The sequence below is a fragment of the Lathyrus oleraceus genome, chromosome 7, assembly GCF_024323335.1.
Source record: "Lathyrus oleraceus cultivar Zhongwan6 chromosome 7, CAAS_Psat_ZW6_1.0, whole genome shotgun sequence".
Lineage (NCBI taxonomy): Eukaryota > Viridiplantae > Streptophyta > Magnoliopsida > Fabales > Fabaceae > Lathyrus > Lathyrus oleraceus.
The window spans coordinates 507,268,116-507,340,204 of NC_066585.1; the positions used below are offsets into that span (position 1 = coordinate 507,268,116).

General features: G+C 35.3%; 2 protein-coding genes across 2 annotated transcripts; both read right to left on the reverse strand.

Moving 5' to 3' along the window:
- Positions 1-34,946: 34,946 nt before the first annotated feature.
- Positions 34,947-49,724, reverse strand: LOC127107388 (dynamin-2B). Its single transcript, XM_051044666.1, has 22 exons — positions 49,297-49,724; positions 49,168-49,218; positions 48,959-49,079; positions 48,747-48,839; positions 48,243-48,304; positions 48,016-48,133; positions 47,525-47,867; positions 46,856-47,003; positions 45,295-45,396; positions 45,081-45,200; positions 43,749-43,832; positions 43,453-43,580; positions 41,766-41,850; positions 41,464-41,608; positions 40,815-40,891; positions 40,374-40,430; positions 38,491-38,635; positions 38,256-38,410; positions 37,208-37,321; positions 37,056-37,123; positions 36,199-36,368; positions 34,947-35,631 (listed from the first exon to the last, which is right to left on the reverse strand). The coding sequence occupies exons 1-22, from the start codon at positions 49,435-49,437 to the stop codon at positions 35,396-35,398; spliced, it is 2,763 nt and encodes a 920-aa protein (XP_050900623.1). The 5' UTR covers positions 49,438-49,724; the 3' UTR covers positions 34,947-35,395.
- Positions 49,725-60,797: 11,073 nt separating this feature from the next.
- Positions 60,798-61,148, reverse strand: LOC127104637 (uncharacterized). Its single transcript, XM_051041814.1, has one exon. The coding sequence runs from the start codon at positions 61,146-61,148 to the stop codon at positions 60,798-60,800; it is 351 nt and encodes a 116-aa protein (XP_050897771.1).
- Positions 61,149-72,089: the final 10,941 nt, after the last annotated feature.

A 72,089-nucleotide genomic window follows, 5' to 3' on the forward strand; every position in this document is an offset into this window, starting at 1 on the left:
CGGAGCGCAAATTGTTCGTTTGTTCTTGGTATTCAATTACTCTTCACCCTGATCATCTGAAAGCCGAGGCTGTTCATATCGACAGGTTCACAGTGGATTGAACAGGGGCAGCTGTAACACCTCAAAATTTACCCTCCTCTCTTGGGACTTGTTTAGCATATTGCATTTCATGTATTAGGGCATTAGGAATTTTCATATTGCATATCATGTGAACATAATGAGGTCTTCCTCCAAAGTCTTTCTCAGAAGATAGAGAGGTTAAGAGATTCAAGCTTGAGGGTCTCCATAAATTGATCACCAACCATCTGAGGGTTTGTGCTTCAATTAGGGTTTTCCTGATCCTTCAAAGAGCTTGAGCATTATCTTGGTTGCAAGGATATGTTACCCTCATCCTGGTTCTATCATCATCTAGGGCTTCATTGTTCATGCTCAGTTCCTTTGGATTAGGGTTTTGACCTCTAGTCAACCCTAATCAATGTTATTCTTTCAACCAGGGTTTATCCAAGAGGTGAGGCATTCTATTGAGATAGAGGTCACATGATCATTTTATTGAGCTTATTTGGGCTAGGGTTCCATTCCTGAGCCATTTCCCCAAGTGGTTGAGGCTCAAGTTGATCAGAGCATGTCTGGGTCATCTGAGGACCTATACAATCAACTATGCAAGAGCTGAGGGCTTTGAGGTGGGGAGATGAGTTTCAACACCTCGTTAATATTCAAAAGAGGTTCATTCATCATTTCAAACATCAATATTGAAGAATTTGGAGCCAGATCAAAAGTTTCCAAAAATGGAAAGTGGCCTGTAATTTCAAGTTTCCAAAAATGGCAAGTTTTTGGACCACATTCAACTTGACTTTCCAACATAAAAGAAGCTTCAAATGAAATTTTGGTCAACATGAAAGTTGAAGATCTTTCTCTCCCATTTCCAAAAAGTCCAGGATCATGAGCATCTAATGAATGGTTGAGAAGTTATGCCCAAAGGATGACAAAGTGTACATGAAACTTCAAAATGCCATAACTTTTGATTCAAAACTCCAATTTGAACCACTCTTTTTGCATATTGATTCTCATGACCTATATTTTCCAAATCCATCATTGCATTGCATGAAATTTAATCACATGATCATGTGTTCATTCATATGCATTTCGGAGGGAAATTGGGGAATTTAAATTTGGTGCAAGCTACAAGCCTAATTCCAATCCCATTGTGTTCATTAGGTGATTTTGAGTGAATGTGAAGCATTGCATGCTACTGTTCACGTGTGAACTAAGCCATGCACTTTCATTTTTTATTTTTTGCAAAACACTCCAAATGTCCTTAATTATAATTAGCCAAGCTTAATGTGGATTAGCAAAGTCATTAGCACATGATATAAAACCTAAATCATAACAGAATTTGGCATAATCACATTTCTAGATCTAGAATTTGCTTTTCCCTCCAAATTTTTCTCTCATTGGAATTCAAATTTTCTCCACACAAACACACATTTTCTTCATAGATCCTTCATCATCATGGAGTTTTGAGCAAGATCCATACATTTTTCGTGGCAATTGAGCAAGGTTTGGAGCTGTACAAGTGCATGAACACTTCAATGGAAGGTTGAAATTAAGCAAGATCCAAGTGCTTTCATCCCTCAATTTTCGCACAAAGCTTGTTTAGAAGGATATTGGAGCAGATCTGGAGGCTTAGGAAGCTTGAATACATTGTTTTTCATCACTGCCATTCCAGGTTGGTGAAAATTCGAAGCTCTTAATTTGCCAATTCATGTACATGAACTTATAGATCTTTGAATGCTGATGATTCTGATCTAAATATTATTGAATTTGGATGAAAATTAAGAGAGTTATGTTAAATTGAAGTTTGAGTGGTGAAACTTATTTCCTTCGATCTGCTTGATACATGATAATTTAAGCTTAGCTAATGTGATATTTGCATTCTACATGATGAGATCTTTCCATTGATGTATGCTATGTGTAATTCTGCAAAAAAATATATGATGTTCACTGTAGCGCCGCCGGTTCATTGAGGAAGACGGTGGAAACCACCGTCAACCACCGGCCATGAACAGTGCTGAAAAGCCTCTGGTTCGTGCGCTAGGGCTCACTGTTTGAGCGCCTCTCACCAACACGTTACCAGTTCGATCCCTTTGCGTGAACACTTCCAAAATCCATTTAATTTTGCTTTGGCCTTAAACGCATCGTTTTGTACAAAACGCGCTTGTGAACATGGTTCGATTCCAGGCCAAGGCAATTGTGAATTTATTTTTCAGAGCGCCTCTATTTTCATGTGTACCTGGTTCGATCCTTGCTGATGTACTTTCTGAATTCTTTCCACATGTTTTTTCCATATTATTTCAATATTTTCCACCAAATTCTAAAATTTATAACAAATAGCATGATTATCCAAATTGAATGAAATTTTTTTTCACTTGTTCATCTTGATGTCTATTATTTTGTGGCATTTATCTCATAATTTTTGCATTGCTGGAATTTGAAATGTGATTGATTATTTGAACATGTATGCAAATGTGACATGTTGTACCAATTCTTTTGTGAAATGCTCATACATTGTCCAATTGATTTGAAATTTGGTATGCTAATTCCCAACATGTTGCTTGATTTTTGAGGCTTGGTTGTGCATTTTTAGCATTTTTCTTTTCTGTTTGGGACACATGGATGTAGGGTGTGACAATGTGTGTCACACATTTTGATGTTGATCTTATTCATTTTCTTATACATATCAATTGAGCTTTTTTTATTCCAATTTTTTGCATGATGCTTATGTTTGACATGTTATGTGTACATAAAAAATTTCATGATTGTTTGATTCATTTCTGTTTTAATATGGAATTTTGATTCTTGTTGTCCAATTGTGTGCTTTGTAATTGCCTTTGCCATATCTTGCTCATGAGATGACCTTGCTTAATGCTTTAGACTTGGTCCTTTTTAGGACATGTTCTTTCTTGAATAAAGATGCTTCTTGTTGAATATCAACTTCTGTTTTGACTTTTTGCTTTGCCTTTGACCCTAGTCTTGGACTAGTGGTTTGTACTCACCTTTTGAGCTTTGTATTTCAGGTTCAAGCAATTAACTCTAATGGTTGATGTGATCTCAATTCATGAGATGCAAATTACTTTGTACACTAACCTTGGTTGTGTTGTAGGGTCATTGGTGATGAACTCACTTGAGTTGTTGACTTGTATTGTGTACATATTGAGGAACCACTGTTGTGTCTGTTTGATTTGTCTGAATGTGAATATTGACTTGTTTGACTTTCTTACAGGTACTTTAGTCGCTTTAGCTCATTGCTTGAGCTTTGCTTTGCTTGTGGTTGGCATACCACCTAGGTAATCATCCTCTAACTCCATGTAGTCTGGAAGCCCTGTCGTTTCTTTTGGCAGGCATTTGGCTGAAGTCCTCCTTAAGAGGCAATGACTGTGTTTGTTTACTTTTGTCTTGTTACTTGTTAAAGTCCTCCTAAGTGAAGAGGAAATTGACAGATAGAAGGGACTAGTAGCCAGTCCCCTGTAAATCGTTGAGTCGTCCATTAAGCTCGCACTACGTGCTGATGCTCTTGGACATGTCCCCCACATCTTGTATAGAGTCAGTCAAGTGGAATAGGGTCCCTCATTCTGGACCCCCACGTTTTCATTGATTCAAGCTCACCCAGGCCAGGGTTAAGAGCTATGAGGTCCAACCCTCATTACCTTTCATCTGCTCACCCTGACGGTCAATGACAGTGGTTAAGAGCCTCAGACACCCCTTCCAGTGTTGGCTTGTTTGTCGAGGTTGATATGACCCCTTGACTAAAGCCCAGCCTTGTATGAGCCGCTTGTTTGCATATAGAGTGTGATGATTGTTTTTGATGTTTATCTGCTTTTGCTTCTCATCTCCTTTCTGTAGGAGTCGTATGATCAACTTTCGAGGAAGTTGAACGTACGTAGAGATAGACTTGAGTTGACTCACTGCCTGTGTGAGTCAAACTCTTGTTAGAGACCTCAACCTAGGGTTATAATTTGCATGATGACTATTAGGCTCGAGTTAGTCTCCCTTTTAGTCTGTTATTCCTCGGTCTCTGGTTAGGAGAAAGTTTCTCCCCTGTTAAGGGGAACTACGTCGCTCTGATCCTCATACCAGATGAGGTACGTAGGCAGGAGATCGTGCGAGATCTCTCCGGGCACCCTTTTCTTTTTTGCGTGTGTTGTGTTTGACAGCTATTAGGTCCGAGTTCCCGACTTCCTTTTAGTCTGTGTGTTCAACCTCTTTGTTTCTTTTGACGTCTCAGCGTCTTCTTGGTGTTTGCTTGACAGCTTTTAGGTCCGAGTACCAGACTCCCTGTTAGCTTGTCAATTTGATAACCTTTTGGTGTGTGTTTGGAGTCGGATGTAAGACCAGTTATTGGCAGTTTGTTTCCTGTTTGATTGTTGTTTGTTTGGAGTCGGATATAAGCCCAGCCATTGGCAGTCTGTTTCCATTTGTGAGTTTTTTTGACGTCTCAGCGTCTTTGCGTGTGTTTTGTTTCGGCGTGCGTTAGCCGAACTACGGCAGCTCTGATTCTCATTCCAGATGAGATACGTAGGCATAGGATGCGATATCCTAGCGAACCCGTTCCCCATTTCCCCGAACTACGTCGACTCTGATGTTTGTTTCTGACAAACTACGTAGGCCCAGGATGCGACATCCTACCGAGTCCCCTTCCTCCGTCTTCTTTCACCTGTTTTATTCCAGTGTGTGTGCATTCTTTTTGAGCAGTTATTTAGCAACCTTTTCCTATTCTTTTGAGCGTGAATCCCGTCGAGTACGACGGACGTGAGGGGTGCTAATACCTTCCCCTTGCGTAACCGACTCCCGTACCTCGCAATCTCTGGTCGTAAGACCATTCCTTTCCCTTTTTCAGGTTTACTTCGAGCGTTTCCTTTCCCTCCTTTGGGATAAATAACACACGGTGGCGGCTTTGTGTCTTTTCCCGCCGGTTGTTTTTCGCGTTGCGATAATAGGGGGACATACCTATAGGAGTTTTGAATGTTATTAAGTATGCCCGCAGTGCATCTTCCAGCTTCAATGCCCAATCTTTTCGAGATGCGCAGACAGTCTTTTCAAGGATTTGCTTTATCTACCTATTTGACATTTCAACCTGGCCACTCGTTTGAGGATGATACGGAGTGGCAATATTGTGCTTAACATTGTATTTCTTTAGCAGATTTTCCATCAGTTTGCTTAAGAAATAGGTACCTTCGTCACTGATAAGTGCTCTCGGCACTCTAAATCTTGAGAAAATATTGTTCTTCAGGAAATTCACTACAACTTTAGAATCATTAGTGGGCAACGCCACTGCTTACACCCGGTCGCATGAAGTCTATTCCCCACACATCAAACAATTCCACCTCCAACATGGCGTTTTGCGGCATCTTATTCCTCTTAGAAATATTTCATGTTCTTTGACATCTGTCGCACTCCTTGACTATGTCTTGGGCATCTTTGAACAATGTAGGCCAGTATAAACCCGACTGGAGGACTTTAGTTGTTGTTCTGTCACCATTAAAGTGTCCTCCATAGTCTGAGTCATAACATGCTCTAAGAACATCCCTTTGTTCCTCCTCTGGGACACATCTTCTGACTAATCCATCTACTCCTCTCTTGTACAGGAATGGGTCATCCCACAAGTAGAACCTGCAATCATATAAAAACTTTTTCTTCTTGTTAGAATCAGAATCATTAGGGATTACACCACCTACCAGATAATTCGTGTAGTATGCGAACCAAGGGATACCAATGACGGTGAGGATGTGTTCATCAGCAAACTCATCCTTTATTGGTCTCTTGTCTTCCGTTTCTTCAATTGGCGACATTCGAGACAGATGATCGGCAATGGTGTTTTCACATCCCTTTTTGTCCCTGATTTCCACATTAAACTCTTGGAGGAGAAAGATCCATCTCAAAAGCCTCGATTTAGAATCTTATTTAGCAAATAAATATTTCAAAGCAGTGTGGTCAGTATAAACAACCACCTTAGATCCTAACAAGTATTGCCGAAATTTATCAAATGGATAAACCACTGCTTACAACTCCTTCTCAGTAATTGCATAGTTCATCCGAGCATGGTTTAGTACATGACTAGCATAGTAAATAACACGTAACAACTTCTCTTTCCGCTGTCCTAAAACTGCCCCCACAGCAATATCACTAGCATCGCACATGATCTCAAATGGGAGAGACCAATTTGGGGAAATTACAATTGGTGCCGACACTAATTTGTTTTTCAATGTCTCAAAAGTTGCGGCACACTCTTCATCAAACACAAAATCCTTATCCTTAACCAATAGAGTGGTTAGAGGTTTGGCTATCTTAGAGAAATCTCTTATGAACCTGTGGTAAAAACCCGCATGTCCTAAGAAACTCCTGATACCTTTTTCGTTTACCGGAGGTGGATGTTTTGATATCACCTCAACTTTTGCTTGGTCAACTTCAATTCCCTTGTAGGAAATTTTGTGACCCAAAACTATACCTTCTCGCACCATGAAATGGAACTTCTCCCAATTCAGGACCAAATTCGTTTGTTGGCACCTGTCTAAAACAAGAGAGAGGTTAGTCAAACAATTATCAAACGAAGAACCAAAGACAAAAAAATCATCCATAAACACTTCCCTATGATTTTCAAGCATGTCAGCAAAAATGGAAGTCATGCATCATTGGAAGGTGGTTGGTGCATTACACAGCCCGAATGGCATTCTTCTATAAGAAAACACGCCATAGGGGCATGTGAATGTCGTCTTCTCTTGATCTTCTGGAGCAACCACAATCTGATTATACCCGGAGTATCCATCTAGAAAATAATAGTAATCATGACCAGCTAGCCTTTCCAACATTTGATCAATGAATGGCAAAGGGAAGTGGTATTTCCTAGTCGCAGTGTTTAACCTCATGTAGTCAATACATACTCGCCAACCGGTAGCTGTCCTCATAGGGATTAGCTCATTCTTCTCGTTTATGATGACGGTGGTTCCCCCCTTTTGGGGCACCACATGCACCAGACTCACCCATGAGTTGTCAAATATAGGGTAGATAAGACCAGCATCTAACAACTTCACCACTTCTTTTCGAACCACTTCTTTCATTGATGGGTTAAGTCTCCTTTGGGGCTGGACCACTGGTTTGTGATCGTCTTCCATGAGAATTTTATGCATGCTCACCGTATGGCTAATACCTTTCAAATACTCAATTGCCCATCCGATAGCATTCTTGTATATTTTTCAGGACTTAGATGAGTTTCTCTCCTTGGATACTCTTGAGGCTCGAATTTATTATAGATGGGCATTTGCCTTCGGTATCGAGGAAGACATATTTGAGATTCTTGGGAAGTTGTTTCAACTCCGTCCCTTTTTTGGACTCTTTATTCTCCTCCGATGATTGAGGTTGTCTTAGATCGTCCCATCAGTGTGGTCGAGATCCTTTTCAAGGGGGTTGTGCCTCCATCATGGCTAGCACTTCTGATTCTTTGTTGTCAACTTCTTTATCACTGTCAAAAATGGACAAGCTCAACACTCTTTCCAAAGGTAATTGTGGTGCATTCAAAGGACTATCATATTCAATTACTTGATCTATAACCTCTATTGTATGACTAGTGCCAATATCATCTTTGTATTTCATGATGTTTCTAACATCAATTTTAATTCCTCATCATAGACCTTCAAAGTCATAGTACCTTCCTCTATGTCGATCAAACATCTCCTGGTCTCTAAAAAGGGTCTCCCAAGAATGAGAGAAATCTTTTCATCTTCGGGAATTTCTAGAATCACAAAATCCACCGGGAATACAAACTTGTCAATCTTCACTAGAACATCGTCAACTATCCCATAAGGTTTCTTGACCGAATGGTCGGAAAATTGAAGTGTCATCCTGGTGTTTTGCACATCCCCTATACCTAATTTCTTGTAAATGGATAAAGGCATGAGACTCACACTAGCTCCTAAATCAATAAGAGATTTTTTAATGACCTATCTCTAATGGTACATAGGATGGTGACAACACCTTGATCTTTCTTCTTCATTGGAATTTTCATACCCTGCAAAATAGCACTACAAGTTTCGGTTAGAATAATCGGGTTTGTGTCAATGGTTCGCTCCTTAGAAATGATGTCCTTCATGAACTTGGCATAGGCAGGCATTTGGTCAAGTGCTTCCAAAAGTGGAATGTTAATTTCTAACTTCTTGAACAACTCTAAGAATTTCTCAAAGTTTTTCTCATGTTGCCCCTTTTTCTTGTTTCTTGTGGGAAAGGGAAGCTTAATGACCGGTTTTGGTTCAATGACTTTTTCTTTCACCACTTGTTTAGGCACAACCAATTCTTCCCTTACAACTTCATTTTCTTTGATCTCAAGATCTACTTCAAGCAGTTGATCTTCATCTTCAGCTTTCTCCTCAAGGACTTCATGAGATTTACCATTTCTCGTTGTCACAACACTAACATTATTATGCTCTCTTGGATTTGTTACAGTTGCACCTAGTAGAGCACCTTGTGCTTGAGAAATTGAGGCTAATTGTTGTGCTATCTGACCCATCTGAACTATAAGATTTTTTATGGAAGCAGTAGTGTTCTTCTTATTGTTTCTAGTTTCTTCTTGGAATTAAACATTGTGATTTGCCATTCTTTCGATGGCAATCTCCCAATCTGCTTTCTTTGGGGCTTGTTGTTGCTGTTGTTGTTGATATTGAGTTTGATATTGACCTTGACCTTGTTGTGGAACATTCCCTTTATGATATTTCCATAAGCAGTTAGGATGATTCTTCCAATAAGTGTTAGAATAGGGATTATTCTGCTTCAAAAATTTTATTTCTTCAACTTGTTGAGGGGTTGCAAAGCAATACACTGTTTGGTACGGTCCATTACAAATCTCACAACTAACAATAGGAGCAGGTTGGACTTGAGCTACCTGTTGAGTATCTATATTCATAGCCTTCAGCTTTTTTTCGACTTCGATAGCGATTGTATCTTCTATACGGATTCTATTAGTTTCTAGCTTCAGATTAATAACTCCTTCAGGTTTACTTGTACATTTGTCATACAACTCCAAGTGCTCATTAGTAGCAATTGCTTCAATGATCTTTTTGATACTGGTGGTTGTTGAGAAATTAGTTGAGCCACCGACTGCGGTATCAATCAAATGTTTGGTCTTTATTTTGAGACCATTTACAAACAACTGCATCTGTTCCGTTGGATCCATATTATGAGTTGGACAAGCCACTAGGACCCTTTTGAATCTTTTGTAGGCATCTCCCAAAGATTCACCCTCTTTCTGCTTAAAGTTCAGGATTTCATACCTTTTTCTCAGAAATACCGATGCTGGAAAATACTCATTCAAGAAAGCCTTTTTCATCTCTTCCCATGATGTAATATTGTCGGTTGGGAGAGAATAGGACCATTCTTCAGCCTCTTTGGCTAAAGTGAACGGAAACATTCTTAACTTCTTTGCTTCCTCCATATGACCATCAATTTTTAGAGTGTTGCTCATGGTCTGAAATATCTGCAAATGTTTGTCTACCTCTTCGTTTACCTTTCCAGTGAAATGCTTTCTTTCAAGTTGATATATTGTGCTTGGTTGTAGCTGAAAATTAGACACATTCACCGGTTGGTTGACAATTGTTAATCTACCAGTTGGTGCGTTTGTGCCTCCGTAGTGACCCAACAGTCTTTCTGGTGGCGGTGGGTTCTCCCCCATTATTTCGATCTCTCTCTCTGACTCTGAATCTGAACCTGAATGAATGAAAGGTTGTTCTTCTTTTGATTCCAGTCTTGCTAATCTAGCTTGTCTGAGTCTTGCACGCAAAGTTCTTTCGATTTCTGCGTCAAAAGGAAAATCAACTGAGGCCTTACCTCGCATAAAAATATCAGACACAAATTAGTTGATAATGATCGAAATAAATAACTAAAAGAACAGAAATTAAATTTTAGTTGTAGAGCAACAAAATTTTAATTGAACTAAATTTAAACTTTATATTTGGCAGTCCCCGGCAACGGCGCCAAAAACTTGATCGGGAAAATAGCAAGTGTACTATTTTGCCGGTGTAGTAATAATAGGGAAATTTCCCAAATAACGATCTCGAGGACTGCGTAGTAATATCTAGTTTAAATCGTGATTCAATTAAACAAAAACAGAAGTTTTTGTTTGGAATAAATTCGCACAATAATAAAAATAAGCAAAATATAAAATACTGATTTTACACAAATATGAAAATTATGCCAGGGTACGGTGTGTGATTTTTCCCTGCAATAACCTTGAATTTATATCTCCTCAACAAGTTCATATATTCAATTACCAGATATTAGTGTTGTTTCCTCCTAAAACCTTAGAGGGAAACCTTTGGTCATTCATCCTAATATCTAAGTCCTTAAAGAATTATGATGAAACCAAGCTTTTATTTTAACAAGATATATCCGGTAACTATAGGGTATCCCTAGCCCTAGGTGATATCTACTAAAGTTTAATCGTGCAAAAACCTTAACAATTGTGATCCAGCAAATTGTTAACTGTAGAGCAACCCTTATTTGTCAGATAACAAAAGCATTAGAAACATTGCACAGTTAAATTGAATACATAAAATTGAAGGAATTAGGAATTCAAAGTCATTACACGATCAAATCAGGAACACCCCCCTAGCATTGGGGGGTTTTAGCCGCTCATAATATTCAAATAAAATACAATATTCAAATTATACATTACAAGATAAGTGGATTTCGTTGATCTTCAATCGCGATCGCTCTTGAAGAATCTTCGTTCTCCGAAACCCTTGATCGTACCAATCTTAATCGTCAAATTCTTTTGTCGTACAAAAGTCCCCTCTCTTTTCCCCCCAAAAGTCCTCTAAATAGTCACTGATCGATTAACTGATGTAACAAATACCCAAAACGCCCTTCGGAGACATAAACTATTAAAATCAAAGAAAATTAGAAGATGAGGCATCCAAGCCAACACGGGTCGTGTCAGGCAACACAACTGACCGTGTTGGCTCACTATGTCTCTACTCAAACCATACCAGTGTCAGGCTTGCTGACACGGGCATCCGTGTCAACCCACTGTTTTTCTTCCCAACTTTTGATTATATTCCTCTCCTGACACGGGTCCTGTCAGGTGACACGGGTGGCCGTGTCAGGGTCACTGTATCTTCCAAAAATACTTCTCAGCGGGTCCGGAATGCCCGATTTCCTTGACGAGTCTATTGGTATTTTTGCTTGAATCTGAAAATCAATAGAACTACCAAGAGAAAGCATAAAACGTAATAAACGGTCATAAACTAATAATAATAACAAAACGAGAATGGAAATGCGAACATTAAACTTACTTGACAAAATAATAAAAAAGATAAAACAAAGTGTTACCGATTTTGCGGATTCATGCCGAATAAGTGTCAGAAAACTAGTAGAGTTGGTGATCGATCAATCATCTATTGGTCGAAGCATTATTGTGTTAGAACATCGATTCAAAGACAAAATCGTTAATTCATAGTTGGTTGACAACATATCTCGTGCGACATTGAATTTTATTTTTCACGAAGCCAAACGAGAAGATAAAACAGGTTCAGATGGCTCAACGTGGGGTTGTACACTTAGGAAGATGTATAATCTTCCATGTGCTTGTTTAATTTAAAAGAATATAAAGCTTGATAAATCGATACGTATAAATGAAGTTTACACTCACTAGAAAAGGCTTCGGTTTGATGTTGATGGTGTGATGAAGGATGATAAGTTAAGTATAACTATTATGATCGAATGGGAAGTAATCTAAGAGATATTTTCTAAAGCTGATGATATCATCAATTTGCACATCAAAGAGTATCTAAGGAAGATTGCCTACCCATAAACAACGAATTTGAGCCCACCGTCAGAACCAGTTAAAAGAAAGGGTGCCCCTAAAAAGGTCAAATTGACACATAGTGACAACTTTACGAGACGGTATCCTTCATACTTTGAACATGTTGACGCACATTTACCGGATTCTCCAACTCCAAAATATCAAAAGTGTTTTCAAGGATGCTCGCATTAGAAAACCATCTCCTCCACCATTGTAACCAAAAATCATCCATATTGAAGAGATGTCGCTTTTTATGCATAAATACATTTAGCAGATTGTAGATGTTAAAGGTGACGACAAATGTGGTTTTCGAGTTATTTCAAAATTGCTTGGTAAAGGAGATGAGGATCGCCAATTTGTCTGCCATCAGCTTATACAAGAGTTGACTATGCATAGGGAATCATACACATCACTATACGGGGAAAAATAAAACTACGATGCAATTCTCAATGCTCTTATTCCTTGTGTTAGTGATCCGGTATCATTTGAAAAATAGATACGCTTCCCGGAAATGGGACATCTTATATCAAGTTCTTATGATGATATGTGCATTGATCTGACAAGATACAGTTTCTCATAAACATTTTTGTGCACTTCAGAGCAAGCCACCACCAAATACATCTTAACGCATCATGTGTATTTGGTGGCTTTCAAAAACATAAAATTTGTTCAAGTTTATTTGAAACTGGAATGTCCTATATAAAATACATCATCGGAGTAGACAACACATTTCACACAATATGCTGAAACTTGGCCATATCACTTTCTAGAAATGATGGAATAGTTCACCAAGTTACACTTCATTGAAAAAGAATCAAATAAGGAAAGGTAAAAGAAGGAACCACCAATAGATTTAGATAGTGACACGTGTTTTGGTACATTTTAATTTTTACCTAACAATGCAACTCATTTTTTGTATGTAAGATTTTCAATGTAATCTCGATACAATTTGCGACATATGTAATTTCTAATCTACTTGAATGTTATAGAATTTTGGGGTAACTTATGGAGAAAAAATTGGACAATTTTTCTGTTTCTAAGTTTTACACTGCATATTATACAGATTCTGTATGAACAATGTTTTGGATAAGTCCGGATATGCATCTCTGAAAACACCCCATTTTTTTAAAACAGGGAATTTTACGGATGTGTATCTCTGTAAACACCCTTATTTTCTAAAAAATAGAATGTGTCCGGATATGCATATCTGAAATATATTTTGATGAAAGGATATGATTTTTAAAGTCCAAATTGATCTAAAACTTGTATAAATAGGGTTTCTCATTTCATGTTCTTTACAAAAACCATAATAAATACATATCCTCATCTTGCATTTGTGTATATCAATGATGCAAATCTTCCACTTCAATTTAGGATCTACGAGGACATACTTCTTGTCGATCTAAAATCCAAATTGAATACTCTCTTGCAATGTTCAAAAAATCAAAGAGTTTTCAAGCTTGAGCATCGTTCATCCTTGAATTACGAGTATATTTTACCGTTACTCAATAAATGGTCTTATTGAAGTTGATGTGACGATTGCAAGATCGACCAAAGATATTTTAAGGATGTAGCAACGTCCTGAATCACTCGTTTGTAATGAAATATAATGTTAAATTTATGTTAACATTAACGATTATCTATGTAATATTTATTTTGATGTTAATTTATATTATTTTTCCAACATTCTCTAATTGTTTCTGGTTGTTTTTTATTTGACCTAACATGGGATTTTCCAGAGATACATCTCCGGAAAACTCTTTGAATAAGGGTGTATTAGAGAAGTGTATCTCCGGAATCAATCTAATGTTAATACGGAGATATATCTCTAAACTAAATTTTATTAAAATAAGGGTGTCTCAACAATTTGACATGACGTGTTTGTGAAAAAGATGCATCTGAAAATTCATCTCCGAATTTTATTAACAGTTGTGACTTTTCACCTAGATGTAGAAGCATCCTATGAAGTAGAATGAATACTCCCCAAAGTTAAACCTCTTGTAAATTTTCTTCTTCTCTATTTGCTAACTTGGACCCAATTAACACAAAACACATGCTCATTTGTTTTATTTTACTCATTATTAATTAATACATTATTTTTTAAGACATTCATTAAAGTACTGTCATATTAGATCATAATTAATATAATAAAATGAACTAATAAAATATGAATATCTTTAATTAAACATTAAATTGTAATTAACATGCATAAAACAAGAACATCATAACAAATACACATATAACATAATTTATTCACAGGATAAATATACATAAAATAAATAATTAAAATAGTAATTATAATAACCGAGCATACTTATTATTAGTTAAATGCAAACGAAAATATCGCAATAAATAATAATGCGCGCGTGCATACTAAATCATCTAAAAATAATAATTATTAACTTTTATGATGGATTTACATATAAATATATAAAAACTGGAGTGTTATAAATCTTGTGAGTCTAGCTGATCATCACATATTTCCAAAGATCTTACAGAAAGTAATCCAACGAGGCGAGATGGGTAACTGGCTTAATGGTCATTCTATGATTAGAAGATAGAGAGAAAAGAAAGGAGAAAATCATTCTTAGTGAAAAAATAAATTAGAAATTTAATCTCATTTTTGTCAAATAAGTTTTAGAAAAATAGAAATTTCATAATTGTTAACGGTTTGATCAAACTAATTTTAAGGTTGGTGAGACATTATGCTACATTTTTACCATTGAGATCATTTAAACATGGTTTGAGCAGAAACATGTTGTGTTTTCACTGCATCAATGTTTCTTCTCATTCTCATTATGTAAGCATTTGTACTTTGTTATTTTGGGGGTAGTTGGCATTATATGGGCATTATTTTGATACTCGTTTGTAACCTTGTTTGATTGTATTGAAGTTATTTATTTGGTTCGTACGACCCATGATTTTTATTCTTGATTTGAGAGGGTTTTCACGTTAAAAAATTTATGTTCTTTATTCACTTTCAATTCTTATAATTGTTGCCATATATTTATTTTTTCTCCTCAAATATCCGTGCAAGTTGAGAATTTTATATATGCGACATGTTGTTTGTTATTGTGTTTTGTGTTAATTCTCATCATAGCGTCATCAGAGTTTTTGGTTATTGCCTTGCTTGAATGATTGAGTGATATATGAATATAAAGAGAACGAGCTTGAAGGGTACTAATTATCATTTGTGAATAAATTAAAATCCATCTTCTTATTTTTTGTTCTAAAAATCTGGATTCTAATTTTAACGAAGAATGGGAATTTGAACGGGGTGTGGTTTCAATAGGCAATATATGGATGATAAATTTTATAATAATATTGTTAATGATACAAATGTAAAAATATTATGGGAGAAGATATAGTCCAACTTCATAAGTATGAAATATAAGGATGAGACTAATATTTCATACACTTAAGTGATTTTCAAGATCTCCTTAATCAAATGTGAGGAATGGGTATTATGTTTGATGAAGAGCTATTAGAACTATTTCTATTATTCTTTATCAGAGTCGTAGGAGACATTTAACATTTATGTAACAAGTTCAGCTCTTAAAGGTGTTTTTTTTATTTGAAAATGTCTAAGGGTGGTCACATGGTTCTTCATCTCAAATTAAAATACTTGGCACTAAAAATAAGAGAGAATTTAGAAAAATGAGCATAGGGTGGTCAAGATAATAGGAGGAGGAAGTCCAAGGATCGATACAAGAATGCAGAGTATATTTATTGTCATAAACCAAGACACATTCAGAAGAAAAAAATTCTTTAGTATATGGAGAATAAAGGCAAAAAAGTAAGTAGAAAAAAAGAGGTCGCGATGATGATAGTGATGATGATCATGTTACTATTGCTACCAGTGATAATCTTGTTATTTTTCGTGATCTTGATTTAGTTAATCTTGGATCCAATGAGAGCATATGGATGATTGATACTTACACTACATGTTACATCGAGGAATGAGTTATTCACCCATTATATTTTAGGTGACTTTTGAGTACTAACGATGGGTAATGAGGGTGTATCTAAGGTAATCGGTGTTGGTGATGTTTGTTTACAAACCAACATGAGTATGTAGTTGTTACTTAAAGGATTTAAGCATGCTCCAGATGTTCACTTTAATTTGATATCAGTGCATCTGTTTGATGATCGTAGTTTTGACAATCACTTTGTTTCTAGAAAGTGGAAACTCGGTAAAGGTAACTTGGTTGTGGCTAGAGAGGAGAAAATTTATAAATTGTATTGGACAAAAAAATTGGTTGCGAAAGACAATGTGAATGTTAGCCATATCAGTGATAGAGGTTTCAACTATTTAGCTCGAAAGGATATGCTTCCAAGATTGAACCATGAAAAATTGGATAAATGTTCTCGTTGCATGGTTGGTAAATAGACTAGAGTACCCTTCAAAATAAATCATCCCTCAAGGACATAAGAGTTGCTTCAGTTGGTGCATTATGATGTTTGTGGCCCTTTAAAGATAAAATTACTTAGTGGTGCACAATATTTTTCTATTTTATTGTTGACTGTTCCAGAAAAATGTGTGTTTATACTTTGAAGAGAAAAGACCTAGAGTTGGAAAGTTTTAAAGAATTTCATGCTTTTGTTGATAATTAGACATGTAGGAAGTTGAAACGTGTTTGTACTGACAACAATGGTGAGTATTATGGACCCTTTGATGTCTATTGCAATCATCATGTTATTTCACAGGAAACTCCTCCTCCTTAAACTCCTCAATTGAATGGTTTAACATATAAGTTGAATCGAATACTAGTTAATAGTGATGTGTATGCTCTATGAATCCAAGTTGCCTAAATAATACTAGGGTGAGGCATTGTACAACGTGATGCATGTTCTTAATCTTAATTCTACTATGGCTTTGAATAGTGAGATTCCAAACAAGATTTGGTTTAAAAAGAACGCTATTTATGATCATTTCAGAGTATTTGGTTTTAAGGAATTTGTGAATGTTACAAAGGATGAAAGATCCAAGTTGGATACAAAGTCAAAGCAGTGTATCTTCATCAGTTATAGCCAAGATGAATTCAGTTACATGTTGTAAGTCCTATAAGTAAAAATATTATTAGGAGTTGTGATGCAGTGGTCATGGAAGATCAAAACTATTGAAGACATTAATAAGATGGAGAAAAGTACTATGACTGAGAAAGATAACATCATGTCTGATGTCGATCCAGTGTGGCTACCTGGTCCTAATACGAATATTATTTATGACAATGTTCAGAATGATGAGCCACATGATTATGTTGGTGATCAACAATTTAGATATGAATCAAATATTCCACTAGGTGGTGATAACAGTCTAGAAAATGAGATGTCAGAGGATGAAAATCCTAGTGATGCTTATGAATCATCCCAATCCAAACTTAGAAAGTCCAATATGTCGAGAAAATCTTCTACAAGGTGTGATTCTAATGATTATATGATTTTGACTAATGAAGGTGAACATCGTTGTTTTCAAGAGACCATGGAAAGTGAATAAAATCAAATGTGGTTAGTTGCAATGTATGATAACATGAAAGTTATGCATGATAGTCACAGTTACAATATGGTAAAGTTGACAAAAGGAAAAAAAGGCTTTGGGAAACATGTGGGTCTATAAAGTGAAACATGAAAGTAACTCTAAATCTTTGAGGTATAAATCTAGATTAGTGGTGAAAGGATATCGTCAGAGAAAGGTATCATACTCCAGTTTTTCCCCTCGAGCAATAAACCAATGCATTCATCAAGGCATCCATATCATCTGCATATCATAGCATGCATTTCTTTCAGCATAGTGCTTAAAAAGTCACTCAAAATAAAGTTTCGATTTTGTAGATAGACCGGTTGAATCAATTTATAAATGTGTGTAAACTTAGCGGGTGAAATATTTCAAGATCGAGCTTGCAGATGTCAGGTTTACTGATCTACAGTTCGCGTAGTTGAATCTGGCGTGCTCGTTTTATTGTTTTGGTTTCGTTTACGTTCGCATTTCGATCAGTCTGAGCCTTTTCAACCGAACACTTTTTACTACAAAATTTGATCTTTATCTGTCTGTTTTCCGGAGCTTTATTTCGTGTGCATCATTTTATTACATTCATTTTATTTTTTCGTGCATTTTCATGCCCGGTTTTGTTCATTTTATTTTATTTTATTTTTGTTTCTCTATCAAAATGACAAGCAAAAACAAATAGGATCGATGAAACGTTCGATTTTACTTTATTTGGCTTTGTTAAAAATTTGTGTTTCTTTAATACACTTATTTTATTAAGTTCTTTTTAATCACTCAAACATCTAGAGGGATATTTTTGAAATAAAAAATTATAAACCCTAATAGCATCATATATATATATATATATATATATATATATATATATATATATATATATATATATATATATATATATATATATATATATATATATATATATATATATTAATTGTGTTAGAAAGAAGGAGTCAGACCAATTCACACAAAAAAACCTTACACACGACACATTGCTTTTTGAAAAACACAAATACATTTTTTTTAAATTAAAAAGAGAAATCTAAAATAAAGGTGGCGACTTTCTCAATAAAAAAAAAACTCAGAAGAACGCTTTTGACTATTCTTCCTCAACCGCCCGCCTCGCCATTTTTCTCTTCTTCTTCCTTCAACCTAACAACTTTATCCACCTCTCTTACATCGGCTCTCACTGCTTCCTATATTCCCCGCTCATCCTTCCAACACCTCCATACCACATCACCACCATAAAACCCAACCACCCACACCTGTCACCTTTCCACTTCCTTCCTCCGCCTCTACCACCTCTCAACAAACATCAATAAACGTCCAACCTCCATCTTAAACCAAACTGCCACCTCTCAACACAGTAACCATTCCACAGCCGAACAACTTCTCCTCCGACCACCCATCAACCCTTAACACTAAACCACCACCTTCAACATGAAGGATAATTGCGGTCCAAAACGCAGCGGAAATTAAAATTTTCTCCTTTAGAGATCCTTACGAATGGTCATGATCAGTGATAGAATATTTACCTCTTGTGACGATTGAAACCTTTGGTGCAAATCTCTTGCGACAATCAAAACCTTTGATGTAGATCCACGGGGCGATCACGAACGTTGAACGATGACAACGTCTCTACTCAGTCCACACGAACGGTTTCCTTCAATCTCAGTGCTAGCTGGTACGAATGAAGGCTTTGAGAGAGAGAGAGAGAGAGAGAGAGAGAGAGAGAACGAAAATAATGCAACCGCAATCAATGCTTCTGCACAAGGGTTCTATTTATAGAACCACTTGTGTGGGCTTCAAGCTAAAAGGCCCACTTAAGTGTATTTTGGCCCATATCTTATAATATGCCCAAAATCACTTAAGCCCATGGTACCTTACCATATTTCGTATTCTACTCAAGTACATCGTACCTTACGATGTTCTATAATTCACTTAAGGGCACCGTACCTTACGGTATTCCTTAGATACTCTATCTCTCATCAATCCGTCCTTTGTGTGTGACCCTGTAGGTTTTCGTGACGTTGGCAATTATATTAAATCACGTATTTAACATAATAAACAGTGAGCGGTATCTAGCAACACATCACTGCTACCCAAGACACGAAAATGTCATGTGATCTGACAAAACCTTCTGTGATAATACTTATGTGTATAATTACCCTTTTGCCCTTATGTCTATATTGAACACAAGGCATAGACCGTGTCATCCTTGTCCAGTTCAATATTGGGCCCATAGACATTTATCCTGTTATGCAGGATGGGCAAATTCCATCTAGGTCACTCATGTCCCTCAGCATGCTTCGTGGGGTACCCATCAACTGTCTTTATGGTTATCCAGTTACGGACAACATTTGATCAGCAATAAAGCACCTGACTCTACATCTAGGGTCCATAGTGGTTTCAGGTCGAAGAGTGGCATACACCATTATCACCATGAGAATAACTTATGACACTTTTCATAACTTTCTATATAGTATTCTCATAGCGGGTCAATCCGGTATAAATATTACTCTTAATATTCATACTTATGTTTAAGACTTGATAACTCCTTATCCATGATCCATGAGATGTGTTCATCAGTCTATATACATAATAGTCTTAATGCTTTAATATCATCCCACTTCACAATAAAGCTCGACTACGGATACTTTAAGAATAGTGTCCTTGTGTTTAATGTGATCTCATGATTAAGTCATACTTGATACATTTAAACAGACTAACTATTCTAGGGACTTTATTAAACAAACGTAATAAAGAAAAAGCCTTTTATTATTAATAAATAATTCGATACAAGTACCAAAAGTATTGGCCTCTAGGGCTTACACCCACACAACAAGCTTCATTGTGCCACTTCGACCTCCCTTCACAAGCAATCGTGCAACCACCATTTATGATCTGCATCATTTTCAACAACACATCTTCGAACTCAATCGTTGCAACAACTCAGCAACAACATGTTCCAAGAAACATTATTCAACAAACACGTTCCAGGTGACACGCTCCAAGAAACACAATTCACCACAACAACAAACAGTTACACAACGATTTCGGTTGGTTTTTTCCTTTCTCTCTTAATCGGATTTGTTTTCCTATTTTATGTTGTTGTATTGTGTTTCGAGGTCATTGTGTTTGTGTTGTGTTGGCTTGTTTGTTTGATTTACATTGATCATTTATTGTATTAATTTTGTAACATTATTGTAATTGAATAATATGTGTGGGATAGGTTGTTTAAGTTTCTATTTTTTATTATGTTGAAAACGGATCGAATTCATGTGTGTGTGTGTGTGTGTGCATGCGACATTTTCAATTTGGTTGTCGTTGCATTTAAATTCAAATTGTCTATGCGCTTCTGATGGTTTAGCATAGCGACAATCCTCATTTTTTATTTTCGCCACTTTGCGCTTCGACATGCAATTTTTTATTTCACGATGTTATATTTTGTTGCGTTCGATTTATTTGCAATGAGCGTATTGTGCATTATCAATTTGAAATTTGATTTGTATTAAGATACAATGATCCAATATCATTACATTTAAATCGAATTTAAATTCTACTTTGGTAGTTTTGCGTTGTACGTCTTTGCGTTACGCGACATCTATTCGCGTCCTCTCGTTATGATTTTTGATTCGTGCATGCTTCGGTTTTCTTTTCTCTTTCGATTAAATTATGTTAATGTGTGTTGTGATTATTTTGTATGCGCTTCTATTCGTTTATTTGGTTGTGGGCTTTGTACATATTGTGATTCAATTTTTTTGTGGCGTTAAGTTACGCCTCGTGTTAAAGTTCGTATCACCATGCTAGAATTCACACCCTTCGCGATGCAATTCACGATCTAGCATTATGTTTCTAACCTTCCATTCACTCTTCAACCATTTTCACAATCCATTTCACCATTAACCATTTTCAAACCATTTCATTCTGCAACGCAAACAAAAATGCTTGATCCAACGTTAAGCTCTTTTCTTAAATAAAAATTCAAAAATGACTAATAAACAACTTTGACCATTTTCAAATAATGGAAGAAAAATACTACGTTGGTGTAAGATCTAGTCATAGTCTCGAGGGTTATATCCGAGTTGTAAGAGCTTGCAAGTCGTCTTCCATCCAAAAATTCAAATGCATTTTCCTTTCGCAATAAATTGGATGAAAAAGACTACCTGGGTGTAAGGTCGAGTCATAGTCTTGAATGTTAGGCCCAAGTTGTAAGTGCTTGAATTCCCAAGTGTTTGTCTTCCACTCAAAACACTTGTAAATATTCCAAACTCTTTTCATAACAAAAGTGGAAGAAAAAGACTACATGGGTGTAAGGTTCAGTCATAGTCTCGAGTATTAAACCCAAGTTGTAAGAGCTTGCAAGTTATAAATTCTTGTCTTCCAACCCAAAAAGACATCCAACACATCCAAACCATTTTTCCTCTTGGCATAACCTTCAAAATCCTTTTAAAATGAAAGATACTTCATCTCGAGACGATGCAAAATAACACCTCATCCACATATGTGTGAGTAAGATAAGTGACATTTTCCCGTGAATGTTGATATGTAGAAATTCATTCAATGTGATGCAAATTTCCACTCCTCTAACTATTTTGGGTAAGCAATATTTTCCGTTCGATTGCGACAATGAAAACTTTTGCTAAAATTGACCCACAAACAAATATTTTCTATCCAGAACTACGTAGTCTTGAGTTCTCCATCGCACCCGAGGATACATAGGAGCAAGACCCGCAATCTTGTCAGGCACATCAATCAAAAACTTTGTTGTGACCCTTTCTTTTTCTCTTTAAACCTTTTAATAACTCGAGAAAACCAAATATTTCAAAAGCTAACACTTATACACAGACTAACTAAATGGTTCCCGTTGAATACAACGGACGTGAGTGGTGTTAATACCTTCCCCTTGCATAATCGACTCCCGAATCCGATTTGGTTGTAACAACCATATGATTGTCGTTCTTTTAGAGAGTTTATCGATATTTTTCATTTCTATTTTTGGGGAATAAATAAAGTTTGGTGGCGAATCTGCTAGTCATTCTCCAAGCGTGTGACGCGCCCACGAGATCGTATTTTTTGAGATGCGACCAAAAGGGTGTTCATTTTAAGGAGATTTTATCACCTATGTCAAAAATGTCATCGATTAGAATTATGTTGAGTTGGGAAACTAACTTTAACTTAGAGGTAGAGGATAGGAATGTGAAAATAACTTTACTTCATGGTAATTTGGAGGAAGAATTTTATATGAAACACCATGATGGTTTCCTTGTTAAAGGCAAGGAAGACTATGTGTGTGGACTTATAAAAATTTATTTGGTTTGAAGTAAGCTCCAAGACAGTGGTACAAGAAGTTTGAGTTTGTTATGTCTTACCAAGGATACATGAAAACCACTTTTAAGCATTGTCTTTGATAGAAAATTTTGTAATGATGATTTCATTATCATGCTACTATATGTTAATGACATGTTTATTGTTGACAAATATATTTCATAGATTGACAAGTTACAAAAGCAGTTGGTGAGTCTTTTTCCATGAAAGACACGGGGAGCAACTAAACATATTCTTCGTATAAGAACCATGCGTGAAACAAAGGAGAAGAATATTATATTTAAAGAGTGTTGCAGATATATCAGATGGAAGCTCAGGCGATAAACATTTCTCTTGTACTCATATTAAATTGAGTTCTAAACAAAGTCCTTCTAGAGAAAATGAAAAATAGATACGTGACGGATTCCTTATGTGTCTATTGTGGGTAGTTTGATATATGCAATGATGTGTACCAGGCTAGATATTACACATGTTGTTGGTACGGTTAGTTGATTTTTGTCAAATCAAGGTAAAGAACATTGGAATGATGTGAAATGTACTTTGAGTTATCGTTGTGGTACTATTTGTACGAGACTTTGTTTTGGAGGTGGCAAACCTACTTTGGTTGGATACTTCGATTATGATATGGCTGGAGATGTTGATTCCAAAAAGTTTACTCCATGCTACATGATTAAATTTGTAGTGGAAGTTGTGGCTTAGCAATATAGATTGCAAAAGTGTGTTGCATTGTCTACTATATAGACAGAGTTCATTGTCATATTGAAGCATACAAAAATTTATTATGATTGAAGAAAATCTTGCACGAGTTTTGATTTTATTTAAGAAAAATATGTATTATTTGTTTATAGTCAAAGTGCTAATCATCGTGGTAAGAATCACATTTTTCATAATAGATCCAAACACATTGATGTGAGGTATCATTGGATACATGATGTTTAAAATACTAAGTTATTTGAATTAATTAAAGTTCATACTATACTCTTTGTTATTTTAGCTAGTTGTTTATCCTATTTGTACATTAATACAATACTCTTTTGTAATCTCATTTAATTATAATAGAGTTATTTTTTTGGACAGAATGATTTGTGGTATTTATTGTTGTATTGAGGAGTTTTTCATATTAAAGATTTAATGTTTTTATTCACTTTCAATTTCTATATTTGCAGTCATATGTTTATTGTTGTTTCTAAAAAAAATCTTGTAAATTGGGAGTTTTATGGTTTGTTTTTGTGTTTTGTATTAATTCCTATTAGGGAGATCAATATATATATCCTCCGGTAAGCATGTTTCACATCGTAAGCATAAAAACAATAATCATTCAGTTCTTACCTATACAGAGATAGATCTTGCCTAAATTATTAGGGGATACGGTGAATCCCAACTAAAATATATAATACAAATTTATTAAAACCATTTTTATATTTTTTAATCATTACATCACTCCTAAAAAGTGCACAAATAAATTACTAATAGTATTAAAAATCAAAAACATAATTTTTAAGCAGCATTAGTCAATAATGTACAAACTATTGTCATCAAACCAAATCTCATTATTAGTTCATTCAATAACTCAATAATTAATTGTGTAATATATATATATATATATATATATATATATATATATATATATATATATATATATATATATATATATATATATATATATATATATATATATATATATATATATATATATATATATATATTATATATATATATATATATATATATATATATATATATATATATATATATATATATATATATATATATATATATATAACATTTTTTAGAAGAAGACATAAAAAACGAAAAAGAGTCCAACAAAATTCATCTAAAACTAGATTTTAAAAAAATACAATAATAATAATAATATAGACAAAGACTTCACAGTTATTTATTTACAAGAGAAGAAAAATAAGACTTTTTTTTATGGATAAAAAAATTTAATATCTTATGTCCTACAATATTAACCTATTAAAGTTGTTGGGTAAAAAATCAAAGCTCATTAATATAAACTAACCCTAGCTGTCAAATAAATTGCATCTCTTCTAATACAGGGGCAATGACAATAATGTTCTCAAAAAACCTCTGAAATTTAATCTTAAGAGAAGTACTCTCTAATCAAAGATTTTTTAAAATGATATTTGAAGACATCTCTCCAGCATTTCAATTCTCGACAATAACATTTATTTATATTTATGTATTAATATAAATAAGATATTGATATTTATCAATAAATAATTTTTGAAGTAAAAATACCAAAATAATCTATTTCAATAAATCTAAAATATCAGAAATAAACCAACATCAACTAGAAGTGAAAAAAAATCAAACTCATACAAAATATATAAAACAAATCAAAACTTCTCTTAAATAGGACGAATAAACACTCAAAATCTAATATTTTGAAACGCATAATGATGAAAATTTTAATATTTAAGGAGAACTGTGAGAAATTTTGGAATTTTTAATATTTTAAAATATGTAAAATTTGAGTTAAAGAAAACAAAAAATAAGAGATTATAATTATTATCAACATATACATTAGATCTGTCAGCCAAAAAATATCATTAAAAGAACCATTTCAAATCATAAAGAAATTTATCTGACACTTGTACAATTTTTAAAGAAAAAACTCAATTTTAACCTTTTTTTTGTTTAACTTTTTAAATTTTGACATTTTACTAAAAAGATGTTACTCTTCAAACGTTTGTAAATGTGAAAAACTCGGTAACTATAAAAGTTTCACATTTATGTACAGCGGATTATGCACATTTTCTAGAAACTTCAGGTGATTTGAAAAAATTAGGTAAGTGTTTTTATCAATTTATTAAGGGGAAATGCTAACGAGTGTCTCAGGGGCAGTGGTAAAGACATTAACATGGTAAGTTGAACATTATTTAAGAAATTAAAAGGACATGTTTTTTTCTAAATATATGTATATTCAATGCATTGAAAATAAAAATAATTAACTCTTTTAAAGAATATTGTATGTATTTAATAACATATTTTTTTTATTTGAAATTCTTAACCAGTGCTTTGGGGCACTGGTTAGCATGACCTTTTATTAAAATGTCATGTATACATTGTATTTATGCCAAATTTATAAATAATCTACCTGATTTTTACCCAAAACTGCTTAAATTTGTAAATGTAACATTCTTGTTTTGTAATCGTCTTTAATGGATGAAGCTCCTAAAAAATTACATAGTTCATCACAACTACTGAGGTATGTTTATTAAAAAAACTCACTTTGATAATTTAAATTTTATAAACTTGTCTAAACCTATCATAAATTGAGTTTATGTTATATTAAGTAGATATTTCGAACCTGGACATAGACACAAAGTATTGATCAACATCAGAGTAATATTGTAATTATTATTCATTCTGATATAGCCAATGAGATAAAAGATGGGTGTGACAGATTAGTGGTTGGTTGTGAAAGAGGAAAAAATTACAAGAATAACGAAAATTTATCTGTCTTTTGTAGAAAAATGATCGAGTGCCTTTTTCGATTGAGTTCAGTTCCAAATGGTGAGGGTTGGATCATCAAAGTTAGATGTGAAATTTACATACATGATCTTGAAAAGACGTTAGACAGTTATGATATACTCGACTATTTAAAACCAGATAAAAGACAGGTTATAAATGATACAATGAAGTATCAAATGGCGACGAGATTCATAATGGGTGTGTAAAAAGATCAGAATCTAAAAAATATTACAAATGCACGAAAGTGTATAAATCATGGGATACATATTATTCTATTATGAGAAGACCATACACATAAATACAACTCTTGATAAGTTTAACTCATGATGAGAAATATTTGTGTTAGACAAGAAACAATGAGAAATCAGATGTTGTGGTTGATATATTATGGACACATCCTGATTCAGCAAGCTTCTTAATATATTTTGTTTGGTTCTGGTCTGACTCCACGTACAAAACAAATAGGTATCAACTCTCATTACGTCAACATACATTCTCTATTTGGTTTTCTTATTTGAAACATGAATGGGAAGACAATTTCACATGGACAATGGAGAAGCTAAAGCAATAGTTCTCACCCGAGAAGTTATTTTCCAAGGTTATGGTGAATAATTGAGAATTTTCTTTTATGAATGTCAACAAAGTTGTTTTTTAGTATCAGTCCACCTATTATGTATTTTTCATATTATGAAAAAATATTGAGGCAAAATGCAAGTTGCTTATTGAGGAGAATAAACAAAATTTGGTGAAAATATTTGGTAAGATCATGTATTTTAAATGGGTGGTTGAGTATAAGCGGGATTCGCAACATTTTAAGTTAGTATGTGTTGACATTCATACCTTAGTTGATTATGTTAACCAAATATGGTTGACTCCCTAAAAAACCATTGTTGAGCTTAAGATCGGGAAAGATGTAAAAACAATGAGGATAACATTTCACTGTTAGGAAACTAAGGGTCAAATCGTGTTGGAGGGAATATTAACAAGACCAAAAGACAATACTATGAAGAAAAAAATAATAAAATGTCCCAACAGTTGGTGATATTGATCAAGATGATGACATTATGTTATGTTAAAAATATGTTATGTTATACTAGGTTTATGTTAATGTCATGTTATGATTATGTCATGTTAAATTTATGTTTGCACTGATGCAACCGACAAGAAGTCGTGATACAACAAGTAATAATACAAAAAATAATAAAGTCCATGTGTCGGCCTACCACGTGCAATGTGCAAATTTTTCACTTCTATAACAAAAGTGTTTCCATCTATTTTATTAAACCCATAATCGTATCCATAAGAGGACCCATCATTTGCAAATCATCTATTGATCCGTTAAACCAGATGATGAAGGCGGTTGTGGGATGTCATCTGAAGGTACAATATGATCTGATGGTGGGGAATTTCATCTAAAGGTATAACATATGAAGGGACAGCTACACCAAAAAGGATGTTGGGAGGATGTAATATCTTATAGTACGATTCTAAGTACTCATTCAGACATTGTCTAGGAAACGTCATAACCCCTGCTTTTTTTTAATTGCAATGAAATAAATCATCATGTTACTCTTAAACCACATTCAATTCTAGATGGTACACTATACACAAGTCGAAGAATGGCCTACACATGACAAAACGGCGTAGACACTGCTCAGGAATGTGTGTTATCACAAAAATATACCAGAGTAGATAACCTAGAAAAAATAGTACAACATCGTCCAACTCTCGGTGCACCTGATAGCTTGAGTATCGTGTCTAAATGACATCCTCGATGGTGAATGTATATATAATTCAAAATACTTTCTGGGTGAGCATGATTGTCAACTCGCCTAGTCGTTCATGGGAAGTCATTTATGATAGGTTTCATATACTTCTTATCACAAATTATGGAAAAGTGCTCGTAGATCCAACAATATATTAGTAGTAAGATATACAATTTAATATAACATAATGTTGCATAAATACAAAGAGGCCCATATAACCTCCAAGTTGTCTTGTATTAAATGTAGTAGCCTTTTCCATAGTGATAGAGAATCGTCAGCGCAACACATATGCATGTTTGTCTATGAAAACCAAGGTTGGTGAACAAGGAGAAATATCTCACATCAATGTACATATATGACTTGTTTGGAAAAAGAATGCATCAAATAATGTAGCACGTACACTCTGACAACCACTTTGTACCTAACATACTCCATGAATGTCATATATCTCTCTTTGAACCAAGACAGACAAAAATGAACATTCATGTTAACCCTAAACTCCTCAAATGTGTCTCGTGAACACTGGAATATTTATGCATTCATGACATCTAGGTCATAGCATTATTAAGGACTAAACAAGGTGTCCCTGTGAAACCCTGAGATGTTTATGCATTCATGACAACTACATCATAACATTATTAAGGACTAAACAAGTTACCCGCAAAGGAGACATGGAAAAAGCTAGACACATTGTGGTCATATCCCTTATCAAAATATATAATGAAGAGGTCTCCTTATATCATCACTCCACAAAAACATAGGGAAATGTCGTTTCCATCCTTGGGTGTACCTCTCATGCCCTTCAAAACCCAAAAATACCCTTATGCTTCCGAAAATGCATCTCTGAACACACCCAAAACCATACAAATCTTTGCTTTTCTGAGATTCACCCCAGTTTTTTTTTTAAAAATGCTACGAAGATGCATCTCCATATACTATTTGGGTGTATCCGGAGATGTATCTCCGAAACACCCCATGCACTCATTTATGGGACTTTTTTATTCATGTAATTGATTAAAATAACAAGTCAGTGATTTTTCCAGAGATGCATCTCTAGAAACTCTCAACCTGAAATTTAATAAAATACCACCTTACATGATCTTCTTCTTCATACTAAAAACATACTCCATTGCAAAACCCTTAAAAAAATTCTCATTCCCAATCAACTTTTCAACACAAAAACATCATTCTTGTGTTTCATCACGTCAAAGGGAGTAAAACAAGATGGAATTGCATGTAAAGATCATTTAATCCATCATTACTTGCATTAATCTTGTTTATAGCTGAAAAATGAATGTTGGAATTCGGATACACATCTCCGGACAAAATTAGGTGTGGTTCGGATGTGCATCTTCAGATTTTCCTGTTAGTTTGATCTTTAACATTGTTTTTATGTTATTGGTGGTAATAGATATGGTGCACCCGGATATGTTTACCAAAGCTATTGTGAGTGTGGATGACAAACCAACCAAAGTGAATCATGACATTAAACTGGATGAAAAGAATGATGATGTTAAACCGGATGAAGTGAATGTTAATGTTAAACCAGGTACTCTATAGTTGCATGTCCTTAATAAATTTATGGATAGTACCCAAATACGGTCATTTTGTTGTTTGTCTTATCGCTTTCATTTTGATTTACTTTTGATTATTGAGTTGCATTCATGATTGCGCCTTTTTGGATCATGTTTTGAAATGATTTGTTTTTAGCATGCATAAACCATTTGTTAGGTTTGAACTTGATCATAATTATTTTAATCAATTGCATGAGTCGGTGGAACAAGAGTCATATATGTTATTGATTCAAGTTAGGTGAAAAGAAAAATCTCAAAGTTTTTTCAAAATTATAAAAAAAATTGGGATTTTGGGTGTTTGATTATAATCAAGCAAAGATCCTAATTCGAATCATTTTGGACAGAAGCAAACCAGAAATTTCAAAAAAATTGATTCGAATCAAATTTGACACATGATTCGAATCAGCCAACTCTAAGCCACCTCAGCCTAAGTTGATCCGAATCAAACTTTACGCCTTATTTGAATCATACAATTTTTTCCATATTTTTCAGTTGGCTCAGCTTGTTTGATTCGAATTAGAATTAACACATGATACGGATCACTGAGTCTTTGATTCGAATCATACTTTGATCTTGATTCGAATAAAGTGAAAAATTGGTCAAAACTCTATTTTTATTTTATTCCACTTTACTTGTTCAGTTAATTCAAATCATGAAATGCTCTTGGTTTGAATCTAACAAATTTTTCAACCATATTGTGTGCGTAATCTCAAGCACATATAAAACATGTTTTTCATCACTTCTCAAGTAACGAATCAACAAATTCATATTCATTCTTGGGTGATTCTGGGGAAAAAATCAATACCGTCTATTTTTGAAAGTTTAAGTTCTTGCAATGAAATTCTTACATCCTCAACTTTAATTTGATTCAGATCTTAATAAAGAGATATTTATAATTGATTGAAGGAGACACGCTCTTGAAACTAATTGTTCTTGAAGATTTGGTTGAGATTTGCAGGTAGTTTGCAAAATTGAGGTGATTGGCATTGGTCTTGATAAATTCCAGTGAAAAGAAAGAGGTTCTTCTCTCCAGACTTTCTTGGTAGTGTGGTGAAAGAGAATAGGAATAAGGCAAATTTATTCTCAAATATTCAGACAATTCATCGCTCAAGTAGTTGGTAGGATCAAAGGGTTATTTCCACACACAAAGGCTTGGAGCGGATTGGTGATATTGGAATATTCAAGAAGCGTCAATCGAGTAAAGATTACACATAAGAGTTTGACATTACGTTGTATACAAGTCAAGATTCTAATAGGATATTTTAGAATTTTCAACATTATGATGGGTTGGTGATTCTATGAACTTTTGCAAATATTTTGTCAAATAAAAAGGAATAATTCATGTTCCAATGGGAATTCATTCAAGAGTGCACGTAGGCAAACCGAGAACGAATGTCGAAGCACTATAAATATATGTGTCATCTCTATTCTAACTCTTGCATTTAATTTTTCTAGGATTTGTATGCTTAGGAATTTAAATTCAAACGTAGTTTAACGTTTATTTAATTGGTAGCAATTTATTACCTAAGCCTGGGTTTTGTTAGAATTGGTGCCTAATTTAGATGCATTGGTGATTAAATCTAAGAAACAATTGAGGTTAGAATTCATTAACATTGAATCGTTGTATAAACACACTTTATGGAATATACAACTAAATCAATTGAATACTTTTGTGTATAATCATCAAATCATCTATGGTGTTTGTGAATTAATTTAGTGTTAACGTTATCAAGCTTCGAAAAGAATAATTTTCATATTTTCGCTTAAAACCTCTTGCGCATGCTTTTGAAAAAATCTTTGATATACAATTTTAGAAAAAGCGCTTGAATTTTTTAATAAGGGTTTATTCGTCCCCCTCTAGACCGTTTTTCTACTTCCATATTCTCACCCAACATGCTCATTTAATTGTTGTTAATGTAGATGTTTGTGCGCAATTTACAAATAAAGAAGTGTTTATTATTCGTGAGCATATGTTACAATGGATCCGTAAGGAGGCCGGAAAATTGGGGTTTGGTGTTGTAATCGGAAGATCCAACAATAGTTCGGATAGAAGACAAGAATTTATACAATGATATGTGAAAGAAGTGGCACATACAAACCAAAGATTAGGAAGTTGAAATGAGATGACACTGGATAAAGGAAATGTGAATGTCCATTTAAATTGCACAGATACTGTATGGCGGATGAGACATGGAAATTTAATGTGATTTTCGATATACATAATCATGCATTGAATGACAAGCTAGTCATACATCCCATTGTATGTTGCATTGTGCCGAAAGATATGGAACTTGTTTCGGACATGACATTAAATATGGTGGCGCCGAAAAACATACTCACATCTTTGAAACAGAAAAGACCTCTAAACGTTTCAAATATCAAGCAAATATACAACATGTGTGCTCGAGACAAAGGCAATAAGAGAACCTGGTTCTTAGATGCAATAACTCTTGAAGCTTTTGGATGATGACCACTATGTTTCGAGGTACAAAATTTGTAAGGATAAAGTCATCGTTCTAGATATATTTTGAAGTCATTCGGATTTCATCAAGTTGTACAACATCTTTCACTCCACGTTCATAATTGGCTCAACATACGAAACAAGCAACTATACACTTCCACTTCTGAAAATCGTTGGTGTTACTTCTACGGATATGACTTATTCAGTCGATTTTTCCTTTTTGGAATCCAAAAAAGAGGACCATGTTACATGGACTTTGGAAATGTGAAAAACTATGTTGAAGGACCAAGAAAACACACCACAAGTCATAAAAAACCAATATGTATGGATGAAGTTTGCACTCATCAGAAAATGCTCTATTTTGATGAGGATGGTGTGATAAAGGATGATAAATCATATATATATATATATATATATATATATATATATATATATATATATATATATATATATATATATATATATATATATATATATATATATATATATCATGACTGAGTGGAAAGTGATCCAAGAGAGATTCATGAATGCTAATGACATCATAAAATTACACATCAAAGAGCAACTGGAAAAAAGATTGTCTATCCAGAAACAACTGATATGAAACCACTGTCGGAACCGATTAAAAGAAAATGTGTCCCTAAAAAGGTCAAACTGAGAAAAAAGTGATAACTCCATGAGACTGTCTCATTCATACTTTGAAAATGTTTACTCATATTTTCCGAATTCTCCGACTCCAAGGTCCCAAAAAAGTGTTTTCAATGGTGCTCACATTGGCAAGTCATCTCCTACACCTCTGTTACTAAAAATCAAACATATTGAAGAGATGTTATTTTTTATGTACAAATACATTGAGCGAATTGTAGATGTTGAAGGTGATGTGAAATATGGTTTTCAAATTATTTCGAGATTTCTCGGTAAAGGAGAGAACGACTACCAATTTCTCCATTGTTATCTTATACAAGAGATAACGATGCATAGGGAATCATGCAGAAATTTATACAGGAACAAAGAAAATTACGCTGCAATTCTCGATGCTCTAGTTCCTTGTCTTACAGGTCTTGTTCCCTTTGACAAATGGATGTGTTTTCCAAAAATGGGACACCTTATAGCAAGTGTTTATGATAAGGTGTTTATTGATTTAAGACGATACGGTTTCTCGGATACAATATTTCCACTTCAGAGTAAGTCACCATAAAATTCATCCAAACGCATCATGTGTATTGGTTGACTATTAAGAAAACAATATTTTGTTCAAATTTATTTAAAATTTAAATGTCTTATATCAACGACATCACTGGAGTTGACGGCACATTTCACACAAGATATTAAAACACGTCGGATCACTTTCTAGAAAGAATGGAAGAGTTCACCAAATTGAGTGGTATTGAACGAGAAACAAATAAGGAAATGTCAAAGAATGAGCCACCAACAGATTTATGTAGTGACATATATTTTGATGCATTTTAGTTACAATCTAGCAATGTAGCATGTTTTTTGTATGTAACGCACATTACATGATGTTATAAAATTAGGTGGTGTTTTTCGAATAATTTTGTGTTTTGAAATTCTATTATGCATAATACCTTAGTATATTCTACATAATTTTTTTTGGATCCGAAGATGCATCTCAGGGTATACCTTATAATTATTTAAAAAAACAAAGGATTATATGAATCTGCATTTCTGGATAAACGCTTAATTTTTGAAAAAATTGCGGATTCGAATATGTATCTCTGAAGTCTTTGTAAGGTCCTTATTGCTCTACAACTTTTATAAATAGTATGTCATTCTTTTTTTTACACAAACCAGAATGACTACATATCATCATTTTGTATTCATGTTTAGATCTACAAGGACATACTTCTTGTCGATTTGAAAACTAAATTGAACACTCTCTTGTGATATCTAAAATACTGGAGAGTTGTCAAGTTCGAGTATTGTTCACCCTCGATAGACAACGAAGAGAAGATACGGTTCATCATGCTTGAACTGAAGACATGTGGAATACCTTTAATCATTACTCACAAAAGATCTGATTGAAGTGAATGCAACGATTCAAAGATCAAACAAAATTATTATAAACGTTCTGAACCACCTGCTTTTAATGACATATAATATTAATTTTATATGATATTTATCTATGTAAGATTTATTTTAATGTTAATTTATATTGATTTTCCATTCTATCATTATTTTTATGTTTCAAATTTAACTAACAAAATATATTCAGGAGAGATGCATCTTCAAAATGCTCACAAACTAATGAACTAAAAGGATTACATAGATGCATCTCCTAATCAACATTTTCAAAATACCCGAATCGAATTTGAACAACCCCCAAAACATACAACAATTGACTATCAAACATGGTGAGTGAACGAAACCCTATCAAAATAACATCATCCTCCAAACTTCTAACCGCACCACCCAAAAAAAAAAATATCGACGCTCAATTCAAGCAAATTTAAGTGGGTTTCACATCAGTGGTAACACGTTGCTGTGTTCATAAAATATATCGATCAACTCATACAACTTTATGCTGTCAAAGAAATTCTTGAAATTTAATTTAACAAAATTTTAGATTATAACCATGAATTCTCCAGGTGGGTAACTCTTAAACTATCTTCCTTAATTTATTTCAAATATTGCTATCATAGTTCTTAGAGGAAGCACTACAAATTTTATTGTCAGAATAATTTCCATAGTTTCAACACGGTAATAAGGGAAAAATATTTTTGAAAAAATAACAAATAATTAAGCTCGAAAACAATAACGAAGTTGAACTACTTTACAGAAAACGGTCAACAGAAATTTAAAAAATAATCCCATTATCAAAGAAGCCTTGTAAAGCAAAATACATCCGTTTCATCCAAAAACGAATACGACAGACGAGATAGTATAATGTGACGTTGAAAAACAATATTCAAATAACATTAAAAATCAATAGTGGAGATGGAGAGTAACTCTACAGGTATGAGGCAGCAGAGATATAACACATACCCATTATTAAAATACTTCAATTGTCAGTCTTATAAACCCATCAGAAATGGAGTACTACTATTCAATATTTATAAAGAAAATTACATCAGCTGCATCCAAAATTGAGTGCAAAATCCCAAAATCGAAATAAAGAAAAGATAGAAAGAAAAAAAAGAGAAACATTAAAAGGTATGAAAGTAAAAAGAATATTGAATAGAGAAACATGATCAATCTTTTCAAGTACGACTTGACACCATACTTCCGGAAAATGGGATATATATACTAACAAACTAGTCTTCTATTTACACAAACCTTTTCATCACCTATCCTGGCAGGAACAAAGAATTGCGACGACCTTATCCTCAAAATATATGAAATCAGAAATCGGGCGGGAGCAATCGCACGCTCCAAAAATATAACAAAACATGAAATGCTGGTCATTCGTTAATATTTGTAACCCGAAGAACCTGGTGGAGCAGGCGGTAATCGGTTAGGAGTGCGACGACTACCAGAGTTTGGGCCGGAGTTCATGTCATCATTTTGTGCAGGATCACTATTATGTCGACTGTGACCATTTGATCGAGATCTCGTTGAACCACTACGGCCAACGGAACCATTGCTAGCTGCATCAAAGGCAGATCTCCAATCATCACCTGGTTCACTGCTTCTTGGGCTACTCTCTGCAAAACAAGAACGTAATCTAAGTACAGAGTGGGGTGGGGGAAATAAGAGATAAAACCAAAAGGGAAACTAATATCAACAAGGAAAGCAAAAATAATTTCAGAATAAATTTAAGATAATAACTTTCTTGAAATGGAAAAAGATATAATGAAAATACTAGAGGAATCATTTGACCGAACACCGAATTATAAGGGAGAACACGAGTTCAAATCTAGACTAGAACAATCATTTGACCGAACACCGAATTATAAGGCATCTCTTCCCCTAAGAATCAGAGGGTAAAACCCAATTGCAAAACAGATGATTAAGATAACACAATATTTACAGAAGTTCAAATGGTAACTGCTAAAATAGAAAAGATTGAAATCTTATGGATTCTTAGATTATTATCTATATGCTGCGCCTTTGTTAATCTCAACCAAAAAAAAGAGGGCATCATAATTTTAAATTGGATTCCCTAATCAAAGGTTAATTTAGGGACTTAAATAAGCTGGGACCATCTAATATGCATTAGAATAATGATGATAATGAATCTGTAAATGAGAATAAAAGCAGCTAACATGCACCTGCATTCCCATTTGACCAATTTGAGGCTGCTGCTGCACGGTTGTCATGTATACTCAGTTGGCGTGTCAGTTTGGAGAGAAGCGAGGACTGTTTCTGGTAACGTTCTCTCCTGCGCTTCACATTTTGATCTTCTAAAAGCAGCTCCTCAATCTTAGCTGTGCTATGACCACTAATAATAGAAGACACAAAATGTTCACGACAACTTGTATCAAGAAATTTCTCATCATGGAAAAGCATAGCATACAGATGAATTAACATTCAACTTAAACATTAATATAATGAATCATTGGTATCAAGTTCAAATACTATCAAATGTTATCATTGGTGTCAAAAGCACACATGACACATGCATGGTGCTCATTGGTGTTAAAAGCATACACGACGCATGCACGGTGTTCATTGGTGTTAAAGGCAATCCACAACTTTCGCACAAACATTTATTTGTAAATTTGCAAAGAAAGTTCTTCATTTTCAATTTCTTCCGCCTTTTCTCCACAATTCTTTTTCTCTCTCCTCTCACATCACATTTACATGCAAATTCAACTGGTAGTAAACAACAAAAACTCTTCATAAAAAGGATGTGTCCTGTGAAAGTATGATATAACAGAAAACATCGACCACACAGCATAAATGAAGAGTCAATACTTAAAAACTAAACATATTCAATTCAAGACAATTGATATGTAAATAACTTCTGCAAAAGAGGTTAATCAGTTCTCGACAAAAATCAAACATATTCAGAAGCTTTTAATAAAAACCCCACATTCATAGGAAAACCCAGGAATAACTGGAAAAACAAGGAAAAAATATGAAGTACAGAAAACTAAAATAAATGCAACTAAACAGATTTACGAACCTGATAGAGCTATATAATTGATTCAGCATGTCTTCCTTAGCTTTTTCAACTTGGCAAAGAACAACTGCCTGTCAACCAAACAACCAGTATAACTGCATTCAATATCAACATTGTCAAAAAGGAAAATGTTAATGTCAAAAACTGAAGCTTACCTTAGGTACATTAGCAGCTAAACTGTTTAATACTGCTTCAACATAGCCGCGGACTTCTTGGGACATCCATCGGAGTTCTTCCTCAGGATCAGCAGGTCTTCGAGCCATTGTATCCTGAGATAGTACAAGAAAATAAAATAACCATCAGTCAATAATCACAAATTCAAGATTACCAATTATTCTTTATAATTTTAATTTAATTATCCCTACATTGCAATTCTTTAACTTATTGCATACATTCCCATAAGAAACTTTAGGAATGGACCTACAAAATTAGACTGAACTCTTGCCAATTGAAGTGTAAGGGCAATCAGCATCTTTGACATTTATATGCATAAAAATTAATAAATTCCACATTTACGAGAAGAGCCAAAAAAATATATATATTGAAGTATTTCCCATGATATTAACCACTATTACAATTTCTGAGACATTTATTTCATGTATTGAGCAAGCTACTGGCTATTGTCAAAATTAAAAATTTACCTCAAAAGTTGAAGAACTAAAAAATTATTTACTTAGTGGCACATATATATAGAAAGAAAGCTCTTTCACAAAGGAGTCACAAAAGTCAAATGAACAATTATGAACCCATGATAGAAGAGATAATAATGTGTGCCAAAATTAAAAATAAAAGGGGGATAAAAAATTGATACACTGCAGTCATAACTTCATTCAATTTGTATCACAACTAAACTCATACAACAAAAAATATTCTTTACTGAACTGCTTGAGTCAAATGACCCAGCATATTAATTACACTGATATATACATTACAATCTTCTATTTACATAATAATAGAGCTGAAAATATTAACAAACCCCATATTTAAAAATATAAAAAATGCCCTTAAACAAGACCCATAAAAAAAAGTCAGTTCTAGATATAGTGCAAAATATTTATATAAAATTAAAATATCCTATTCATAAACATGTGTTAAATGTGGGTTGTTTGGAGAAATAACTTTAATATTATAACATATAAGCCTAACAATACCACCATAAAAAAAAAGGTACGCGAGAACAATGGTTTTAAGCCAGCAACTCACCAAGGAACCATCAGAGAGGCTATGCCTCATGGAAGAGCCGCCCTCAGATAAAATCTTTATTTGCCCTCCCTTTGCTTGTATTACATTACTTATCTTTTTTATCCATTCAGTCTTTTCACTTGCACTCTCGGCCTTTAAAACAACAGCACTGTGAGCTGCAAGAGAGAAAGATATTGTAATTAAAACATTTTCAGAAACTTCAAAAAAATGTGCATGTACCAAAATGAGAGCTTACCTTTCAAAACAGTTTTATACGGGACTCTACTAGTAATTTTAAATACAAGGTTGACTTTGCTAGAATCTGGTCCATTAGACTTCTTGTCCTTTGAGCTTTTTGGTGCAGGCTCACCTTCATCTGAAACCTCTTCAATGTTGCATTCCTGCATAGTTTAAATTGTATTAATATCAAGACTGATATGCTTATGTCGTTCTGTCTAGTTCTAACTCATTGACATGAAAAACCTAAGCCAGTACACACTGCGACAATGTGAAACATCGGTAAATTACAAGTGAAAACTTTGCGAGCAAAAAGCAAACAGAGTATAACATAAGCTTTAATGTTGAGTTTTAACACCAGAGTTAACAGTGAGAAATGTGAAGGAACAATAACAGATTTACATTGTAAAACATCCAAATTCAGGTATAACACCAAAGTGATTTTACAATTAGATTATACAAGCATTTTCCAAAAGAAAGGAAGTTAACTTTGCCATTTTATCTTCTACAGAGAATTGAAGGTGTCTCTGTCGCTAAATAATGCAATGACCTCACCTCTCGCACAAACCAGGCCTTTAACTTAATTCTGGTTATGAAAAATGAGATAAAACGTTCAACAGTCACTGCAAAGGGTTTTCAATTTTCATAAGCAGACAAGGACAAGTCTATAAACTAACCTCCCCTCACCGTATAACTATCCTTTCAATTGGCAAGTAAGGAAATCCTTAAACTCCAGCCCCCAACCCCAAGAATTTAAGAGTAAAGGAAAAAATAATCCCAACAAAAATTTAAAATGACAGATTTGCACATTATACACAATCTTGCTGATTCAGTAGTAGTTCAATTAATTCGAAATTTATGTATTTCCATACTTCATATATGAATCAAGCATGTAAATAAAAGCTATAGAAGTGTACTCTATACCTAAGAAATAAAAATAAAAAAATTCAAAAGATTAGGCTTTAATATTACATACAATCGTACTACATATTAATTAAAAATTACTATTTTCACAAATTGCCTTCAAGTAAAAAAAATAAGCATTTATGATAAAAGCCATAAAAGTTAAATAAATGTAGCCATCACTGAGTGGCAACTAACAAGCTAAGCGTAACATGTATCCATGGTATAGACCTAAACAAGAACTCACCACCATTCAAATTTTATAAATAAAATAATACTTTCTCTGATCCTATTTATAAGAAAAAAATTTACTTTTTTAATTCATTGAATAGGCAATGTATCTGGTCTATATATTGTACAGATACATTAGTTATTTAATGTCTCTATAAAGTAAACTTTTTTCTTATTAATAGGACCAGGGGGTGTAATAAATACCACTCTCCTAAAGGTTCACAATAAACATATGATGACATTGGATTGGGTGTGTATATCCGTTAAATCTACCAGAGTAGGGTATCAAAACTCCAAAAATTGAAGGACAAATAGTACATTAAGTTCAACAAAATAATTGAATCATGTCTAAACAAAAATAACAAACATACAAGGAAACAAAGACTAATATTGCATAATATTTTATTTCACAATTTAGTTAACAGTATCACTGATTATTTTAAACAGTTCAAAATTAACAACCAAAACTATGGGAAAAATTCCAGTCCTCCTAGTGTATCTCAAGTGTGTAAAATTAAAAATAAAATATGTAACAACAATGCATTAGGCAAACACAATCATAATGAAATATGCCAGCAATCACTATGTTTTTCCAATCAAACAAGCACATTAGGAGTAAGGACACCTACAAATTTTATGTGAGGAAGAAAAGAAAGTCATTTGTTGTATCATGAACTCCACCATATTTTATGCCCTCAAAATTTACATGCACAAGACACAACTGAAGTTCATAAATGAGAATTCATTAGTAATGAGAGTAGACCATACCTCTAATGTAATAACACCACGAAAAATCTTTTCCTCTTTTTTCTTTGTGTACCCAAGCTGTGAACTGAAATGTCAGTGTCCAACTAAATATAGCAAATCATATTAAAAGCACATCCAGATAACAAAGATGCAATTTAGGTTCAAAAATATAATCAATGTTTGAAAAGAACGGGAATTATCGTAACCCATATTAAAAACACCTATGACTATGATGTGCTTTGGAAAGAAAAAATAGGTTGTAATCTTTAAGTTATTCTTTTATTAATCTCATTTGGTGGCGTATACAAGCAAAACCTTATTAATTGTACCAATTATAAGATATATTAGGGGTATATTAAAATTATCATAGGATATCTTTAACAGTATAATTGGAGTTAGTACTTCCAATTAATCCCATTATACACAGATCCTTATTCTGAATAAAACCCAATAGTTACCAACCTTTCCTGACTTTCCATTTAGCACAAACCATCGCCTGCTCCAACCATTAGTTTTTGCACTTTTCTTCAACAAGAATCCTGCAAGTAATAAAGAGCACCAGATTTACTTCATTCATAATTTTGAGATATATACATTTTGGCTGATTCCAACTTCCAAATGCAAAATGATACACCATTAGTGCAATACTGCAATTCAAACTATGAATTACTCCCACACATCCGACGTTTAGATGACCAGAAACTGAACAAGCAGTGCTTTAAGAGTTATAATCCTTCAAGGTCATTTAGAACCTCACTTCGGCAATGATGTTTTCAGAAAGAACAGTTGATGGTAATGCAAGTGATATAGTTAAAGAAATATTATTCATAATTTTCTGCAAAAAAACCCACCTAAACTAAAAATATATTCACATTCTCAAATGAGAGGTAATTATTTTTCTTATATTCAAGGAGACAACAATAATTAAAACCTTCACCGCCTAATTGAATTGGCTACATAGATCAAAAGATGCTATAACATCCTTCATAAATCAATTTGGGATGTCATTATGTCAAATTTTACAAAGATTTCCTACACAAAAATAACAGCTCAACGAGCACTGGAAGGATTGATAATGCATGAAATATCGACTAACAAATTATTGACAAACCTGCTGTGATTTCTCCTTCAGGACCAGCAGTCTGTAAACTAGAGCCTTCTTGACCTTCTTTATCTGCCTGACCGGATTTGTCCTTTTCCTTATCCTTATCCTCCTTAAGTGATTTCATGCTTCCACCAGTTTGGGGACTAGAGGCCTAAAATAAGTTAACAAAAAGCAGTTTAAAAATCCAACAAATGACTAAAATAAGAGATTAGAAAACAAATAAACAAATAGGTGTTATAGAAACACAGCAGAATCTTCATCATTATTTATCTGACACAATCTTTCTGTTACAGGAAGAGAACACCTACCCGATTGAGTATAGATTGCTCTGCATCATGCCCTTTTTTCGAAGATCGGCCTTTCAACTCCTCTTCTCGGCGTTGCCTTTCCATCCTAAAAGTAAATAATAATCACCAGATTAAATAACAGCTACACAAATATACGTTGTGGGAATACCTAGTAAATGTATTGTAAAAGCATGGACTAGAAAATCAATTATTGCACACACTAATAATTATTTTCTTAGTGAGCATGTAAAAGAAAACAAATACAGCTTGAAAATTTTCCAACCAAGACTTCATGGTGTCAGGACAAGCTAAAAGTATGCTAAACTATTATTATAATTTAACTACACACAACAAAGCAACACATTCTTCAAATTGACATATTTTTATCAGAAAAGTTCAGCTTCAAGACGGTGTTGTTCCGCCACCGACAACATGCTTCAAGCATAACTTTGTCATAGTGGAACAAATACGGGACCTAAGTCTCAGTATGTACTCCCTCCAATCACTATTATAAGCAAATTTGACTTTTTTTTTACTTTTTTTTTTACTTTTTTTTTATTCATTCAAAAGCTGATGTATCTAATCCGTATATAAACCAGATACATCAGTTATTGAATGAAACACAAAAAGTCAAATTTGCTTATAATAGTGATCAAAGGGAGTATGTTTCAAGTTTAACTTATTAAATATGCTTCAAGCATTAGGACCCACATTGAAGACTTTTTTACATTTGTCGCAAGATCCTGAACAACTCCTTCTAGGGCAGTGTGTTTTTGAAGCAATTTGCTAGACCACTATATTGAGGTATACTCTGCTATAAGTAAGACGATGAGACAAAATAGGACACTGCTAGAACCATGAAAATGACACTATATAGAATAAGCAGAGGGAGAAGCCTAGAGTGTGAAGGGTATATTCGAGAAAGAGAAAAAAAATAGCATAACAGAGAATGAGTTGGATAGAGGAGTGTAGTGCAGGATGAGTTGATATGACATTAACATTTTTTTGGGAGGGAAATAGTCAAGTGAGTTGGTAGGCCATACTATTTTAAAACTTTTTGCATAGTACAAACTTCTTATTTCAATTATTTTAAAATACATTTATTATTTGGGTTTTTAAATCCTCCCAGCCACATACTATGTTCAGTGGTGGCTACTTTGCCCGTGTCTTTGCTGTGTCGCTGCCGTGTCTTCCCTTTTTTCTTTTTATTTTCGGGACACATCCCCCAGTATATGACATGGTGTCTGACCCGTGTTGGACATTTGGGACACAATCAGTGTCTGTGCTTCACAGATTATTACAATCATAAAATATACAAATTTTACTCTATAAGAAAGAACTAACTGCAACCTTTTTCATAAGCTAATCAAAGTAGCTTCTCCAAATAGAGCAGAAATCAGATTATAGTTTTCAGATTCTGAATTTTTTCAAAAATGAAAAAAAAAAAGATTTTTAAATGGATTACTAAAGAAGTGATTCGGTGCATCTAAAAGTAATAAATGAAAAAATCAAAACAAGTTGAAGTGAGCTGAAAAAGGAATGGGTTTAGGCGAAGGTTCTGTGCAACAGCAAAGATTTAGATATGTCTCATATTTTCTGATTTTTTAAGCTTGCGTAAGGTGGCGGTTATTCATTTTGGTAGAAAAAATTAATTCCTAGAGAATGAAAAATCTAGAACTACTCAAAAATACTAAGAGATCCAAATTACCTCCTTTGTACCAAGCGAATGAAGTGTTGGGGTGGCACAAAAGCACGCTCCATATCAACTAGTGCAACCACCATTTTCTTTGATTCATTCTTAAACCCTTCTAGTGCAGTAGTTGCCAGAGCCACAACCTTGAAAAAATTATAAACAAGGTCATTTGAAAGAAAGAGAAAGTCAACTTTCCCCTCGACATATACTTTAGAAGAAGAAAACTAAAGAATCATAAGTAATTAAAACATAACATAGCATACTGGTTTAGGTAGCAAGTAGAAACTGGAAATCAGCAGTAAGTACCATACCTCTCTCTTGAAAGGTGGGTATCTTCCTAAACCAGGTGTAGCATTGGCAGCAGAGGATACAATATCTATCAGGACACGATGTACCTGGAGGACAGCGCAATAAAACTCTTGATCAGCAAAAAGAGAAATAGATGAAACGAACAACGAAAATTGCATAGAATAATCAACTGCCAACATTAACCACATGCTATAACTATACAAGACTTTTGATATCTAGATAAGAAGAATCTCCTTTGACTAAGGATTTAGAAATTCGAGATCATCTTGTTCTACTTTATATCCTAGTTGGCATGCAAAAAAGCCCTTTTAACTAGCGGAAAATAGAAGTTAAAGTATAGAGTTCAGCCGATGGGCAAAACCATTACCCCAAAACATCTTTTTCTCCCAATTAATGATTACATTCACTAATATCTTTCCCTGGTGTATTCTCATGTCTACCCAACCAAATTCCAACCTACCACAAATCCTTGCCATATTTCAGCCATGCTACAGACATAACTAAATGAGCATTCACTTCATTCCTAATTGTCTTCCTCACATCAGTGGGTACATCCTTTTGCATCCATTCCATCGAACTGTTGATATACTTCATTAATAAGAGCCCACCAACTTTTTTTGCAATATGGTCAATTGAATTATAATCATTTATTTACATATAATGCCTTCAGAAGAATCTCAAAATACTTGAGGGATCCTATGTGAAATACCAAAAATTGTGATTTCACTAATGTTTACTCATAGGACCCAAACCAAAATGGGAAACTAGGGAAGTGAAAGATACAACTTCTTAAACCCGTGGCCTCTGTAAACGGACATAACTAAACTGCCAAGGGAAACTGGCCATGATATGGAGCTGTGCTCCGTGGAAGATGGTGATCAATGACAGCAGTAAAAGATAGTCAATTCTGAGAGAATTAACTCCTCTACTCAGCCCCAAACCAATTGTTAAGTCTAGCATGATTCTCCAAGTCTGTTATGCCTCCTCCGAAACTCCCTCTGATTCCTGAATCAATTACCATCCACTCCCCTTATGGCATGCGCCCCACTCTGTTATATCCTAGTCCATTTTGAGTAAATATTTTAAATTATCCATCTGATCCTCTTTACATGTGAGTCTAACATTTACACAATACTGACAATAGGTAGAACGAGTGCAACCAAATGGAAGCATCAGGACAAAGTGCATGGAGGCTAGATCCACATGCACATGTTATACTTAATTATTTGACAAATCAAATAAAACAATGAGGTGAAAAAGCTACAAGCATTTAAAAACTGTGTGAAAAAAGTAAAACATAATTCAAATTCATTCTGCATACAGAAAATAAATACCTCATCAACACAAAGACGCGATGGCTCTTTCGCAAGCTCTAGAACACCTTTGATTAATGATCTTAATCCCTTTTCAGGGGAAATGAGATATGGTTGATACCCATCAGCTTCTAACACAATCTGATAATAGACAACGGTCAGCGAGAGTAACAAGACCTAAAAAAACTCAAGATAATGCATAATGTCATCGGCAGAGCGGTAGTTGAAAACTTACCCTCTTTACATTGTTGATATCAAAATGCCTATCTAACGGCAATTGCTTCATTCTATCGGGGAATCTCCCCTCAAAGCTGGCAACAATTTTCCAACCAGTTCCCTGCCAGATAAAACTAAAGTAATTCGAGGGAAGAAAAAAAGCCTCCATAACAAACGTAAAATCAAGTAACCATTTGCAGTGTGAAACCAATTTGTCACTAAATGCTGAAATTTTAAAATAAGTCACTAAATCAATTATTAGTAAGATTTATTTAATTGACTCCACTATTTGTTCGCTGTGGCCTATGATTAAATTATCTTTCTTAGAATGTGTGGGTTGGGGTGGGGCTAACTCAATCCTACACATGTTCAGGTCATATATTGTCCGATGTGGGAATCTTAATTAACAATCTTTTTTAGAAATTGTTAGAAGAACTAGCTTTATACTAGTTCTTTAGACTATTTTATCCATTGAGTATTTGTTATTTGTTTTACAAAAATAAAGAAAAAAGTATGTTATTTGTTTAGAGTTGAGTCTGTACTAGTTCACAATTTTAAGATTTTGCTACGGTTGTTAGATAGCATGTAAAAACATTTTCTGGGGGAACCGTAGTGGGATCTCAAAGTATGATCACAAAATTCATGCAACTTCAAGTGACCTTGTTGAAGCTAATTTCATGGTTATAATTTGTGACCCAGGTCCCCCTAAACCCATGTTTTTGGCCGATTTTTCTGCCTTAAATTAGAAAGCCCACGGCATCGGTGATATTTGGATCCTTGACCCTCTCTGTTCAGAAGTTGTATCTCTGTGGACCCGGTTTGTTCATATCTGTGAATCAGTTGGCATCTCTGCTATCTATGCTTTGTCCTTGAAAATGGCTTCAGTGCACGGTTATTGAGGGGCAAGCCGCACCTTATGATGCATAATGTATCTGACTAATGATTGAATAGCTTGAGGGGCAAGCTGCACCTTTTGATGTTGTCATTAATAGTTTTTTCTTGTTCCAAATGATTGAATAGCTTGAGGGGCAAGTCGCACCTTTTGATGTTGTCATTAATAGTTTTTTCTTGTTCCAAATGCACGTGCAGAGCACACATTTTTTCCTAAAAAAATTTCATTTTGGTAGGATTGTATAATCCAATGTTTTATAATCTTGCAAACCTTCTCTCGGTCCTAGGTAGGATATCGATCTTGACGACTTTATAATTTTAAGGAAGTTCGGAACAATCATAGTAATCGACCAACTATTACTTTTTGTTTGTTGGTAATTATGTCTTTGTTGCTAAATGGAAACCATAATTGTGCATCTCTTCATATTGTTTCCCTCTCATTTGCACATTTCTATCACAATTTCTCAAATGTTTTTTTCTGATGAATAGCAACCCTATAACTGAAAGCTAGGGTAAATAAAAATGAAGCTGTTATAATGATATGATACTGAGGAAATAAGAAATAACACTTCCACCAGTAAACGATATCAAAATTAAATAAAATTCAATTAACCAATAAGGCAACAAAGTATAAACAATGTCAAAATTAAATAAAAATTCAATTAAAATATAAGATTAAGACAGCATACCTCGCCGGTGGTAAGGTGCTGTAGGAACCTATCTTCAAACTCACGACAAAGTTCCAAGGCTATAGCACGAGTACCCTCTGCAGTGGTGACCATTGACTCACCAAGCCTTGCCAATTCATCCTGAATTACCTGAGACTTCCCTTGTAACCTGAACAATATATCAGTTAAGATTTATATATTCACTTTCTATCAATCAATCACTAAGTGTTGTATATGAATGTATATTACTGCCTTATTTTGACATTGTCTATACTTGCTTGACTTCCCTATGGACTTTTGAGTTCTAACAGTTATCACTAAATCTTCCAAAAAATAGCAAAAATACCAGAGGCGGGAATAAGAAATATGAAACGCAAGCCAGATAGTCAAATGAATGTCATATAAAAAATTGCACATTAATTAAGAGACTTCTGTAACAAGAATAAAACAAACAAACCATTCTTCCTTTTAAAGCAACCAGATCTTTAACAGTAATGAATTGAATTGATTATATCACAGAGCATTTAGTATTAAGCCAAAATATTGCAGATAATAATGACTTAACATAAAATTCAAGAAATAGAACCGCTGATTTAATGCCCAGTTCTTGGCTACCCACTACAAACAAGAACCAACTAAAAACAATTATACTGGAAATCAAAATGTTGTATTGTGCAACATGAAAATTACCCAGAAAGAAGGTTAGGCACCCGCAGCTTCATGCGATTCTGAATCTGCTGTGCCAAAGCATCCACCAAAGCTATCCTTCCAAGCTTACTTTGAGGGGCTCCTGTCAATATGGACTTGAGGCTTTCACTCTCTGCTCTCCATGCAGTTTCTAAAGAATTTTCAGAACCAGCAGACCCAGACTGTGCCGTAGCTATCGAAACAGATTGCCCGATTAGTGCAACCCAAGGAATGTCGGATGCTCTTGCAGGACCCTTATTGAGTAGAAGTGCTTGAACTGCAGCTATTGCTTTTTGGTCTGTTGCAGCTTGATCTATTTTACTAATAACACCAACAGTTCTGGTACCTATCAAAAATTGCCTCTGCTTTATTAGTTAATTAGTTCACAACAACAAACAAAGAGAGAAAGCAACTGAGCAAGCCCTCAAGAGAAAAGTTTAACATGTTTTACAGAAAAGCGTTAATAAAAAAGAAAAATGGGAATAATCTTCTACCTTCTCCATCGTATTCCTTTGCCAATCTTAGGGCACGAGAGGAAGCAATTTCAGGTGCTTGAGCTGCAGGTACAATAACTACCAAAATGGCATCATTACGCTCCGCATAATCGCTAACCTATTGCAAAGGCCAAAGGAATTGTCATAATTCCAAAACCATCCAATGATGATGACACCAAAAAAATGGAAACAAGAAAAAGGATAAGTAAATGAAGTCCAAAACTTACTGTTGATTCATCCATGATGCGCTGATCCAGCCCAGGTAAATCAACCAACTTGAGAGGTGGTGCTGGGAGGATAAAATGTTACAAATAATGTTAGAAGAAAAAAAATCAGGTGCCACAGTACCACAAACATTACTAGATCAGTCTAATAAATGAAATGATTCAATATTTATATAGAAAAAAAAAAGTATATTTCACTCTTACAGGGTTCAAATACAAGGAACTAACAGAAATGAGCTGCCCTCATGAAATAAAGTTATTCGTGGAACCAAGAAAATGGTTTTCTGAGCTACTGAAATTTTAAGAATGACTATTTTTGACAAACACGTTCCAATTTCAGCAAATGAGTACTATATTATCAAGAAACACGGCAATATTGGGAAGGAAACAGTAGTAATCCAGAAGCATATTACCTTTTTCAAATTTATACACTTCTATAGCATCTAATTGTCTAAATCAAGGACAGTAAGTTAACTAAAACCAATTATCAGTCATTCATATACAGACCTGTACTCGTGCGTAGCTTCAAAGTTATTTGATCTCGCGCCTTGGCTGAGGAAGCCTTACTCAACCTATCCTGCAAAGAATGTCTTAAAGCACCTGTAGAAAATAAAACAAAGCATATGAATACAGACGCTGTTAATCAATCCAGAAAAATATAGCAAAAATGCACAGATCAGCCACTCCGATCTGTGTGAATTGAAAAAGATTTAACTAACTTGCTGAAACTTGCTGAGATTTATTGTCAATCTGCAATATAATAGATTTGCTGCTCAAAGAAGTATCTCTTTGCAGATCAATGCAAATTGGAGCTCTGGTAGCTCCATTCTCACCAGTAGGCTGAAGAAAACAAACACTCACTGTCACTTTCACTTCGAATTTCACTTCATCTCTAGAATTAAGCTTAGAGTTTCAAAACCTAACTTACCAAAACTGGATGTCCGATTAAACTGTTCAAAACAGCTGATTTACCAGCACCCTAAGAAATCAAAATTCAAATCTCAATATGATAAATTAGATACTATGATGATGAAGAAATGAAATGAAGAATACTTACGACGTTGCCGAGAGCAACGACGTTGAGGAAAGTTGAAGGTCTTCGAGAATTGGTTGTTTCATCGATATCTTCGTCTGCGAGTACCGCCGACGCTTGACGCATGGAATCAGCAAGCTCCGATAACTCCTCGATCGCCGCCATAGATGATGAAAATCAACGGATCCAAAACCGAAATAGAGAGAGAAAGATTTAATACTCGTGTATGTGCCTGAAAAATAGGGATCGATCGAAACCGAACCCTAAACCAGACCCTAAGCTACGATCTGAAACCAGATCTCTGAGTTTCTCTCTCTAAAGAATTAAGAAATTGAGGACTTAACCAATTTGAATATTGATTTGAAAAGGTAACACCTCTCTCTCTAACTCTCTATTCTTCTTATTTCTCTCTCAGCTTTCAGCGTTTTTGAAACGTTTTGTCTCAGTTCAGTGCTGTGTCTAGTCAGTTTTATTTTAATATTTTTTATTTTTTATTTTGAATGAATCTACTTTTGTTTCTTTAGCTTAGTTAATTTTATCTTTTTTCTGAAATTAAAATTAAATTCACCGTCCAGTGTTTGGTCTTACTCGTTAATCGTTGTAGATGCTCAACAGTGATATTAACGAAGTAGCATAACTGCATTACATTTCAGCAAAAAATTGATATATTGATATTAAGTTACAAACGCGTCTTCATTTTCAAATTGCAAGGGAGCCCACCTTTTATTTTCAAATTAAAATTAGTATTTAAATTGCAAAGGAGTAAGCCACTTTTGTGACTAATTTATTTTTTATTTTTTAAAAAAATTAGTATAATTTTACTTTTAATCGTATGATCATGTTTACACGGTTAAGATAGTTGGGATTGTATTATTTTTATGTGATTTTCAATTGTTAGTTTATAATTTATTTTAATGAATTTTAAATTTTTAAATGAATAGATAATTGATTTTGTAAATACGAAAATTGAAAGGTGAAAGGGTTTTTCTATTTAACTAAAATGATTAGAACATTGTAATTATATCGTGTTTCTCAATTTTAAAATATTCTAAACTTTTTTAAGTAAAATGATATCATAATTTGAAGAGTGTTTCTCGAAGTCAAAAGAGATTTCTTCCATTTTTATTGGCCTAAAAAAAAATTTGAACAGAATTGTCACATTATTAGATCATGTTAAGTTATTTATGACATAATATTCATTTATGAGATCATGAGAATGTTATCTTGACTATTCTCTTATTATTCTCGTCGATAAATGACTTAATAAATAATCCAATCTTTAAAAAAATTATTTTTAAGATTAATTTTTCTCACTTTTTTAATTGATGAGAATCTTTTTTAATGGAATGAATATATTCATCGTGAGAAGATTTGTTTCACTAGAGTTAAGAATGTTCTATTTATATTAGATTATGTTCTCTTCTTGGTCAGGATCCTCAAATTCTTTTGTTGATGTCCCAATCTTATAATTTTTCTTATGTTTATGCACGGTGTTTCTTTACTATCTATGAGATGTTTAAGTATATGCATGAATATAATCATTACGAGGATATTTTTTCTAAGAAAAACTATGTTGACGATGAAAAATAATGTGAGATATTAGATCGAACTCTAGTATGTTTGAAGGGTAGCTTATTTGGTTCGACAATTCGACAGGACTTTAGCATGTCATCAAAGTCTGTTCACGTGTTGTAGTTGAAATATGCTATGATTGTTAGCATGTCGAATTGTACATGATTGTTGTGCTTAATTGTTTAAGTTAGTTTGTTCTCTAAGTTAGCTTGTGTAATGGGTTTGTGTGTAAAAGTCTATTAGTTTAGTGTGTTAGTTTTCTTATAAGTAGCATACTAGTCTTTCATTACTGTATATCGCAAATCTTAATTAGGGTGAAATAGGTTATTTGTTACTCTGTAACACTTGTAATCTTGTTTCCAAGAGAAAGTAAAGAATATTGGTTTATAACTAATTTCATTGTGTTCTTCTTGCTTCCATATTTTCTACCCTTGTGGGTTTCTTGCCTATTAAGGAACCGATTATACTTTGTTATTTCGGTATCATTTTCATAACAAATTACTATGGTGAGCATGGAGAAGATTTGTCAACAAAGTATGAGATCGAAAATTTTATCGAAGTGAAAGATTTTGGTATGTGACGCTTGAAGATGAAAGCCCTACTGGTTCAACATGGTTGTTTAGAAGCGTTGGAGGGAGCTGAAGTCATTGACGTTGTGTTAACGGATAAAGAAAAAACAACTATGGTAGAGAAAACCCGCAGCAGAATCTTATTGAGCCTTAGTGATAAGGTTCTTCAACAGGTTTCGAAGGAGACGAAGGTGTCAGGGTTAAAGGTGAAACTCTAAAGTTTGTACATGACCAAATCGTTGGTCAATCTCCTCTACCTGAAGCAAGCTTTGTATTCATTCAAGATGAATGAAGACAAAGTTCTGGATGAGCAGTTAGATACGTTCAACAAGTTGATTCTTGATCTATCAAAAATATAATCCCCTTCCACTAAGGAAGAAAGGGATCGCATGAATAAGATTCCATATGCATCTGCAATAGGATCTATCATATATGTCATGTTATGTATTTGACCAGATGTCTCATATGCTTTAAGTGCAACGAGTAGGTACCGATATGATCCTGGTGATGCTCATTGGGTGGCTGTCAAGAATATCCTTAAGTATTTGAGATGGACTAAGGACTCATTCTTGATATATGGAGGTCAGGAAGAGCTTGTTGTAATTGGATACACCGATGCTAGCTTCCAGACAGATAAGGATGACTTTAGATCGCAATATGGTTATGTGTTTTGCTTAAACGGTGGCGATGTGAGCTGGAAAAGTTCAAAGCAAGATACAGTTGTTAATTCTACAACCGAGTCTGAGTATATTGTTGCCTCAAGCGCATCAAAGAAAGTTGTTTGGATCAAAAAGTTCAGTAGTGAACTTGGCATAGTTCCTAGCATTGTGGATCCCATTGATCTTTATTGTGATAACAATGGTGCTATTGCACAAGCTAAGGAACCTAGATCTCACAAATGATCCAAACACATACTTAGGCGTTATCACCTCATTCTAGAGATAATAGATAGAGGAGATGTGAAAATATGCAGAGTACCTACACTTGACAATATTGTTGACCCACTGACAAAGCCTCTTGCGCATCAGAAGTATGATGGTCATACTAGATCTATGGACATTAGGGGTATGCATGATTGGCTCTAATACTAGTTGGAGATTGTTGGTGTAAGCCCTAGAGACCTATACTTTTGGTACTTGTATCAAATTATTTATTAATAATAAAAGGCTTTTTTCTTTATTATGTTTGTTTAATAAAGTCCCTAGAATAGCTAGTCCGTTTAATGTATAAAGTGTGGCTTAATTATGAGATTCCATTAAACATAAGGACACTACTCTTAAAGTATTTGTAGTCGGGCTTTATTGTGAAGTGGGATAACATTAAAGCATTAATATTATTATATAGAGAGAGAGAGAGAGACTGATGATCGCATCTCATGGATCATGGATAAGGAGTTATCAAGTCTTAAACATAGGTATGAATATTAAGAGTAATATTTATACTGGATTGACCCGCTATGAGAATACTATATAGAATGTTATGCAAAGTGTCATAAGTTATTCTCGTGGTGATAGTGGTGTATACCACCCTTTGACCTGAAACCACTATGATCCCTAGATGTAGAGTCGAGTGCTTTATTGCTGATCAAACGTTGCCCGTAACTGGATGACCATAAAGACAGTTGATGGGTACTCCACGAAGCATGCCGAGGGACATGAGTGACCTAGATGGAATTTGTCCATCCTACGTAATAGGATAAATATCTAAGGGCCCAATATTGAACTGGACAAGGATGACACGGTTTATGCCTTGTGTTCAATATAGACATAAGGGTAAAAGGGTAATTGTACACACAAGTATTATCACAAAAATATTTGTCAGATCACATGACATTTTCGTGTCTTGGGTAGCCGTGATGTGTTTCTAGATACCGCTCACTATTTATTATGTTAAATATGTGATTTAATATAATTGTCAATGCCGCAAAAACCTACAAAGTCACACACAAAAGGACGGATTGATGAGAGATAGAGTAAATAAGGAACATCGTAAGGTATGGTGCACTTAAGTGAATTGTAGAATATCGTAAGGTACGGTGCACTTAAGTAGAATACGAAATATGGTAAGGTACCACACGCTTAAGTGATTTTGGTATATGATAAGATATGGGCCACACACACTTAAGTGGGCTTTTTAGCTTACAACCCACACAAGTGGTTCTATAAATATAACCCTTGTGCAAAAGCATTTACTCAGATGAAAATTTTCGTTTCTCTCTCTCTCTCTGTCTCTTTCACTCAAAGACTTCATTCGTAGCAGTTAGCACTGAGATTGAAGGAATCTATTCGTGTGGACTGAGTAGAGGCGTTGTCACTATTCAACGTTCGTGATCACTCCTTAGATTTGCATCAAAGATTTCAATCACCACAAGAGGTAATGATTTCTATCACTGATCACGTCCATTCGTAAGGATCACTAAAGGAGAAAATTTAAAATTCCGCTGCGTTTTAGATTGCTATTCTCCTTCAGATTATTCCATAAAATAATGGGTATTCATCCAAAAGACTAAGGATGAAACTTTTGAGAACTGCAAAAGTTGGAAGACTTTGGTCGAAAATCAGACTGGCAGAAAGGTTAAGAGGTTGAGAACCGACAATTGCCTTGAATTTTGCAATAAGGCATTCGACAGTTTTTGTACAACCTTTGGTATTGCAAGGCACATAACTACTGCAGTTACTCCCTAACAAAATGGTTTGGCTGAAAGGTTTAATCGAACCATTTTAGAAAAAGTTAGATGCATGATGATTAGTGCTAAGTTAAATAAGGTGTTTCGGGCAGAGGATGTTTCGATAACAACATATTTGATAAACATGTGTCCTTCGGTTGCGTTAGATATGAAAACACTTGAAGAAGTTTGGTCGGGACACCCACCAGATCTCGATAAAATTAAAGTCTTTGGTTGCATAACCTATGCTCACATTAGGCAAGACAAGGTCGAACCTAGAGCTTTGAGATGCATGTTCATGGGATACCTTAAAAGAGTCAAAGCTTATAGGCTATGGTGCCTAGAGTCGGGTCACAAAATGTGTATCACTATTCGAGATGTATTTTTCAATGAAGTTAAGATGGCTTTCAAGAAAACTGATGACGTTAATCAAAGTGGATAGATATTTAAAGAAGAGATGGAACATGAAGAGATTCATGTTGAGGTGAAGCATGTCGATGCTGAATTGCGTATCCCGAATCAAGTCAAAGAAGAAGCACAAGATGCTGAAGATATTGAGGAAGTTAAGGAAACTGTCGATGACTACCTGTTGGCAAGAGATAGGACGAGAAAAGTCATCAAGCCACCTCAAAGACTTAGATATGCAGATCTCATAAATTATGCCTTAATCTCTGCAAGTGAGGTTCTAGATGAATAACCTATAGACTATAAGTAAGTTATGAGGATTCGAAATAAGACTGAATAACTAAAGGCCATGGATGATGAGATGAAGTCTCTTCATGATAACCACACTTGGGAACTGATCAAGAAACCTGTTGGATCCATGTTAGTCAGTTGTAAATTGATTTTCAAAGTTAAGGAAGGAATCGGAAGAGTGACATTGATGAGATACAAGGCAAGATTGGTTGTAAGGGGTTTCACTCATAAATAAGGTGTCGACTTCAATGATGTGTTCTCTCCTGTTGTGAAGCACATGTCCATTCGAATGTTACTTGCCATGGTGGCATAGTTCGACCTATAACTGGAACAAGTGGATGTGAAGATTGCTTTCTTATATGGAGATCTAGATGAAACAATCCCGATTAGGCAACCTGAAGGGTATGGAGAAAAGAGAAAGGAATATTATGCGTGGAAGCTGAAAAATATTTATATGGACTGAAACAATATCCTCGATAATGGAATAGGAGATTTGACAAGTTATGGCACACATAGGTTTCATTAGAAGTCAGTTCGACCACTGTGTTTACTTCAGATTCGACATGGAAATTCATTTGTTATTTTGTTGCTTTATATGGATGATATTCTCATAGCAAGCAATAATGTCAAGGATGTAATGAATGTGAAGGTTGAACTCAATAAGGAGTTCGATATGAAGGATCTGAGAGTTGCATCCAGGATTCTTGGGATTGACATCAGAAGCGACAGAAAGTAATTGAAATTATGCTTATCTCAAGAGACATACCTATGGAAGGTTCTCGACAAATTTGGTATGTCAAATTCAAAGCCTGTTGTGACTCCGACAAATCCTCAATTCAAGTTGAGTACAAATTAGTGTCTTAATACTGAGGTCTAAAGAGCTTATAGTAATAACATCTCATATGCTAGCATAGTAGGCCCTTTGATGTATGTTATGGTATGTATTAGACCCGACATAACATATGCAACAAGTCTTGTAAGCAGGTACATGAAGAATCCTGGAAAGGCTCACTAGCAAGCACTTAAGTGGATTCTAAGGTACATAAATTGCTCTTTAAACAGAGTTTTGATTTATGGTGGAGCATGTGTTGAAAATAGTAAAGCAAAAATTGAAGGGTATGTCGACTCTGATTATGTAGATTGTATGGATTCTAGAAAATTTATTTATGGATATGTGTTCACTATGTCTGGCATATGAATCAGTTGGAAAGTAACACTTCAGAAGGTTGTTGCCTTATCAACCACTAAAGTGGAATACATCGCCCTCACTGAAGCTGTGAAATAAGCATTGTGGCTTGAAGGCTTTGCTAATGAGCTGGAATTTCAAGGTCGAGTTATCACGGTTAAATGTGATAGTCAAAGTGTTATACACCTGTCAAGAATTCAACCTATCATTAGCGAACCAAGTACATCGATATGAGTTTGCATTTTGTCAAAGGGGTAATCGAGTGTGGAAAAGCCCAAGTGTTGAAGGTTTCAATAGATCATAATGTTGCTGATATGATCACCAAGATATTACCAAGTTGCATGTTTTTTCACTGTATGTAATTGATAAGGTTGCATGAAGAAAGCTAGTGTGTCCCCTTGATGTTATAGAGTTTATTCCAAGGTGGATATTTGTGAGATATTAGATCGAACTCTAGTATGGTTAAAGGGTAGATTCTTGGTTCGACAATTTGACAGGACCTTAGCATGTCGTCGAAGTCTGCTCACATGCTGTAGACGAAATATGCTAGGATTATTAGCATGTCGAATTGGGCCTGTTTGTTATACCCAATTGTTTAAGTTAGCTTGTTGACTAAGTTAACTTGTGTAATGGGCCAGTGTGTAAAAGCTCATTAATTTAGTGTGTTAGTTTTCTTATAAATAGCATACTAGTTTGTCATCATTGTATAACACAAATGCTAATTAGGGTGAGAGAGGTTATTTGCTACTTTGTAACACTTGTAATCTTGTTTGTAAGAGAAAGTAAAGAATAACAATTTATAACCAATTTCATTGTGTTCTTCTTGCTTCCCTTTTTCTACCCTTATGGGTTTCTTTTCCATCAAGGAACCGATTATTATTGTTATTCTGGTATCATTTTCACAACAAATAAGGAATGAAATAATGAGGACTTATGACATTAAGGAATATGTGGGTTTTCTAGAATTGGATGTTTAGTAAAAATATATGCGAGTTGATTAGGTATTTTTGCAAACTCAATTAAGTAATCTCTTTTTTGAACATGATCTGTAATTAAATGGTGTATAATTTTGATGTTTATTTCGAGAGTAAGGTACTATATTTTTATGAGATCGATGGTGTTAGTGTTGTCACACTTAATTAAGACATTTCCAAGATCAATACCATAATCACTTAATTGTTGTTTCGTCTATATTATATGTGCACAATAGCTACCTGCAATGACATATTCCACTTAGGTTATGGATAAAGGAATACTTGTTTATTTTTATTGTGCCAAGAAACTTGAGAGTTATCAAGCAAGTGGCAAGCTCCACTAGTACTTTTCTAATTCATTTTACATCTTAAAAATTCTGAATTTGAGTACCCCTACCAAAGTGAAATTTATCCCTTTAAGATATCATTGATCCATGTGTTGTGTGCTAATAAGATACATAATAACACATTTGGCCACAGAGACATGTGTTTATTTGGGATTTGCTTGTAAGTGTGCATGCATGCAAACACTTAACACAATATTATGACAATTAAAAGTAAGATAAGGGAGAGATTTGATCATACTTTTTATTTACTTTTTTTACTTGCTTAGCTCCCTCATATTTGTCGAGGTAAGATGAAGTGCTCATGGAAGTTGATATATCTTTAGAACTCTGCATCGTGAATCGTTTGAGAACTTCATTTGTAGTATTTTGATTGATTTAAGAAAATTCATTCCTTTGTTTGATGAATTTATATACTAATTAAGTAACAGAGCCCACCCATCATAGATTTAAAATTCACTTTGCATAATATCAGGAAAAATGAATAGTGAAGATGAGAGAAATAAATTATGTCTTTAAGAAATTTCCATTCAGGTTGAAAAATTGGCTAACCTTTTTTTTGACTTTGCATCTAATTATAAAACCTAAGTCTTGCCTCTCCCTTTTTCAAATCATACGACTCTAAAAGATTGAAGGACTAACTTTTCTTCACAACTTGTCCTGTATATGTGTGTGAGAAAAAGACTAATATGTCCTATAAATAAAGGTTTTTCCCTTCACATGTTCATATTCACAAACGCGAGCCTCTTGCCTTATTTCTCACACACTCTATCTCTAAAGTATTTTCCACTTTCTCTCACTTTAGTTTTAGTTGTAGCGCTTTGACAATTTGGGTTGTGTCAACTTATCCCTTTCTCTTTATTCAAACGAAAGCGCGAGATCTGATGCGCAGGGACTGAATGGAGCGCTAGAGACATTGCCGTCCACAAAGAATTCCATGCCAATTTTGCCGAATTCCAATTAATAGCCTTCCAACCATCATTCTATTCCACCAATGGTTTCGCTACTTGGTGGACAGATTTCTATTCCAAGAACATGTTTTCGACTGCTGAAATCATAGAATGTCTAACTAAGGCCTTTTCATCTTTGCAGGAAAATGTCCCCAAGGGTAAGCTTACTCATTCTGCAGAAATCCAAGCATTCCAAAAGTACTTTGAAACTGTCTATAACCCAACGAACATCGTTGACACTGTTTGTTATGCAGTCCCAATTTTAAAAGAAAAATTTGAAAAGCAAATTACCAAAAGAAAATCTCTCAAAATTGTAAAACCTGAATTGAAATATGACTTGGCTTTTGAGTGCGAACCACCCAAATTCCAAAAGTTACCCAGTGCAGATTTTGCTTTGTCATTTTCCCCCTTACCCTTACTGGTTCACGTGTGGGAACATTTTTAACATACTAAAAAATGACCAACAAAAGCCTGCAAAAAGAGTAGTCGCTACCAAAACATACCTTAGACAATTTCAAAGGCTTCCTTCACTTCGATTTATCTGCAGTGAGAATTACTTCTCCGACATGTGAAGGTGTGGAATGTTTGGATTTCTTGGTTTTACAACTTCTTTTCGTTTCTTACCAGTCTTTTAACCATTTGCATGTTTCGACTAACTCACATCCTTCTTTAGCTGTCGAAAGGAAGGTGGTGAAGAAAGAAAAACCTGTGGCGAAGGCTAGTTCGACTACTGCTTCAAAGCTAACTACCTCTTCGAGCCAAGGAGTGCCTTCTGGTGCCGCTCCAGAAAAAACGAAGAAGGGTTCAAAGGTATCACATCAAATAACTTCTCTATCTCTTTCGAATTTCTTGCTAATTATTTATGATTTTCTTTCTTCAGGGTAGTGGCAAGCCTCCCTTGACACCCAAGAAAAGAAAAACTTCTCCTGCTATTGTCATTCTTGTCGAAGATGATGAAGAGGATACTTCTCCTACTCCACTCAAGAAGAAACAGAAGAAAAATAAGGCCACAGTTGCCCTTTTCCAACCAAATCAACAACAGGGTGTCGAAACCACCACTCTCCCTCCTCTTCCAAAGAAAACTCCATCCCAACCTTCTAGTGCTGCAGAGCTGGAGCATATTGGGAGCAATGCCTCCGATCCAGAGGTTCAACAGGTATACTTCGACCTTGAGTATTCTATCGTTCGACAAATTTCACATTTCCAATCTAACATTTCAGTTTCAGGACAAAGCCACCACTCCCCTCATTTCTACTGCCAATCAAAGCGATCCTTCGAGCGGCATGAATCTATCTCCTCCTCCGACAATCAGCGGTGCTATCCGAAATAAAGGTTCTTCGACTGGGACTCACAATCTTAAAGAAGATAACACTCAGAACAAAGAAGAAACCTCTTCCCCTGGTGAAGATGGTAAAAGGGATTCGAAGCACGTTGACGAGAAGGACTCAACAGGGAAAGAAAACTCTGAGAGTACTCCTAGTGATTCTCCTACCAGGGTTGTGTTCCCTTCAAATGATGCTGATGAGGACAATCAGGATTCAAATGAAATTGAGGGGTATTTTCGAGAAGATGAAGACATAAATATGGTAGAAGCTGATGTTGAGGGGAATCAAACTGGAACTAGCAATGCCAGCGTCGATACGGTCTCAAATCCCACTAAAGTTCGACCATTCATCACCCAAACTTCACCCACACCACTTACTGAGGAAGAGAAAAGATCTTTAAAACAAAATAATCCCCTCAAGTATGTGAGGTTAATGATGGCTCAAAGAAAGTCTTCTTCAGAGCAAAGTGTTTCTGGAGCTTCGACCCAATCTGGTGCTAGTGCAAATGAAGCATCACATGACGAACTCCTTCAGCAGGTGAAGAAGGCAGTTTTTAACGTAAATCTCTTTGATGAGCTAAAGAATAATGTGGGGGCGAGCTTTAGCATAAAAAAGCTGATAAGCAAAATTAACATCACTGCTTGCCCCACTGATGTAGGTGAAGCCCTTATTGATATTCAAAACCTCATTTACCAAGTGTGTGCTGAATATCATAGGGAGGTGGATGCCAAAGCTAAACTTCTATCGACTGAAAAAGCTCAAGCCATTGAATTTGATAATGCCCTTCGAACTTCACAAGCTTCTGAGGAGTTAACCGCTTCCAGAAAATCGGCCCAAGCAGAGTTCGACACTTACACTGCTTCGATACGCCTCTGGGAATCTCATATTGCAGAATTGCAGCAAAAGATTTCTGATGCTAAGGCGAAGCAGGCTGCTATCCGAGGCTTGGATAGTACTGAAGCTGATGATTTGGCGAAGCAAAACGTGGACCACGTCGAAAACGCTACGGCTATGAACGAAGATATTGCACGCCTCAGAGGAGTTCAAGCGGCTGTTCAGTATAAGATTGGCTTGGCGAAGAAGAAATATGATCGAATGAGGGCCACTATTCCTTTTTGATTTCCTCCTGTATTTGCTTTATTCGATTCTTGTTTACTTATAACTTGATTCAGACGAAAACCAGTTTGGCATATATTTTTAATTTAAATATCTTCTCCATTTTGGCCATGATAGTTCTTTACTTACTATGCTGCTATGATTCTAACTTCGTGCATAAATGGTTTATACCTCTTTAAGTATTTTCCATTTACTTTTAGGATCCTTCGATCCTCTGTTAGTTCTTCTATTTCATATGCATTGTTTGAAAAGGCTTTTAGAATTCGAAAAGGTCCTTCCCAATGTGGAGACCATTTTCCTAATGCCTTATTCTTTCGATCCATCGACAATATGACTTTCCATACTAAATCATTCATAGTAAAAGTTTTACCTTTGACCCTCTTATTGTATGCCCTTGCTACCCTCTCCTTCTGTCTTCTTAATACTTCTAATGCATGTAACCTTTCTTCGTCCAAATCCACCAGCTCATTTATCATCATTTCCTAGTATAAATCAGATGGGATTTCTCCTTGTCTTTGGATTCTCACTGATTGTAAGTAGACTTCAACAGGTAGTACTGCATCATGTCCAAATGTAAGCTGGAAAGGTGTAGTGTTAGTGGCTTATTTAGGGGAAGTTCGACAAGCCCAGAGTGCTTGGTCTAAAGTTTTGTGCCAATTTTTTGGCTTTTTCCCTACATGCTTTTTGAGTAACCCAATTATCACTTTGTTGGCTGCTTCAACTTGCCCATTGGCTTGAGCATAATAGGGTGTGGATGCTAATAATTTGAACCCCGTTTCCTTCGCAAATTCTTGCATCTTTCGACCAGTAAAGACTGATCCTTGATCTGTTATTATACTTTCTGGGATTCCAAATCTGTATAAAATTTGCCTTTGAATGAATTCGATAACAGTTTCTTGATCCATATTTACTAAAGGTACTGCTTCGACCCATTTAGTGAAATAGTCAATTCCTACAAGTATGTATCTTTGACCTTTGGATGAATGGGGTATAATTTCCCCAATTAGATCTAATGCCCAACCTCTGAAGGGCCAAGGCTTAATAATTGTATGAAGTTCACTTGCAGGAGCATGTTGAATTCCTGCGTGTATTTGACATTCCTGGCAACCCTTAGCAAACTATATACAATCTTTTAACATGGTGGGCCAATACATTCCATATCTGAAAAGCAACCATTTCATCTTATGGCCTGCCTGATGTGCTCCACAAGCTCCACTGTGTACACTGGATAATGTCGAGTAAGCTTCACTTTCTCCTAAGCATTTCAACAGGATCCCTTCAGGGGTTTTCTTGAATAATTCATTCCCCATCAATATATAAGATAGAGCCCTGTACTTGGTTTTTCTTTCCGTGTCTGTCGAAGGGTCCTTGAGATAATTAATAATTGGATTCCTCCAGTCTGTATCTATCAAGGTATCAATGGCCAATACTTCAAACTCCTTTTTGTTAGCATATCCTAACTGGGTGCTTTCCAAATCCGTCGGAGATAATTTGACAGCCATTGCCTTTCCCCTTACTTCGACAAGCTCTTCTAGCTTTTCTTTTGAAATTCTATACCCTGAGGTTATTTGTGCTAAGTCATTAGCCTCTTGGTTTTTTATTCTAGGGACATGTTTTATGTCGACGTATTCAAATTTTTTGAGTAACCTATTTGCAATGACGAAGTACATAATCAAATTTTCTTTTATACATTTGTACTCCTTCGTCAGTTGCTTGATTACTAATTCTGAATCTCCTTTAATTTCGACCCTAGTTGCCCCCAATTCCAACAAAGCCTCAAGTCCTGCAATAAGAGCTTCATATTCTGCTTCGTTGTTGGAACAAAGGGGACCTTCAATTCTATATTTGAGTTTTGTTGGAATTCTGTCAGGAGAAATTAACATTATCACCGTCGAAGAATAATTTCCAAGGTTTCAACTCAACTTGAAATTGAGGATTTTCGACCAGTGCATGGTCTACAATAAAATCTGATACTATTTGTCCCTTCATTGCCTTTAAAGGCATAAAGGTTAAAGAGTATTCAGTGAGCGTTAAAGCCCATTTACCAATTCGACTGTGCATTATTGGCTTAGATAACATATACTTGATGACATCAAAATGCAAAGAGACGTATAAATCAATAGGTTTTATATAATATTTAAGTTTAGTACAAGAGAAATGCAAACAAACACACAACTTTTCTATTGAAGTGTATCTAGTTTCTGCATCGTTTAAAACCCTACTAAGGTAGTAAATGGCTCTTTCGACGCCATCTTCATTCTCTTGCGCCAACATGCTACCTATGGTAGTGTCGGAAGCTGATATATACAGTCTCATAGGCTTCTTTCCACACGGTGGTGCCAAGATCGGAGGATTCGTCAGATAATGTTTGATCTTGTCGAATGCCTCTTGGTGTTCGTCATTCTATTCGAACTTGCCTTGTTTCAGGCGCAGAAGGGGAGAGAACGCTTGAGTTCGACCACTTAAATTCGAGATGAATCTTCTTAGGAAGTTTATCTTTTCTAATAATGATTACACTTCCTTTTTGGTTGATGGTGCTTTGGTCTCCATAATAGCCTCCGTCTTGTTCTGATTGATTTCTATCCCCTTTTTGTGGACCACAAAGCCCAGGAAATCTCCAGCCTGCACAAAGAATGCACACTTAAGAGGATTCATTTTTAAGCCATGTTTTCTCATTCTTTCGAATGATTGGCTGAGATGGGATAGATGGTCTTCATCCGACGTAGATTTTATCACAATGTCATCTATGTATACTTGCATGAATGTCTCTATATAATCATGAAATATAGAGTTCATTGCTCGCTGGTATGTTGCCCCAGCGTTTTTTTAGGCCAAAAGGCATGACTATCCATTCATAAGTGCCTATTGCCCCTGGACATCGAAAAGCTGTTTTAGAAACATCTTCTTCGACGATGAAAATCTGGTTATAGCCAGAATATCCATCAAGCATGCTGAGATACTCATAGCCTGCGGCTGAGTCAACCAACATCTCTGCCACAGGCATTGGATACTCATCCTTAGGGGTTGCTGCATTTAGATCACGAAAATCTATACATACCCGCAAAGAGCCATTTTCTTGATAACAGGGACAATATTAGCAATCCAATCGACATACCGTGTGGTCCTAATGAAGTTGCAACGAAGAAGTCTTTCGACCTCTTTTTTTTATCTTTGTGAGGATTTCTGGTGCGAATCTTCTTGGAGTCTGCTTGATGGGCTTCCTGCCATCCTTTATAGGCAGCTTTAATTCGACCAGGTCCCTCTTCAAACCAGGCATCTCGTCGTAATCCCAAGCGAAGCAATCTTTATTCTTCCTTAGTAATTCAATCACTCTCACTTTCAACTTGGGGTCTAGTTTAGCGCTGATGTAGGTAATTCTTTTTGCACTTCCATCTCCGAGAGGATCTTGCGCTAACATCTTTGCACTTGACGTTATTGGATCTTTTTCAAATCCCAGAGGCTCTTCGTCGTAGATGGCGTCCAACCTCTGTTCTGCTGGTTCCACAGGTACTTGTTCGTCAGGGGGTTTTGGTTCAAAGAATTCCCCTGGTCCTGTATTACAGATTTCACTATATGTGGCTTTGTTAGCCATGTTTGTTATCTCAGCTTCGAGAGCCGCTTGTCTTTTGTTCTCAGCCATGTAGGCCGAAATCTTTTCGAAGAAAGAAGACTCAGTCATAGTACAGGTCTTCATCCCAGCCTGTTGGTCGTATCTTAGATGATTCTCCTATTTCTGGGTCTCCCATAATCTCTCTATCCCACTAGAAGCCATTTGGGTGGAGAGTAAAAAAGTACAAGGCATTTTTATTTGGGGCATAGCCTTCTTCCGCTGGGTAACACGGTCCTATGTGTGCCAAATTTCTGTCGAAGTTTCTCTTGTCCACATGGTTTACTTCTGCCCTGAAGTAACTTTGGTCGGCTTCGACATTCTCTACCACGCCATCTTCTCTCCAGATAGATATTCTTTAATGCATAGTCGAAGGGACCGCTCCTATTCCATGTATCAACTCTCTCCCTAGTAGTAAGTTGTAATTTGCTTTTGCAGGTATTACCATAAACATCATTGGTCTTGTGATTGACCCAACAGTTAAGTCCACTTGTATGATGTCGAGCATCTGTCCTATCTTTCCTTCACAATTTGACAATACCATGTTGTGAGGTTTGACGTCAGTGTCGAACATCCCTATATTTTTCAACATGAATTGGGGCATCAAATTAACGGCTGCTCCCCCGTCCACCAAAACTTTATTCACTCCCACCTGTCCAACTTTGGCCCTAATATATATGGGTTTGAGGTGACTCTGCATCCCCTGGTGTGGCCTTTTGAACATAGCGTTCTGTTCTTCGACAGCACCACTGTTCAGAACATAATAACACACTGGTTGATGCTTCGCCATCTCCACAGCGTCCGCTTCCTCATTATCTTCGACCTCTGTTTCCTGGTTATACTCGTACGGCAAGACTGAGACCATGTTACAATTCATATTCACAAAAGACACTCCGCCGGACTCGAAATCATCTGTGAGCATTTCCTCTTCTTTCGCTTGTTCCTTCTGAACCTTCTGAGTTATGTTTTCATCTAGAAATAACTTTCTTCCTACGGGTGGTTTGGTCGAATCCATGATATTTGGGGGATTCTTGACGTTGCTGGATTCTCCAGTTTCTCTTTGATTCATTTCTCTTTCTGCTTTCCTCATCCTTTGATGCCTTCTCCATTGGGATCTCGACATAGGGTTCTTTCCTTTGTAATTTTCTAACCTGACAGCCTCTCTTTTGGACACCTGAAATTGTTTTTTGTACGCCCACGAGGTTCTTCCTCCATCTTCGAAACTCCTCCATTTTCCTTTCTTTGATCCCGCCTGAGTCCACTTGTCCTCAGGGACTTCTGCTGGCAATTTAAACATGACTCTCTTCGCCCTTGGGTGAGGGCTATCTGGTCTCCTAGGTGCTCCCCTCTTGTCGAAGCTATACATGTTTGGATTTCCTCCACGTCCGTCCCAACCTTGGTCATATGGGATTCTTTTGAATGCTTCGGATAATTCTCTATTGTACACTGCCCCACACCTGGGACACATCAAACATTCCGTTTCATATTTGTAACATCGCACAATGAAACCCAGAAGGCTTTCTCTTGGTGTGGGGTACACCTTCTGCAATTGGCTTTCTTTCCTCCAGTTTCTCTCGGTCTTTGTTCATTGCCATCTCTCGTAATCCTCAGCCACCCTTCGAGATATCCTGATGTTGCATCTAGGGCACAACAACATGTCAGCATTCTTTTTGTGACATCTCCAGAGATACTCACGTAGGCTTTCGTTGGCTTTAGGATAGCCAAACTTTATCCTTTCTTGCTCCATCTTCAAACATTCCTCCACTTCCTCCATTTCTGGGGGAATTTGCTTCAGGTCTACCATGTTGACGCCCAGACTAGTGCCATCAGTGATTGAAATTGCTTCGAACTTCTTTCTTAGGTCCTCAGTAGCCTCGGTTGTTTTTCCTTTAAGACCTTCAGTGGTCCTTGGTTCGACGTTAGCAACCTGTTTGCTTTTGACAAAGGCTCCAAAGGAAACGTCGTTACTTAGGCCATCAGTAGCCTACTTTCCATTTAGCGTGTAGTCTCCAGTTCCTGCTATTTCTACAGCTTCCACTTCCCTTACGTCGACCATGTTGATTTCGACAGGTTCAGCATAGTTGGTCTCAGCAACGTTAAGGGGATCAATATCAATTTTCATCTGATTTTTTCCTTTGTCAGCGAACTTGAGGCGGCCATCTCTGATTGCCTTCTGAATAAGATCCCTGAAAAGAAAGCATTGTGAAGTTTTATGGCCCAAAAAACTGTGATACTTATAGAAACCTCGTTTCTTTCGTTGTTCTAACAGAGGAATCTTGGTATTAAGAGACACTATCATTTGGCCATCTTTTACTAATAGATCGAAGATCTCATCACATTTGGTGACATCAAATGTGTAAGTCTTTTTGGGAAATCTATCGTTCTTTTCAGTTTCGACAGGATTTCTGCCATTCGAAGGTGTAAGTAATTTGCAGGCGTAGGGTGGTGCTTCTTTTAATTCTGCCAAATCTACTTCGAATTCCTCAAGACCATAGGGGTCTTCAGCAATTTCAGACTCTTCGTCTTCGAATTCGACATAAGCAACCCTCTCTTTCTTACAATTCTTATTTGCTCTGGCCTTTTCAGATTTTAAGCGTTCGACCTGTCGAACCCTATCTGCTAATTAGGCTATGTCTCTTAGATGTTAGGTGTCTAACTTTTTCCTGATGGAATAGTCCAGACCTCCAGCGGCCATTTCGACCAACTCGTGTTCAGGTACTATTGTAAAGCATCTAGATTTTAACAAGCGGAACCTATTCAGATAATCATCTATAGGTTCGGTGAATTTTCTCTTGATGCTGGCTAGTTCCTTAAGACTTATCTTAGTTTGGCCCATGTAGAGTTGTTCATGAAACAATCTTTCTAACTGGGGCCAAGCATCTATGGAATTTGGTGGTAAAGTCGTAAACCACGTGAAGGCGTTCTTTGTTAAAGAACTAGGGAAATATTTCATCCTCAAGTTCTCACTGTTCGCCAAATCCCTTGCCTCAGTCATGTATCTGGTTATATGCTCTATAGTGGATTCACTAGTATCCCCTAAGAATTTGGTGAACTTAGGGATTTTACAACCCCTTGGTAATTCTGTTTGCAGGACATACTCTGACAGAGGAGAAGAATAGTTTGGCCGTTGAAGTCCTGTGTTTAGACCATTATGGGCCATGATTCTCTCTATCATACCGGTTAGGTCATTTTCCATCATGTTTTCCCGCCTAACCATATGAATTACTTCGTCTGCGTCCTGGTCTCTATTAACCATTATCACTCTCCTAGGCTGTTCTTCCGGGACTTCCTGTCGAATTGGCTGTTGTTCCAATCTTGCCCCCATGACTCTTTCGTTAGGGGCTTGCCTTTGTGGTCGAACCTGATCTATCGTTGGTTCTTCGCCCTGGATTATAACCTGGTTTGGCCTGCGTCGAACAGCAGGTTGTAGGGCGCCTAGAAAATTTGTTATGCGTCCCATTTGTGCTAACAATTGTTGGTATGTTTGGGCGTTGTCAGTATTAGTCCTATTCACATTCTGAATTAACGGAGAGAAAATGGTATTCATTTCTCTGGCCAGAACTCCTACCATATCATGGTTACTGACATCCATTTGTTGTCTAAAGGCTGCCTGATTATTCGTTATAAGGGTAGGTAGTAGGGTGGGGATTCCTTGTGATTGGTTATTTCGACCTATATGGTTCATGCCGGATCTAGAATTTTGGATTGGCGAAATAACTGTATTATGTGGTTGAGTATATATGGAAGAATTGTTTTGAAGCCCTGCCATGGCAGTTGATGGCATTCCATAAGGGTAATCTCTCACAGGCCTAAAGTTTTTGAATCCTGGTGGCCTAGGGGTTGAAACTGTAGGCATATCTGCCGCGCCTGATATGATAGGCATTACTGTCGAATTTTGCAAGGCCATGGATCTAGTCGTTGGTATGGCCTGTGCATTAGGGATTTCAGTGGATACATTAATCGAATTTGCTCTGATTGTGCCCGTTCCCCGAGGGGAGGATTGTTCCCCTTGACTGGTTGTATTAACCATATTTTTTGCGTTTTTTCTGTTGGTTATAGGTTGTGAATTATTGGCTATCCTGCCACTTCTAAGGATCATACAACACTAATTTTTAAACCAAAAGAATAACGACAATTTTGCGAATAAAACAACTGTTGTAATCAACAATCCTTTTGACACTGTCCCACTGGGTGTGCCAATTTGTTTACCAGTGATTTCTGATAAACAACCGTTAGTCTTCCAAACTTGTATATTTTTGGTAACTCGCAGGATCGACTAGATTGATCCTAGGACATGTGTCTTAAGAATTGTTATTACTGTGATTTGACTCATAGTTACGTTTGTTTCTAATTTGTGAATGACAAAAAGTGTTTAGACAACAATTCTAAGTGAAACTTATGACTTTATGAATGAAGTAAATGACGATAACTTGGTATTAAAAGGTTTAAAGATAGTGAAAAAACTTAGGAAAGGTAAAAATAAATGACTCGAAGTAAATGCTCTATGTTTTAAGAAAGTACTAGAAATGAAGATTCTGGCGGAATGTAAATGCAGAAATGAAAAGTAATGATAAACTACTGAAGAGTAAGGGCAATTCGACAGATAAAAGGCAGTAAAATATTTTGATTTAAACAATCGGTATGAAAATATATAACATGAACGAAACTTATGGTGTTCTTCATGCATACATTTTCAACGTAAAACTCTTTTCTCTCGCTCCGGTACTTCGAATGTATTTTGTGAATTTCTGTATATCTGTTTGAACACCCCTGAATCTAAAACTAAGATCCCTATTTATAGTAATTCGACCCTAACGGCCTTTACATGTATGACTGTCACGTTCGCCGTTCCCAAGCATTGCATATCTTAGATGTTTCCACGTGTTGATCTGACGAAACGACTCTGTTTTAAATTTCAAATACTTCGCTTGAAGTCTCGACTCTGTAAATGTAACACCCCAATAAAAATAAGATAATTATTTGATTTAAATTAATATTATATTTATTAATTTAGTTAAATAATTGGAATTATTGGATTATTATTATTATTATTTTGGAATAATAATTATTGGAATATATATATAAGTTGGAAATAAGAAAAAGAGTTTCATTTGGTAAAGAGGGTTTTCACGTGAAAACAGAGAAGCGGCAGAGAAGTGGAGAAAGGGCAAAGAGGAAGAGCAAGAGAACGAAGGTTGGAGAAGAAAAAAAGCTTGAAGCTAAAGGATTGCCGGATTAACTCAGGTAAGGGGGGTTTATCGTCGTTTAATGGGTATTATGGATTAGCATGTAATGGGTAGTGATAAACCGTTGAATTGACCCTAATTGGGATTATGAATGCTGGAAAATTATGTTGGATAAACTGTGTTTAGGCTGTAATTGAATCTGTGTTTGGGTTAGTTGTGAATTTCCGAACGTATAGCTTTTTACGGAATTGGAATCGGAGGTCCGGAAGTCCTCCAACGGCGGAAAATGCGGAGAATTCTGCATTCTGCCTTGTGTTAGCGCAGGAACAGCTTCTGTCTTGCGTTAACCGGTTAACCCAGGGTGTTAACCGGTTAACACTGTTATGTATTCTGAATAATTGTTGTTTTGTCTGCGTTAACCGGTTAACCCAGGGTGTTAACCGGTTAACACTGTTGTGATTGCTGAGATACTGCTGTTCTGTCTGCGTTAACCGGTTAACCCAGGGCGTTAACCGGTTAACACTGTTAAGTTTTGGGCAGGAAGCGTGTTTGTGCTGCGTTAACCGGTTAACCCAGGGCGTTAACCGGTTAACACTGTTGCAGAGTGGAAAAAATTGTTAATTAAAATGTTGTGTGCCTAATTGATGGTTGCCTATATCGGTGTGTGATATAGTAGGGATTATTTCCCGCTGTTTTGAGCAGTATAGGTATTAGTAGAGTGTGCTAATACTGTGTTTAATTATTTGACATGATATGATGTGTTGATACATGTGTTGATACTGTATGATGGTATGCATAACGTTGTGAATGTGTATGTTATGCATGTGTTGTGAATGGACTGTTTTATAGCTTAGAGAGTGAGTATCGGTCCATTGTGGATTATTGTTGTGATGTTGCATTGCTAGGTGATTAGCGTGCATAATATGGCCTTTATGGTGGTAGCTAATTCCCATGGTGAGGAATTAGTGATGTTAGTCATTTGGACTGTTTTTGATGTTTGCATGCTAGGTGAATTAGCGCGCATAGCATGGCCCTTGGGGTGGTAGCTAATTCCCATGGTGAGGAATTAGTGATGTGAGTCACTAGGTCTCAAATGAGTGGGACTGGTGAGCTTGGTAGCCGTACCTGGATTTGGTCGGTGAAGTTGAACTATATGTTCACGAATAGTCGGTACTGCATGCATGGAGTCTCATTGCATAATATATGTGTAGTGTATAATATGAATGGATGTATTCCAATGTTATACGTGTATTGTGTTGGCATTGAGCATGAGTATGAATTGTGTTGATATTGAGTATGATATTTGAGTTGATGTGCCGTTACTGAATGTGTGATACGATTAGGGTGATTAATGTGTTAAATTACTTAACATGACATTATATTCTATAATGCTTATTATATCGATTGAGGAACTCACCCTTACAACTATTTTTCAGGTAACGAGCAGTGATTGAGTAGAAGCTAATGCTTGGAGTCTAGTGTAGTCTCCTTAGTGGGTCATGCTCTGATAGATGTAACATCGGGAGGGAACATTTTAATTGTGTTGTTGATGTTTGTTGAACCAATTTACATGTAGTATGTTACATGTTTTGAATGATCGATTTGATCTCTATCCGCTGCGTATTGTGCAATACTTTATGTTTTGAGTTAATTAATGAGCATGACTAAATAGTATGACGAATGGTGCGAAATAAATGTGTGACACCCTTAATTGCATGATTACTCTGATTTATATGTTGTTATTTTAATTAAATATTTGGGGTATTTTAGAAGGGTGTTACAGTAAACACCTATGTCGAAGAAAACTTTATGATAACCCAAAAATCTTCTAAGTTCGAGGCTTCGACAACAAATAATTGCTTACCCACAAAGAGAATTAAAACAGCTTCGCTACAGTCATTTCTTGCTTATTCTTAAAACTTAATATTTCCAAAGACCTTTTAACTGTCTGTCGAAATCCCCAGCTAACAGGGGGACTAACTACGTTGCTTTTGACATGTGGTTCATTTTGAACTTGGGGCTTACACATGCATTTTTTTTATTATTGATAAGTTTTTCTAGATGCTCACGCTTTTCACCCGATGGGATCTCACCTGTAATGGGTCAAACTTGTTACTAATGGTGAAGACATCCATTATTCCTCCAGTTTTTAGCACATGAACTTATTCCTCCAGATTTTGGCACATGAACTTATTTGAAGTGCTATCTGGCTTACTTCATTCTTTTTACACACTTTTGTGTGTAAATTTATGCATGTTATGTATCCTTTATATTTATATCAAGAAAAATAATCTTATCCTCTCATGAACTAAATCTTACAATGAATCTTATTCCATACTCTAAGACAATTCAAACTTCTTAAGAGACTAACTACTTTTCTGACTACTTAAGGCAAGATACGGGTTATCATAAATCACAAGTAAGTGTATTGATTTGTTACCAAGACCTTGTTTCTAATATTGTTAACAGTCCAATTAGAATTCTTCTAAGTATTAGAATTTATGTTATTTATGGGGATGAAGTTAGTTGTTTTCTTTTGTTTGTTTATTTTTTTTTTAACATAAAAGACTAACATTCAGAAGACAACAACAACAACAAAAAACATAAATTTTTCATTCATTACTCAG

Excerpts from the sequence above, each read along its gene's own strand:
- LOC127107388 (XM_051044666.1), bottom strand. The coding sequence starts at position 49,437 with ATGGCGGCGATCGAGGAGTTATCGGAGCTTGCTGATTCCATGCGTCAA. Across the intron at positions 48,134-48,242 it reads GCATCATGGATGAATCAACA|GTTAGCGATTATGCGGAGCG; the intron begins GTAAGTTTTGGA and ends CCTTTGCAATAG. Across the intron at positions 41,851-43,452 it reads ATTCGCTTGGTACAAAGGAG|GATGGAAAGGCAACGCCGAG; the intron begins GTAATTTGGATC and ends ATTTACTTTTAG.
- LOC127104637 (XM_051041814.1), bottom strand. The coding sequence starts at position 61,148 with ATGATGATAAATGAGCTGGTGGATTTGGACGAAGAAAGGTTACATGCA.